The sequence below is a fragment of the Channa argus genome, chromosome 2, assembly GCF_033026475.1.
Source record: "Channa argus isolate prfri chromosome 2, Channa argus male v1.0, whole genome shotgun sequence".
NCBI lineage: Eukaryota > Metazoa > Chordata > Actinopteri > Anabantiformes > Channidae > Channa > Channa argus.
Genome location: NC_090198.1, coordinates 25,131,629 through 25,203,717, shown reverse-complemented (window position 1 = coordinate 25,203,717; position 72,089 = coordinate 25,131,629). Strand labels below are relative to the sequence as shown.

Below are 72,089 nucleotides of genomic sequence, written 5' to 3'. Positions count from 1 at the left end.
TAATAATAAGGTCACTTAACCTGACTTGAAAGCAAATATACTCATTTAACAGCTACATAGAAAAACAGCTTCTTTGAATAAGAGAGTGTAACAAAAATTTTTGATGTTTAATTTTTCAGTTTTGCTCAGTGGTCAACCTACACATCTCACACACACACACACACACACACACACACACATACAGAGTGTGAATTGCATCTGTTACCTTGTAAAATCGTGTTGTGACTTTTGGATCTATGCAGCTGTACTCTCTTGCCTTCCTCTGTTCAAAAACATTAAACAATATTTCCAGCCAGCCCCTTCAGGCCCCCAGTTCAATAATATTTCGAGGCTGCAAGAGAAGTGAGTGGAGGTGGTTCAGACACCTCAGGGCATTGGAGGCTTCTCTGGGCTCTCCCTGGAACCACAAACCAGCACAGGTCACACTCAAGTTTGTTGCTTTTCCTTTTCTCAACAGCTCAGGGACAAAATGAAGCCTTAACCTCGTAATCTACCCAACGTGTCCCCTGGTAGCATTTCTGGAGCTGGGAAATTACACTTCAGGCCTGAGCTGTGAGGAGGGAGGAGATGTGATTTTGAGTATAGTCGATGAAAGATGGCAGTTTAGATCACACAATCCCAGTCTGGGATAACTTCTTCAGCTTTCATGAATGTACTTTAAACATGATATTCCTTAAAGCATCAATAATTGAAACAGGCAGCTATATATTGAAATAAAAGATAACATTTGTGTTTATTTCTATGATTTTATCTTTGATGGTTTTGGTGTCTAGGGTATGAAGGCATATAATGTGACAGAACTCTCTCTTGCACCTGTCATATTGCAACTTTAAGGGAAACAGTCTGTCCTAACTTTTCCCCAGAGCCAGCTCAAGCCATCCAGCTAACTCTGCCTGCTCCACAATCGGTCCTCTGTTCATGACTCAGGGTGGGTCTGGCTCCTTCCACCTACATTACTGTGAAAACAACCCAATCTCAAACACACTCTGGCATACCCATATGTAAATACGCACATACACTCTTCTTGACCCAATTCTAAACCAGCTGCCCAGCACAGAACAGCAGAACCTATGAGGAAACTAACCCCATTCCTGCCACTGGCTATCATACTCCTGTCTGCCCGCTTAATTGAAAAGGTATGTGTCCATGTGCACATGGATGCACTTAAACGTGGGTCTGCTAAGGTGCTTCTACTGTAAATTTGAGTTTGTTTGTTCACACAGACTTAAAAACCTAATACGATTGGCAGGATATATTCCTGCTATTTCACACCTTTACTCTTAGCCTTGATCTTTGCCCACTACTTTGACATATTTACATAAGCAACCAGTCTGAAAAGTCCAACACGCCACAGTCTGAATATTTACACCACAGTGCACTAATACAATAAAGTCATAAATTCCACATGGGTCTCAATATATAAAGGTGACAGGTCAGTAGATGGTCCTTGGCAGTCTCAAATTTCATTGTGGCTGTTTATTTCAGATTTAATTCTCACTTCAACAATGGAGAGCACTATATGTGCACTGGCTCCTAAGGTGAGTTTACACAGTGCTTCATTATTGTTGTTCATTTGTAGGTGGGAAGTATGCAGTGGGGACTGGCACCACTGTGTGTCTGTGGTCTGAGAAAAGTTGAATCTGGTTAACACCTCTATATTATAACTTCTTCCACTAGTGGCGCTAGTGTTTGTTGTAACAGTGTTAGGAGCACCAGCAAAAAGATTAGGTGCGCCCCTTAAAACAAGATGCAATGCAACATTCATATTTATTTCATGTGCGTGATGAAACTGGTGTGAGATCAGCTGATTGATTTAACGTGCTGGTGCAGGTAAAGTCTCTCTTTGTTGTTAATAGTACAGAAACACTCAGTCCAATCTGGCTGTTCAAAGATGTTACGGAGTGATGCCTCTTACCTCTAAACCATGTTTCATTTACAAACAGCAGAGTCAAGCCTGTTTGGCCACAGAGCAGACACCCAACAACAGCAACTTTCATTTTGGCTCGTTCTCTAAAGGTTTTTCATTAACAAAAAAATTAAAATATAAAAACAGCTGTGCCTAAATATACAGCAGTGTTAAATATTCTTTATGTGAAAGAGTCCAACAGCTTGTCTGCAAAAGAATAAACAATTTTACTGTATCCTTGTCTGATCTGTTAGTCACTTGATTCAGAGTCCAACTTATCAACAACTTCACTCTGACACAATATATGAGAACAGGAAAAAAATAAAAATCACCTTGAATAAAAATCCCCCTTGCTCCTATTGTAAGTGTTGACACAGGGGGAATCCACCTAATGTATGATGAAAATGTTCTGCCACTGTGACAAGGCAAAGTCTTTGCTTCAGCGTAAGAGACCCATGAGCCAACATATGGTTCAGTGTATTACAGCCGACATTGACATATTGCAAGTCGAGCTGGAGTGTGGCTCACATCAAGAGGGGGATCGTCCAAACCACTTACTCTATAGATCATCAGAGACAGAGAGCTCTCCCTCAGTCTGTACAGGCTCCTAAAGTGGGCCCATTCAGTCAGAAATGAAGAGAGAGAAAGCGAAAGTACTCCAAATGTTTTTGGAGTACTACTGCATTTATGTGTGTGGTATGAAACTTACACAGACTACATATGGGTGGGCCTTACTCAGACCACACACACACACACATCCATGTGCACACTAGCACAAACTCACTCACTGCACCCAAACGACATAAAATGACAACCACAAGCCAAGAAACACAGGCTTACACTGTTACCATACCCTCTTCCAGTCACAGAGCAAGCAAACAAGCCTCAACATTTTCCATGGCTAGGTGCACTAGTTAAATGTTCTCCGAAGTGATGTCTCTTTGATGAGCTGTGGTAAGTGATATAATAATCATACTGTTGCACATTTGCCAGAACACTTGCGCATATTGCCCAGCCAGCTTTATGCCCTTAAGGGAGACTCAGCCAAATAAATAGATCCCATTTCTAAAAAGAGAAAGTGGTAATGGGAAATCATGCCTTGCCAGATTAACCCCAGTCTCCCTGCCAGATCACCCCCATCCCTATTACCAATGACCACACTCCCGCTAAAGTGTTCTTCCTGTTAGCATTCCTCACTAACAACAGTGGTATCGCTGCTTGAGTTTATACCGACTTGGCCCAAGGTCGTCCATTTCTGATGAAAGTACACTGGAGGGCTTTGTGTCACTGGAGCATTTTACACAGAGACTGACAAATAGACTGATAGGAGTCAGTGGGGATTGGATAAGCTCTCGCTGGCAAAGACACATGTACACAATACCCCGAACTGACCATTTCTACCACAAGACACTCCATAACTTACAGTGAGGCTGCAACCATGAAAGGCAATGATACACTGTCTTCATTTTGAGACAATAAAGTAGATGGGCAATTTTATAAATGAAAAAAAAAAATAATAATCTGTGTTTTTTCATTTTTGTTTTGTTCCTTGCAGTCCATTTTATCTACGCCAATTTGGTCCCATGGGAAACCACCCATCCCTGGTGAAATATCCAGTATCATCTCCAAAACCTATACATCTACAACATGGATATACAATATTTAACGAGTCATCTATGGATTGTTGACTTTGACATCCCTACCTTCTTCACCAGGGAATTAAATTCTTCTGTCATCTACTATAGGTCTTCCCACATTCCTTCAGGGCTTTATTCTTGAGTTCACTAATGTCTTCTTTTTTAAAGAAGGGACAAACTAGTTTGTTTGGCCACATCTATCAGACTTAAAATAATATCTATCAGCAAGATGACAGAGGTGTTTTTGGTCCGTTTTTGTTTTTTGCTTCGTCTCATGATGGTTCACTTCGCTGGCACTGACAGATCTTTGGAATTCATAGCGACATTCAAACAACAGTAGATTCCAAACACAAATGCAACACTTGAATTCACCTCTGACCTGCTTATTCTAAGAAGTTCACACCTAAACACTGTTTCCACCAGTTTTGAAAGATTTCTAGTCTCTAACAGTCTTGGCAGGAGCACACACCTGAAAGCTCTGAGGGAATCAACCCGCCCAAATCCTGCTGGATTTGGGGAATTCTTCGGGCCCAAACAAACACAGCGCCAACCAGGGTTTCAGAAACAGAGCAACTGATATGGAAGAACAAAAAGTAAAAGAAAAAGGAAAAACCAAGCACAGATTTGAGGGGACATCCAGGGGGGAGATAGAGAGGTAATATGGAGGTAAAGTAAATGTGTACATTTACATTGCAGCACTTTAAAGTAACCGTTACTTATCAAAAAGGCAAACTTCATGTAAAGCTGTAGTTCATGGAGATCCCCCTTGGTTGTTGCAAATATCTTTGGTAAATATTAAACATGTTTAATATAATCTTTATGGGAATGACTGTTAAGAAACTGGACCTTCTAAAGTGCTTTATTTTTCATTATACATACAAGGTGTAAAACCTTGAACAACGTCAGATGGAGGGTTAGCCCTGAGCCACTGCGACTTAGCACTCTGCCACTATGGGCTAACCTGACCTGGTACCTAAAACATATTTTTAGCGTTAGTGGAGGCTAGAGCACTCGGAGGAAACCTACACAAACATAGGGAGAACATGCAAACTCCACACAGACCAACAAAGCAGAGGGCAAACTTAAGCAATGCAGATTAACCTAAAACTGATTTTAACGCTCTAAGGACACTAGTTGTGCTTAAATTTTATTTAGCACTGCATAGAAAGCCATATCAGTAGCATTTGTGAAACTGACTTGAAAAACTTTTAATCTATTGTGTCTGCTAGTTAACGAGCCCCTGCTGTACAGACTGAAATAAAAGAAAATGACAAATTCTGGGGTTTAGGTTAAAGTATTCTTATTAGATGGAATGCATACCAGCTGGCTCTGTTTCCATCATTTTCTGTTCTTATGAACTGGCATTGATGGAGTTGTGCACTTGTCCAAGGATTAAGAGGTTGAAGTGTGTGCATAGGAAATACCGAACAAAAAATTATTTGCCCCATCAGTTCCAATACTGACATATCCATAGACTCCGCCATCCTCTTATCTTTCATCTTTGTCTTTCTTGCCATGCTTATTTCCTGTCTGGTAATAAGTACCCAAATACATAAAAGATGTTGCTCAAGTCCTTCCTGTTTATATTAATGTTTTATTTACTGTTTTGTATTATCATAATCAAACTTCCAATAAAAATAACCAAGTAGAAAAAAATATACATATCAAGTGACAGCCTAGTTCCGTAACCTGTCCCGCACAGAATTTTGATGTTATGTTAACAAACAAATTAGCATTTAAATGAGTCCTGCATTTTATCCTTCAAGGTTATGTTGTTATGGATATGAAATTAGAGACTGTCGATTTGCTTGTGTGTGCATTTGTGTTTGAGTGAATGTGTGGGTGTGCATATGTGCCTGTGTGTGGTCCATAAGCTGCCAACCAACAAGTCCCCCAGAGAGGTGTTAGAGCAGGTTTATTTAGGGTCGGTTTGAGAAAAAGAGTGTGAGGTGGAAATGTGCATGCTTTGGTTTGTAGGGGGTTTTGGTCTGCACATGCTTCAGGGTAAGCAGTCAAACTGTCAAAGATTTAGTATCCATTTCTCCTGATGAACAAAAGCATCATAGTTGAAAAGATCCTCTAAGCTAACAGAGCCTAATATTTCTCTTACCTCAAAGGCAAAGTTTGTGGAAAATGCACACACTTACACAGGTAGAATGGTTTCTACATGCACTGACCTGGTTTAAATTGGTATCCTTTTGGCTGAGGTCCTACTACAGTAGTTATAGCAAACAAAATGTGTGGACTGGTCCTATGAGGCTGCTACATGTGACAGTTTAAACAGCAAATAGTAGGACAAACTATGCTCCAGAGGGATCAACAGCAAGTTTCTAAAATGAATTCCAAGTACATTCTTTAGACTTGTTCCACTGTTGTCTCCACTGGAAGAATGAACTCTGAACTCAATACCACAAGATCTACAGAACAACTGTGCTTTACATGTTAGCATTGGTTGGAGATGCAGTATTTCCTTTTAACATGCAAGATCCCTGTCCAAGTAAAAAGAAAACTTTCATCTACAATGAGGTTCATTGACAGATAATAGAACTCATCTTTCCACATACTGTGCATCCATAAAGTATTCAAAATAAATAAATAAATAAAATCACATGAACATGTTATTCACAGCCTTTGCTATGAAACTCAAAACTGACCTCTGGAGGATCCCGTTTCCACTGATCATCCTTAAAACATTTCTATAACTTTACTGGAGCCCACCAGTGGGAAATTCAGTTGATTGGACACAATTTGGAAAAAAAAAAAATCACACCTGTCTAGGAACCACACTTCCTAGGGTTGGCTGGCTGGGCAAACTGAGCGATTGAAAGAGAGTGGCCTTAGTCAGGGAGGTGACCAAGAACCTGATGCTCACTCTTAAAGAGTTCCAGAATTTCTATGTGGAGAGAGTAGAACCTTCTACAAGAACAACCATCTCTGCAGCACTCCACCAAACAGGCCTATGTGGTCGAGTAGCCAGACGGAAACCACTCCTCAGTAAAAGGCACTTGACAGCCCCCCTGAAGGACTCTCAGACTCTCAGCTTGACAGGTACTACCAAGAAGAATTGGAGAAACGGCCCATAAATAGTTGTGCCAAGCTTGTAGCATCATACTCAAAAAGGCTTGAGGCTGTAATTGATGCTAAAGGTGCTTCGCTAAAGTCGGCAAAGGCCATGAAAACTTATGTGAGAGTTTTTCAACTGAGTTGACAGTCAAATGAAATTTAAAGTGTTTTTAAACCTGTAATTCCTTTGTTCTGGTCTGAACCAGTGGACCAGACACTTGGTCAGTTTTCACGTTGATTTGGTTTCCCCCCCATACTCAGAAAAAACCCCAACAAATCAAAATGCATTACAAGAAGTCACAAGAGTTTTCTTGTCTCTTCAATAGTTAAACGGCTCGGTGGTGGGAACACTACAGTAAACACAGGAAGTAAATCCTGTTTTGTACTGGTTGTAAATATGCCTGTGAATAAAAAATTGCTATAAAACACAACAACTGTACATTTAGCATTTGATCAAAACCACAATGAATCAGGAGAACAAAAAAAAAAAAAAAGAAAACAAGGAAAATGTTTCAGCAGATTCTGAATGCAAAAACACCACTTAACACTTTGTATATAGGATGATTTGTCAGCAGCTAAAATATGCTTTTTTTTTTTAAATTGAGATCCAGATTGTATTGTGTTTTCACCAGGAACAAAATGCTCTAGAGTTTGTTAGGAACCACACGGAGACCACAAGGGTAGGGTTTTATTTAACTGAGGTCTGAAAATCTCTTTAGTTTAGTGTATTAAATAATAGCTATTCTATGTAAATGCAGTGTTTTCAAAATGACCACACAATTGAATCAGTTCAGACAATGTACACAAAGAAAATTGATTCTCTTCTGTACCAGTTATTATTCCCATGAGTAAAACATTGCTCTAAAACATGAAACAACCACATAGTTGACGTTTGTTGAAAACCTAAAGATTATCTCAGCAATAAACCAAGCAAGCAAAATGCAGTAGATGCTGCATCCACCAAAAAAAGAAAAACATACCAGAGCAACACCACAATGAGCAAAACATTTTAGTGATATTTTGGTTTGCACATGAGTGTGATTGCTGTGTTCAGACCTGCACAAATGAAACGCAGCTTTGGTCTGTAGACAAACCAGTCCGATTCAACCAAACTAATGCAGCACTGTTGTAGACCTTTTAGCTAGGTGCACCGATATACTGCCAGCAACTCCTATGTGTTACAACGCAGAAACATTACGCTATACTTACCCTGCACAATTCTGCAGATGATAATGTGGTGAGTCCAAACTTAATCTCTAAGGCAAACTAATCTCCCCTTTAATATAGTTGATTCACAAACCTGCTCAAAAACATGTTTTTAATCTACCCCTCGCCAGCTCAGCAGCCATAATAAAATGTGGATTAACTTGTAAGCTGGGTGATAGTTTTTTCCCTGATTCCAATAGCAGTGAGTCTCCTTCTGTCTGCAACAGTAAATATGTATGCTAATAAAGTAGCTCATAAAGTCTTAAAAAAAAAAAAAAAAAAAAAAACAGCTCCCCATGATATTGCAGGCAGAAAAGTTCACATATTCCAAACACACACACACACACACACACACACACACACCATATGCTCAAACACACCTACACACAGTAATGACTTTGCCCGAGGCAGTTTACGTCTTAAGTATCAAGTATAATAAGTCTATACCTGTTTTTGCATTAACTGATTCAGACTTTGTCTCCTTAAGCTAATGTCCAGTCGAAATTAATTTAAAATTGCTGCAGGTGTTTGACGCAGGAAAAGGCTTTAAAACCTTGTTTAATACTTTTTGTTTTTATATTTGCGATTTACACAACAAAACACATACAGTAAACATTCTGTTGTGTCCCTGCACACACATCCCTTGCAAGGCACAGCAGACCTGCTGCTTTTGAAAAATGCAGACTATGTGGTGTTACGTAAAAGTAAAACCTGCACAAAAGCAAATGATGGGTCCAATTACAACAACAAGAGGAAATATGTCTAACATGGATTGTTGATTGACTGGTCAATACTTTTGCCTGCTTATCTTTCTGATTAAGATTTAGCCATTTTCACTTATGTTTTTTTTTTTGTGGCAGCACATAAACACTTTTTCCTTGAACATTAAGGAAAAATATCTTGTACATTTCTTAAATAGATCAACAGCTGTCACCTTGTCCCTTCAGGAGTCACAACACAGAACCCGTTTTCCATGTTAATTTGGCCCAATTTTTGATTTTCTTTGTAAAACCTTTTATCCAAAATTACTTACAGTACAAGTGAGGTACAAGATAAGAAAAAATCTAAGTCAAGAAGACAAAAAAATCAAAACAAAGTCCTTTTAGAAGCAGTGTTTACATTCCATGAGATGCAAGTACAAGATTAAGTGCATAGGAAGGTGCACAACAGTTCTGTTTTCAGCAGTTTTATGAATATTGGGGGTCAGTTTGCTGAGCGTGCAGAGTTTGGTAGCTCGTTCCACCATCATGGGATCACTGAGCTGAAGAGTTTTGCTCGGTGTCTTTTGTGCGGTGCTGGGACCACCAGACGTCGTTCGTTGGCAGAGGACGGGAGGGATTGTAGACCTGAATGAGGGAGTTGAGCTAGGCAGGAGCTGATGAGTTGACCACCCAGAGCTTTGAAGCATATGTGAGCAGCTACAGGAAGCCAGTGTAGAAATCTGAAGAGTGGTGTGACAGGAGTCCTTTTTGGCTGATTAAAAATGAGGCGTGCTTTTTTTTTTTTTTTTTTTTTTTTTTTTTTTTTTTTTTTTTTTTTTTGGATCATCTGCAACGGTTTGATTTTGCATACAGTTAATTTCATTAACAGGGCATTGCAGTACTCAAGACGAGACACGACCAGCAGCTGCACATTGAATTGGATCGTATATTCTGTAAGGTATGATCTACTAAACTCACTCCCTGCATTCTTAAAGTACCAGTGAAATGCACCTGGTTAAAGTCTTTGATGCAATTAATTATTTTAATATAATTTTCATTCACATATTCAAGGGAATATTAACAGTGTAGTCCATAGATATTTATTTTTTATTTATTGGTCTGCATCAGGGCATACATGAGCCCATATTGATAACAAAAAAGTCAGAAAGATTAATTTGTTAGCCACTAGCTTATACTATATGAAATAAAAGTCCTTTGTGAAAAGACAAATCCACTGGCTAACTTGTGGTCTACACACGCTCATTTAATCCACAGGTAGGATCCAGTGATTTTATAGCATGCACAGAGCTCCAGTGATTGAGGCCATGTGGGCATGGTTACAGTTGGGCCAAGTCCTGCTTATTAATTCATTTGAAACTGGAGCTAAACTACAGATCACAACTGTGACAATCCCTGTGATGGATCAGTGTGTCTTGGAATGTCAACCTGGAACCACTCAGACCCCCAAGCACACCATTTCCTGAAGTCCTCCCTCCACCCATCACCCTGGCCAGACATTTGTTTATTTAGCATTGCTATCCTGTGGAGTTTGGGCCATTGCAAAAACTAATTTGGGAATTTATAGAGCTTGGTTTCAAAAGTAGGGTCTACAGTGGTGTGTCTGATATGTTCTTGTGGGTTTGTGACAGGAAATAAAGATTTACAAATGGAGTGGAATTTGCCTTGGCATGCCAGTGTTAGGTGGGTTGTTATTCCAGAGTAAGAAAATTCTGCCTCCACCCCTGAAACACACTTTGAGTTCACATTGACAGCACATGTCAGAGAAGAGGGGGCTCTGCCTCAGGGGTTTATATTTTAACTGAACAGATCTTGAGTTCTGGAACAACATCACTGCCAAACACAGAAACAATACAAGAAGGATGAAATGGCACATTATCAAGTGTACTTACCCATGTTAACCAAAAACTAAATGAATTATTTAAAGTTGAGATGCCGGCTCAAAGGAAATCCCCGGTCAATGTTAAATGACCAGTTTGTTAACCGTCAGTGTTCTCCTTGGTGAAGGAGGCTCATCTTTTGTTGACTTCAGAGGATGATGGGTATTTTTTTTGTTCAATAGCATTGCTTACACAAAAGGAGAGGGAACAACAGCTCTCTAGATGACTCACCACTTATTTAACAACACAAAAATGTGGAGTTTATTGGCTGGTCAGCAGCTGCTCAGTCCATCTTGAAATGCCCCTTCATCAATTCATTGGGTTGGCAGGAAAAAAAGGGACTACAGCTTTGTTCTTGTCTCTCACACTTACTGATTTCCCTCTCCCTCTCTCAAACACACACACACACACACACACACACACACACAGACTTGAAAGACCTGTTTCAGGTGTTTGAACTCATCATTACCAACTGCAGCCTGGGGATCTGCTCAACCTGACAGTCTTGTTGATATATTGTAATTGTATGGTCGCAAGTGATGGACTGCACCTCACTCACTGTAATGTGCATTTGTTAGAGGTTACAGGTAAAGGGAAAAGCAGTAATGACTTCCCATTCTTGTCCTTTGGCAAATTACACAGCACAAACTCTGATTGGCATTTTACCATATTCAAGAGAGAAAGGATACCTTTGCATTTCACTTGGATATTCTGCTTAACAGGCAAAAGAAGGTTCTGGTTTTCCTTTTAATCAAATTTCAATTATTCCAATGGAGAAGAGGAAACACTCGTTTTGTGCTTTCTGTTCCTTAAAACCAGTATTTCTTCCAGCAGCTCCAGGTAATTAATCATCCATACGTGTTTTAAAACATCAGCGACTCTTCCCACTCCATTCTCTCAGTCAGTATTTTGCCTCTGTTGTCCCAATGTGTGAGTGATTACCACCACACTATATATATTACATGTTCCAAAGTGTGAAAAAGACACATATGGTGTGGTCTTTGAAATAGAATTTTATTTGAAGCATAAGCGAAAAAGGAAAAAAAAAAAAAGGGAGGCTGAACTGAGTGTGACTACCAATGTACAGGTGCAGTTAACAAAGTTGTAGAAAAAGAAAAGGGAAACATTTAGTTGCAGGTCAAAGTTTTTCACATTTTGAACAAAAAAAATAAAAAATAAGGGGGTGAGACAAAAAGACTTCCCTGACAAGAATGTGGATTCTCTTCAACGTAATTTCTTCCTGAAAATGATATTTATTCTGCCTAACTTAATAAAATTCGTAATTACCATCGTTTAATTCTGCACAAGCCACCATTGTGGGAGTTTTTTTTAAGCATAAGGAGTGATGAGAGCCAGGGCTGGGGAGAGTGGATTATTTTCCAGTCTCAGATGACCACATTGCACATTCGTTGCTCTGTAGCCCGTGGTTCACATGAATGGCAAACCATGGGAAGTGGGGGTTGATAGTGAATCAACCGCAATCCAACACTCATGGAATACATTGAACTCGAATGATTAGGGGATAACTTCATTTTTCCCAGTTGTGAAAGATTCATCTCGGAAAGAAACTAGCAGCTGGAATACTCAACCACTCCTAATCGAACTGGTGGGAAAGAGATTAGACAGTTTGGGAACACTGCCCAAACAACACAGAAGACCTTTGGGAAGTTCAGCAGAAGGCCCAGGAGGAAATCACACCTAAAAATCTGTAAAAGCCGATCAGTGTAATGCCACATATTTAACAGGCAGTTATCTGCAAATCTGATGTGACCATTACTCTGTGCTTAGATAAGCTTAAAATTGAACTGCTGTTCGTTTTTCGTGTTTTGTGATCCATTTACAACCATTTGATTGAATAAGACAAACAGAGAATAGAAATACCAAAGTGTGTAGGTGTTTCCAAACTTGCCAGTGTTTTTAGTCTACATAGTCTGCTTTCACTCCAGCCTGTTTATAGTAATTAAAACGATCAGACAAAAGGCGCAGTGTGATTAATGCAACGGTGAATGAGAATCGCAGACAGAGCTGATAATTCTTGAGAGATTTAGCTTCTGTACCATGGAAGACAGCTTCAAAGGATCATATTTGTGAATCAGCACAAATGAAACTGTTGATAACAAAATAACTAAAATAATTTAAAGGGAGATTGTTATTGTTTTGTTTGTTCTGTAATTTTACATCAATAATGTTATTTAGAAATAATATTTCCAAAGTTTTGGGATATAGCATCTTAAAGGAATAAACTGGCAAATTTACAGGTCGGGGAAAAAAAAATTTTAATAAAAAAATTTGACAGAAGAGAACTGAATTATTACATGCCCACAGGTCATGTCATCACAACCTTTAACCCAACAAATGTTTATGACGGAATAATTGCTCACACCTTATTGTAATGATTACTTACAGCTCCATATCACATGGGTGATCAGCCTTTAATGACATTATTACAGACTACAAACATTCACCTAATGTGCACAATGCATCAAGGTGGTCACACAGGGCAGTAAAAGTCATGGGATGAGAGGCTGACATTAGGGGTTACATTAAACCTCCTGAGGACTCACCAAAGCCATGTTCCTTTCATTGGATAGAAACAGCTTCCACAGCAGATTGTATGACATGAGCACACACAAACACGCATATAGAGACACATGGCTCCCTCTCACTGATACACATAATGTGCACACAAGTTCCTGTCTCTAACAATACTACCACAATTCTTTAGTTTCATTGGGCAGGCTTAAGGAGCAGAGAGGATCTAAATCCAGCATCTAAAAGCTGCATGAGTCTGAGATGTTTCCTGGGTTATCTGACAAAGACAGAGGACATAATGAGAGACAGATCAGTTTCACCTCCATCTGCTTTGACTCCTCTTCCTTTCGCCAAGTCTTCCCATCCCTCTCCTCTGCCGTTCTATCTTAGTGCACAACCGGATCATACGTGGCCAATATTCCCTGAAATAGAGGTGGGTTGAAAAAGACTCCCGTTTGCTGACGTCACCTTATCTAAAGCAAGGGACACAGGGGAGAGGCAGTGAGTAGATTACCGGTCTCTAAAAAGACGTTTGAAATAGGGCTTCTGTTTTGCAACCTCCTTTATTCTGTCTGTTTTGTTGTCCCCACAGTGTGACGCATACAGTGTACACTAATACGTGTGTTGAATTTACAACGATGTCTGATAATGTTGACCAGTATTCTTGTTTAAATACATATATTATATAGGTGTGGCCGGTTGTGCACATTATTGTTTTAAGCTTCAGCTCCATTTTACTGGTCTCAGAGGATAGCACACATTGAGTATTAATTGCTTCCACACTGAACCACAACACAGACTCTACCAAAGACTGTCCGCCTTCATCACCATAGGCCCGTAACAAGTGTTTTGCAAACAACACAGTGAGACTGATAAGAGGCCAGGTGGATAATTGATGTGGTTACTAAGTGGCTAATTTGCATTCTTTACACGTTTCAAGCTAAGCAGAAGAAGAGACGGGTAAATTGGACAGAGTTGGGGGAATTTACAGTCATAAATGACAAACTTGAACTCAAACTTTAGACTTAAGTGCCTGGAATTCTCTGGCAACCTAATAGTGTTTTTAAAAAAAATAAAACCCAAAAATTACCACATAACAATGTTCCATTGTTTTTCTTTTCTTGGAGGGATAAATAACTAAATAATTTAGGATTTTTTTGTTTTTGTTTTTTGTTTGTTTGTTTGTTTGTTTTTAAATGTCTCATTCATGGACCACATTGTATTCTGTAGCAAGATATTATACCAGTGGAGGTCAGTAAGTAAAATAATTTTAAGGGATGCAAAGCTATCCATAGCAGCATAAACACAATTCCATATACAAAACACCTACCATTTAAAAGCATACACAGTCTGCCATAAATTTTAGGCTACATAAATAAAGGTTTTAGTTATTTTCTCCACAGTATTTGTTGACACTTGACACAGCACACAAAAATTGTAAAATTAGGAGCTGTCAGGGGTGGAAAATATATCATAAGATAGACTTTGATACAAAATTTATTTTTTTTTCGGTCATTGCCAGTAGACTTAAGAGTATGTAGACCACCATTCACTTGTAGTAATAGTATACAAATTTCTGTTATTTGTTTATTTCCAATTTGTTTTTGCATTTATAAGAAGAATAAGAAAATAAACTTGTGGAGCAGCTTCTTCTCTCAGTCTGAACAAGGGCAGAGCTCAGCCAATTGTCGCTGTGTGCAGCAGAGAGGGAGCAGACTGCTCAGGTAAAGTCAAAATTACTCCTTAACGTAACCAGACAATATCAGTGCTCCTTTGGGTATTGGTGTAAAAACACTCGGCAAATTAATGATCTATAAGAGAAAATGATCAAAACACTTATTAAACGATCAGAAACACAGTTCTCCATTCGCCATCAGGTGTTAACCACAACAATCTTGTTGGTTAATTGGTAACTGCTGCAAACGTGTTAGTTTACATTCCACTAAAGCTGGTTGTTTTAAAGAGCTGGGTGTGCTGCACTTACTGTTCCCCCTAATGTGCCACAGGTTCTAGTAAACACTGAGACAGTCAAACTGCCAAACCAGGCAGGACCCTGTAGCAACTGCAATCTGCTTATAATACAAATATGAATTTTAAAAAATGTCAAATGGATATTTCAACTGCATTTAAACTAAAGTAAACTAACCTTTTTTTAAATACATTAAATATCCATCACAGTATCTCAATCAGAAGATTTAAATAATGACCTGCAGTGCAAAACTTTTCATATTTGTATGTTTAAAGAGAAGATGACTGAGTACAACATTGAAACATAAATTATTGATGAATTAAAATGTATTATTTTGTGTAAATTCATTGTTATATTAATTGAAACAAAAGTGAGCATAACAGAAAAATATCGAAGAAATAATCGATAAATTAAGAAAAAAAATTATCTTTAGGTGCAGCTTCAGCTATTATCAAACAGTTGCTATCTGTCTGCTTGTGAGAATAATGACTGTTGTCATGTGGGTTAGTTATGAGGCAAGTAGTTAGAATGATGCCACAGAATGATCACTGAGGATTTTTCCCTTGTACTATTGTTGTTACACACTGGCTTTGTTGCTAATTGGCATAGATTTAAGGGCATTCTGTGCTGTGGAAGCATCCTATAAACCTAACTTACAAATGCTGTTACTATTATCTCCTACAGCTCAGTGTAAACTGTGAGCAGGAACAACTCTTATCGAGATCCTGAGCATCATCTCCTGACAGGCAATAGGAGAGCAAATTGATAAGCTTTGCACTACACCGTATAGTTCAAGAAGCATTTCAACATATGACTGAATGGTCTATGATCCCAAAATTTGTGTGTAAATTCTGCATTTTGACAGGATATTATTTTATTTTACTCAAAACAGCTTAAAATTTTGTGGCAACACTATTCTATTGCTCTGTGAGACAGATGTGTTAATTTATGACTATTTGTACTACATTCATGGGTATGCTAATGACATCCAAAGCAGCCCGGCTCTTTTTACCCTATATACTGTATGTGAAATGTTCTCAACCCATTCCCTGGCATGGCTCCAAGCAGCCTTGCTAAAGCTGGCTCTCCCTCAGGAGCACATCTGCTGGTTTAATGTTCTACCAAAAGTTTATATAGGTCTAAGCAAAGGTCAGAGCTACATCTGCAGGCACATCTAAACAAGAGGAACTAAAGTTATATTGTTAAAGAAACATGGCATAAAAATCCCTGTCTTAACTCTAAATTCATACTATGTAGTGACTAAAGCACATCTGTTGATGTAGTGTTCAAACTTGCCAATAGAGAGTGAGATGGAAATACAGGGTAAGTAAAGGGAGGGAAGTACTGAAAAGTCAGGTAATAAAGACAGATAAATGCAAGGCACAACAAATGGAATAAAGAAGAGAAATACAGTAGTATCCATCAAAAAAATATATATATTTTACTGAGATCACCTATGCCAGATCGGGGACCTCAGTGGGGAGGGGAGCTATGGACCAACTCCACCTGCCCAACTCCCTGGGACTGTGTGTGGACTTAAGTAATCACGTTACAGTCGGCTTTCTGTGGAAAGCTGATTATTTTCAAGTGTCATAAATGGGAAAGCTGGTTTTCAAAATCATCGTAGGGGATTAGGGAAACCTGATTTACTCAGGTACATTCCTGTCAGAGAATGCGAGTTTCTTTGCCATTTTAATTGGCGTTCTCCAACTGCACATGTCCATAACAAAAAGCTGCAGACAGGAACACGTAGTCCAGTGAAAGGCTGAATGAAAGGACAGATCATCATTGATCATTAGACAGTTCCTGTTGTGGATCAGCTCTGTGAGTGTCCCCTTTTTCTTCCCACTTTCTCTCCCCCCATGAGCACGTGCACACAAAGAAAGAGAAAACCCTGAAAGCAGCATTATCCGTGCACCATGCTTCCAAAATAAGTGAGGTTGAGGAGTAATCAGATTACTCTGCTGATGCATGTATACATGGATTTCCAGTAACCAGGTTTCTTAAATGCATGTAAACCCCGTTTCCCGATTACCCGAGAAAGCTGATTTCTTTGACTACCCTGATTACGAGTAAGTCCGTGTAAATGTCGTCAGTGTATTGCCCACTTGACTTGTTACTCATCACCCTGTCTCTTCTACATTCAGCCATTCATTCATAGCTGGCTATCAGCTTACACAAAGCAAATAGGAGGCATCAATCATGATGTGCAGTATGACTGAAGTAAGCCAAAAATGACTTCTCCAGCACGCAAAAAGACAAATCCATTTAAACAGCTGGGCACAATTTGAGGGCCGCCATTCAACTTTTATTGCTCTTTGGATTATGTTGAACCCCACCGACTTTAAAAGTTATGTTTGGTTGTTGTTCCTAGTAAAGGGCATCCTTGTTGTGGTCGTCTGTGTAACTGAAATACTAAGCAGACACTTCAGAATGACCAAGCCACCACGCCATTATCCTATCACAACTGCTTCCTAGAAGAGTGTCTGGGTTTTACTCAAGATCAAATGGACCATCAAAAACACCAGTTTGTGGTCAGTGATAACCACTGATTGTTTCCCTGTCCCATGTCCATCTTCATACCTCACATTTGCAATAGTAAGGTGATTTCTACGCTCCATTTATCATTTAAGAAGCCAAAAACTAAATCCCTGTCAGACCTGAAAGAGTGATTCTTGCTGCTACTGTGCATCATTGACACTGCTCCCATGTGGTAGATTTCCCCCCACCACACACACACACAAAGTGGGGGAGACAGATTATTTTCACCAGACTTACCCTCTCCAGGGGGCAATTTGTCTGTGTTGGAGCAGAGTCACAAAGATAAAAGGTACTGTGCTCCAGTCCACGGAGTTCATCTCCTTTTCCAAAGCAGCTTTAAAGCACAAGTAATTACACATGATAGGTAACAATAAATTAATTGTTGTTGTGTGTACTAGTAATTGCATTCCTCCTTTACCATTACCACTGTATCTCGCTGAAAAGAACATATGGGGATAAGTTAGAAACAAGCAAATTGGGACATTCTGAAACAGACATAATTCATTTTGAACCCACACATTGTCTAATCCGCATTGTTATCATTACCACTTTTCCTACAAAACTCCTCTACACTTAAAGGGGGACTTCACAAATGTCTTACTGGCTCTCTATGCTCCCAAGTTTAAGGTTTGTACATGTAATGATCAAAATGTCCATTCATGCTTTTAAACTCCCCTAAATTAAAATATTTCTCTGCTTTAACTGAAAAACCCCTCCATATGACATCACCTGGAGGAGTTTTTCATCATCAGGAGTTCACATGATGTCATCTGGGAGAGTTGTAAAGAAGGAGATTGACCATGACTACAAACTCCATAGTGTGATCAACAAAATGACAAACTGAACTGAAGGTTCTTTTCACGTAATGTCATCTGGAGGCATCTTTCAATTAGAAGTAGAGATGTCTTAATATAAGGAAGTCAAGGGGAAATTTAATGGCATTTTATGTACTACCCAAACTAGAAACAAAAGAAGCCATCAGTGAAAGCATCCTTTTAGTGCTGAAGGAGGTAAATTACACCATAAAATTTCACAATACTCACACTCACCTGTCCATTATACTAGTAGACTGAATCCCAGCCAATAACCTTTTATGTTTAGCTTAACCACAATGGTGCCCTTAAAAATACATGGACCTTGCAATACTAGTTCTACGTGTTTATTTTTTCAGTCATCACATAAAGAGCTCTAATCTTGGAAAATTATACGTCTGCTCTTTTTACAGCCATGAAACAGTTCTTCTGGTGGACAAACCATTGAGTGTGATAGCCATGTCTAATGGAGTTCTAATGTAGGGTTGAATGGCTGTGTCTGCTGGGGGCATACAGCCCTCTCAGTAGCCCATTGCCTCAGGTGCTTTTCAGAGGAAAGCATTTCATAATTTCCACTCATCAATAGCTAGTTTTAAATATTGAGTTATTGCATAATATGGTTTTAGCAGTTACGTGACTGGCTGATAACCAAAGTTATTAGCTTTCTTCATCCTTAGGTTGAATCCTCCTTACAAATCAAAACCTAGGCTAACTTTAGCCTTTGCTCTTTGTCACTTTGGTGTGGTGAATTTGGGGGCTTCACAGTTAATAGGCAGCCTATACAATGGAAAAGCACTTTCAAAAACTAAGAAACAAGTTATGTAAGTTAACAACAAAATAAAGTGATGTTCCAATGCTAAATTAATTTTAGTACTTGATAAAATTGTCACAGTTTTTAGTATTGTCTCACACCAGGTGTCTTATTTAGGTACATAAAACACATACTGTGTTTTTTTTATTATGAAAAGGAACAAAAATGTATATATATTAAATAGGAAGGAAACCTGTAGGTGCCCTCTTTAGATTTAAAGGGCTGGTATTCAGGAAAACAAGAAAAACAAGCTTTGATATACTGTGGATTAAATTGATGGCGAGGACCCACAAGTGATAGAATTCTATCTCTGCACTCCCCCTCTGTGAGACTCCATGGAGTGGGTTGTGTGTCCCAGTGATACCGGGAGTGTGTTGTCAATGGCAACAGCCCCTGGTAGGGTCACCAAGCACAAATTGGTCCCAGGGAAGGACTAAGAGCATTTCAAAGAACCCTGATGGGACGCACCTTTGAGAGGTGTCAAATAACGCACCATAGGGGAACTGGTGTCCACACTTGAGCCTGGCCTAGAAGGAGCGCTCAGTGGCAAACATTTGGTGGCTGGGGTTTGCCCCAGGGGGCTCAGTCAGAAGCAGCCTGAAGAGATTGCATGGAGCGGCCACTGTGGGCTCACTACCTACCGGGACAAGAATCATGATTGGGCGAAATCCAAGTCAGGCGGCAGGCAATGTCAGAGACTGGAATGGGAAGTTCACAGGCTTCAAAGACTGACTGTCTCCCTGTGGGGGACGAACTGTAACTGGTGTGGGGGGGTTGAGCAATATCAACTAGATATAGCTGGGCTAATTTCTTTCCAGTAGATAAGCAGCCCTTAGACTGCCACAAGGACTAATCATCACATTGTTCCTGATGAATAGCCAGCCAAAATGATTATGCACTCTACAAAAACTCTTAATTAGCAAAATCTCTTCCTCAATCAAGTATCTAAATTACATTTGTACAGTTCAGTGATTACTGACCAAAAGGAGGATTCTTGAGCTGTAAATAATACGCTGGCCCATAAATGGTCCTATTGAATGGGTGACCACTCACTGAATGAATCATGTCCTAATAATTAAATTGTATGGCATACAGAGAGTGTTAACTTTAGTGGATGCACATTGAGCGGTTCTGACTTCTCAATGGGCTTTTAAAGAAATTAAGTGATGGGCTTGGACAATAATTTTTCCTTTTCTGGGTCATTGATTGTTCTTGTTTTTGGCTCCTCCAGGCCCATTTTGCACTTTTACTTAAGAATTGCAATCAGAGATTCCAGCCTTATTCCTATAATTTCAAACCAAGACAGTAGATGTACAAGGCCTGCACTGTCACAGCTTTTACTATTGAAATTAGTTTAAAGTATTTACCTTCAATTTTACTCTTTAAACTTCTGATCTTGTTCCTGTAGTAATTTTTTTACTCAAACACTTTAATTGTCAAGTTAATTTACCAATAACTGTTGAATGAAGATCTAAATTAAATACATCTGTATCATTTCAAAACGGAATATAACTCCATCTTAATGTAAGGAATTTACACTCACTCTCTAAAAGGATGCGCGGGAGCGTGTAAAATGGCACGTGCCTTCTTTGTGGCTCTATCCTCATTTAATACATTTTGGGAACACTTGTTAACATCAACTAAGACATTATTTAATATTTATAATTATGGCTTCTACTTCAGGGCCATCACTCTGTTAGATATTTGCAGGAACTAACAATCCCATCTCCTAAAATTAAATTTTTTTTATGACTGTAACATGATTAGGTTTTGTGCATAACTGCAAACAAATTACTTTTTCTATTAATACATGTGGTCGACCGATGTAAGTTTTTCAACGGCCATTGCAGATACCGATTATTACAGAGTAGGGAGGCTGATGGCCCATTTATAATGTTGATGTTTATTTCCCTCCTTTCTCTCTTTTTGCACCAAAAAAATACAATTCAGTAAGAAATGAGAGACAAATATGCTCAACTTAAATTAACATTCGATGAATATTGAAAATGTGTGCATTATTTTAAATTTAAAAAAAAAATTAGCAATGAGCAAACCAATTTATTTCACAACTAGATTATAAGTAATTGAATCAGCACATATTGTAACATCACAAAAGTTAAAATATGTTCTAATTCAATTGTATAATCATGCTGGAGGTTGCAGTTATGGATGCTGTTGTGTTGTACTAACAGGAGTTTCTATTATTTATTTTTCCAAGTTTCTATCAATGAAGCAGAGTTAAATTAAGAATCATATCTCTGTATGACATAGTACAGTTCAACAACAGCATTTTCCACAACAATTATAAAGCACTTGAATGCACTCAAGTTGTATCAGTTTGACTTTAATTAAACAAAAAATCTAAATGGAAAAATAACAATCCCTACCTACTTCTCTTTATGAATGATAGATTCCCCCATGCAGTCTCTACTCCAAAATTACTAAAGACTGTTTTGCACTGATCACTTTAAAGCAATGTACAACATAAATCAGTCACCATGACTATTCGACTCTGCCCCCCCTTTTCTATGTCGTATGACTATACTGAGCAGGTAGTGTACTCCTGACAGAGTTCGGTTTGTGAACATGGGCTGCTGCCAGACAAAGCCCACCAGAACTAGCTCAGTCTGATAATTTGTAGTAAACTGCATTAAATGGTTACTATACAGTAGCCAACATACAGTCATCTTTCCCTTAATCATGATTATAGTTGTTAACAAGATCACTTTGATTAACACGATGGTGAATGAGAGATTATGGTATCCTGATTACGTTATCCTGAGAGATAAATAGTAACTTATATAGCGCTTTTATCCAAAGGGCTTTACAATTATGATTCCCATTCACCCATTCTCACACAAACACACACAAACACACACACACACACACGAGGTGCAAGGTGCTCACCTGACCCACCGGGAGCAACTTGGGGTTCAGTGTCTTGCCCTTTGACATGTAGGCGGGAGCGGGGATCGTGGTCCATGGTCAACTGCCTTACCAACTGAGCTACACCCCTTTACTTGTTCAAAAAGTTGTTGATAAACTATTTACTATTTACTTTACTTACAGCAACATACAATTGTAGCAATACGCGCTATTAATTTGAATATTGCTAATTGGCCTCACACAGGAGAATAAGAATAAACATGTGCATTATCAATAATTTCTTTATCCTTTGTTATAGGGCAGCAGATCAGTATCAAATATCAGAGGCGCACTCTTCCCCAGATGAGTGATGTCTGGCTTCTATTACTAAAAGAATCAAAAGCACATCAACTGATATCTATAAATAAATAAACATTCATTGATTGAATAACTACTAATATAAATACAGATAAATAGTTGGGCTAACATACAGATCAAAAAATTAATAGCTTGAAATTGATAATTGTGTTAAACACATTCATAATAGTATTAAACATAGCATTAAAAGGCTAAATTTAGATATTGGCAAAATTTATAATTACATTTAGGAAGTAATCCTAAAGGTTTATTTTAGGACATCAGCCTTTCATGGAGCTTAACACAGAACTTAGTTTTGCCTTCGTGAGAGTCACTGGTGTCCCTGAAGGTTTAAGGACCAAACGAGGGCTGAGGATTCGTAGACATCATTTAAGGTAACACGCTAAGAAAACTTCAAGGTTGCAAAGTTACAAAAAGAAAAAATGATTAGACAGAAACAAAGAGGACAAGATGAGTTAAGGTCTAGCCTGAAATGAACTTCAGATGACATGCTTGAAACTTTAAAAGATGACGGGTGTAACTTCTTTTGTGTCTTTTCTGCATTAGACTGATTTTTTAATCACCATATGCTCAAGAAGTAAAATAATTACTGATCAGAATGTAACAGACCTGAAATCATTTAATGACCTCAAAGCAGAACTTTAAGATACACTATATAGACATATGCATTTAGACATGATGTACGGCATTATTCTGGATGTTAAGTAATAAGGACAATATGGTCATCATTGATAAAATCGTTTAAAACTGGGGTTACTTGATAATTGTCTAAAAGATAAATAAGTGATTAAATGTATGCATCATTTTGTTGATAAGATGCTGGTCATATTGTTGATTTATCCAAAATAAGAAAAAGACATAGGACTTGTGTGTAGATATTATTCAACCTGTGAAGTCACCAAGCTAAAAACTACACTACAGCCATGGAAATTAAAACACCTTAATATCCTTGTCATAGGAAAAGAATACAGAGTCAAACAGCTGTTATAGTACATCAAGCTAAATTATTTAAGCTTGTCAAAAAGTTTCTACTAAATTTCCAGCACACTGTTTAACACATAGTCAGAACAGGAAAATGCGTCCCTTGTCAAAAAGATTTTTCTGTTTATTCTGTGCTCACGTCTTAATTTTTGAGCACAGAAAATGAACAATTTGTTGCAGTGTATTAATCAAGCCTGCAGGATTGTTGTGATTTAAACACCATGACAGCATATTCTCTCTCTGTTCAAGAACCTGCATGCCATTTGTTTCAGTTTTACTTAGCAGTATAAGCAATCTGTCAGTATGTCATAATATTATGCCAATAATCAATGTCAATTAGCATCTGCCTTCCATCCCTTTTGCCCTCTGCCTTTCCCCTGCCAAGCCTTTGAAACTTAAACATTACAGTCACTCTGACATTCTTTGGCTATCCAGAGGCTTTTACTGATATCAAGCTTCTTCCTGATCAATAAACACAACTGTAGGCTTGTGCCATTTATCACCTCCAAAACACCCTACATACCTCTCCTTATGAGCGATAGATCCCCCATGCAGTCTCTACTCTAAAATTACTCATAAAGACTGATTAGGGCTAAATCAGAACTTTCCTCTTCTGAATCATGTACATATCATCAAAAAAAAAGGCTTCCTGGAGTCAAGCAGCCACATGATAGACGAGCATTTCCAAGCACGAGGCCATAGCATTGTGCATGCCGTGAAGCTTATTTTATAGGGTCTATGATAGATGTTGTTTAGAGCGATTTAAGCGGCCCTTATGCTGGTGTCAGCATCTGACCCCTCCGCAGTGATAAAGCTATCAGAAAAAGAGGGGAGAACCAGAAGTGAAATATGGAGGGAGGGACACGTGCCAGATAAACTCCTGCATACTGGGCACACACTCAACTCTGTGAGGGGAAAGCCTTCAGTCTTATCTGCATAAAATGTAAAGACTAGGGGGTGAGAAGGTGGATTGGGAGGGGAAATGAATGTACAGAAACAGTGGTTTTAGTTGAAATGCCTGTGAGATCCACAGGCATTAGTTAGTGGATCAGTGGATCTGTTCCAAATATTTTCCCAGGAAATGCAAGTGAAATCAGAGCTAAGAATAAAAATTTAACTTTATAGCAGTCACAATAGTCAATGTGTAGCAACAAAGCCAGGCACACGAACATGTAGAGTCATGTGCATATATTAGTAAATCAAAGATACACATCAACATACTATTTAATGCACAATTAGTGATAACAAATGTTTCTATTTCCTATGTTGCTTGCCCTCTGGCTGTAGCATAATATACCAATCCCTGTGCGCTCGCGCCAACTGAAGCAGTATAGTCCACGCTCACCAGCGAGTGGGCCAACAGTTGCTACTTTATCGCTCTCATGGTGCGCTCAATTACGTCCGCAATCGCACCACAAGAGAGCGGCGACTGTAGCACTTCTTCACCCTCTTTTTCCTTCAGCCTTGTGCCAACTAGAGCAATTCCTTTTTAGAGAGCAAATATGTTCTTTCGTCGGCTACATCGAAATCGATGACCTTCACCCTCGCTGCCTTGGTTGCTTGGAAGCGAAACACGCGGGCCTCGCCCCTACTGAGCTGGCATGTCTCTCCACATAAATGCACTGGAGCTGCTTTCTGTGTTGAACAGTCTTCAGCACTTTGCTCCGGTGCTCTCAGGTTGTCACGTCCTTGTTCATATGGACAATACGACGACGGCTTCCTACATCAACCGTCAGGGTGGCGTGAGATCATCACAGGTCCTCAGCATCGCAAGGAAGCTGCTGCTGTGGGTGCACTCGCATCTCCACTCCATCAGAGCTGTATACATTCCAGACATTCTGAACACGGCCGCGGACACCATGTCAGGTGGGGGGGCCGCCCCGGGGAATGGGTGCTGCACACAGAGCTGGTCCAGGAGGTTTGGAGCAGGTTCGGCAGAGCCGAGGTGGACCTTTTGCAGCCAAAGGCCCAGTGCCCCCTTTGGTTCTACGTCCGAACTCGAGATTTCCCCCTTGGGGTGGATGCATTCTCCCATTGCCCTTGGCCCAGGCGGCTCCTCTCTGGTTTTCCGCCCATTCCTCTGATCCCACGGTTGCTGGACCAAATGAGAGAGGAGTGTCTCACTGTCATCCTTGAGGGCCCAAGGCAAGTGGGGGCACCATGGTTTCCAGCACTCTGCCAGAGGCCAGCAGGCCTGCCCTGGGAGCTCTCATGGTGTCCGGACGCGCTCTCCCAGGCCAACTGGATGATCCGCAGGCCAACTGATTCATGCCAAATCAATGTGCGGAACAGGTATTAAAATCTGTACACTGAGTAATCAAAAGTCCTCTCTGCACCACAATGTTATCAGTGATTAACATTCAAAATTATACCATCAATATAAGCTAAGTTACATGCATATAGATTCCAAATTTGGCTCCTCACTCCTTGACACTGGTTCAGAGGCCCGCCATGTAGATATGTTTTCATTTTATTTTTTAATAGGCTGCAGTTGTCCCAGGTGATCCAAAGTTGTTTTGTGAGCTACACAGCTAGGGCTATGTGAGATATTTAATTCATTCATAATAAAGATTTTTGTTTTGGAATTGAACAATGTGAAAATGTCTAAATTAATAAAATAAAATGTCAGCTGACCCCATTGTCTTTGAGAGTTTTGCACGTGAGTAATGGTGGTCGCAGCAGGTGAGGACAACGAATTAAAACCCCAGAAATCTCATGCTACCTCCGTGATTTAACGTAAAGCAACACCATGTCTAGATAAAGGCCACAGCATTAGGCACGCATTAGAAACAGCCAGTGTGTAACAGTGTTCAGGAACATAACAGAGTGTAGGTAATCTTTGTTTTTTTAAGCATTCATAGCCCAAAATGTAATTACTGTTATTAGGTGCAACTTTTATTGTTGTATAGCTGCTGAAAGTGTTATCATTTACAATATCTAACAGCCTTACTAGTGAAGTTTTTCTTTAATATTGACATAATGTTGTAGTAACAGCAGAACAGCATATAGTTTAATTAATCTATTTTTTAATTATGTTTACGAAAAAGCATTTGATTTGATTTTTTTTAGTCATACACAGCACATCTGAAGAGTTTAGCTGTGAAATCACTATCAGTAGCTTTTACCCTAAAATGATTAGACCGAAAACTAAATGTAGCCAATTTATTTACATCCACCTTTACAGGCCTTTAGCACCACCTACATGCATTCATCCACTTTCTTAAATTTTCAGACCTTGTGTTTGGCTACTTATTCCAGTGTTTACTAGATTCATGTCACAGGTCATCTTGTCATCCAAAATGATTGAATGTTTCAATACTTGAAAGTGAGCTCAACTTCAATTATAAATCCTACAATTAAAGAATAATTATGCGGTTAAAGAAAATACAAGCACCAGCTTCAAATGAGTCAACAGCAAGGCATGGATTTAAGGTCCTTGGGCAGGTTAACGAAAAGTGCTGGCACAAAAAATGTCTTCGAAGATGTTACTCTTTTTAGGAGGGTATAACAAACTCATTGGGACATTAAATCCACCTTCCCTCTCCCCACCAAGCTCTGTAATACAGACGCTGCCCCAAATGAGTAGTTGGTGTTGTCATGTGAAATTGAGACCTATTGGTTGTAATAAGGAAATGCGACAGGCCATGTCCCTTCTAAGAGCAGGTCACCTCTACTCACCCCCGCCCTCTTCTTGTTCTGATATCTTCAGCCTTCATCAGCCCCATGTTTTATTCCCCATTTCTGTCCACTAACATCGGCCCTGTCATTTTTCACCCTGCTGACTGATTACTGGTTACACTGTTGAGCCAATCTTCTCTGGCTTTATGACATTATTACACAACTTTATCACCGCCATCAATACTCCTGGCCCCACAGTCAGATGTTTCAATACCCAACTCGGAAAAGGTACAAACACTATAAGCCTAGCTCACAAATCTTCAATACACACTATATTATGCATATATAGTAGTATTGGTTGTACAGGGAGCTCAAGCTGTAGCAGTGTGACTTAGTTAATGTACCATAAATTCCACCTTATCATTTCATACATAAATATGTAACTTTTCTAGACCATACTGCTTGGCCAGAGATAGGAGTGTGTTCCAACAGCCAGTTCTATTTTGGATCCAATTCCAAATTGATAAAATATCTTGCATTATTAACTTCTGTTGCCAAACAAACCGTTTAGTGTCTTTAGCCTGTCTTCTGAAGCCTGAGATCAGCATTAGTGATCGACGGTTAGAGTTCAAAGGAAACCCTGGATCGTCAGTATTTGAAGCCTAAAGCAATGGTGTAATATATTGGCTGAGTTCTAGCCAGATGTTCTATGTTTGCTTCTACCTGCAGGTCCACCTGCAGCGTCCATTTGACCCATAGCCTGTATACCTGTGTCACCAATGCATATAGTAACACTGGAGCCCTTGAAGAGGAGAATTTCAGGAAACTCTTATTCACGTTTTCATATACTTCCTGGTTTGTTTGCTTTTATTACCAGAACATTTTGAAATTAGATTATAGCAGAAAGGGGACACAGAGCAAGACCTAAAAGAGACTTCCAGATGCAAATGGTTATTTGCAAATAAGTGTATATTGGACATTAGATTTTTTAAAATACCTGTTGCGGCCCACCATGCCTGTACTATTATACAGGAAACACTGATGACACATCACTGTTATACGAGTACTGCCCAACAGAACTTAACCCAATTGAGAACCTCAGGAATGTAATAGAGAAGACTTCATGCAGTGGTCTGACTCTTAAAAAAAAACAAGATATTGTATTTGTCTCTTTTTTTTTTTATAAATGTGTTTTCTATTTTGTGTTTTTTGTGCTTTCATTTTGGGATTTAGTTTTTGTAAGGGGCCTACTTACATTTTAAGAAAGGCAGATTTGTAGACGTCACTCTAGAATTCAATGTGACACACCTGTTGGTGATGTATTAGTTGACATTGTAATGTTTGTTTGGACTAAAGCTGTCACCCCATTTTCTTGGTTCGTTTTGGAAATCCAACATTCCATACCACATCACATCACAAGCCTGATGGAGCTTCCTCCTTTCCTGCAAAAACTATGCTAACAAGTAAAAAGTCAGTCAGCAAGAGTGAAGTCAGTTAAGGAAATGTTTTTGGCCTATAAAGCCCTCTAGTGTTAAGGGAAATAAGTTACAACTACAAGTTCTAGAAGTCAGAGTTTTACTGACGTGATATTGTGACGCATTTTCCACATCTATATTGCATGCCATTACATTTTTGAATTAAGAAATATGTATACTTTTTCTTTAATAAGCAAGAGTCAGCTACTAGAAAAAGATTCCAGCACCAGACAATGTTTCAACAATGCAGTTTGGAATACCAGTTACCTAGTGGAGCTTTATGTGTGTTTGATGGGTTTGATTGTTTTTTGTACAATAATGAAGATCTACAGCACAGACAAATAAGCGTATCCAGGCTGCAGACTGAGAGACCCTAAATATGAGCATTATGAGAAATTCATTATTGGTGTTAATGTCTGTATGAGAATTGATGAAAATTCAACTAGCTTATTAAAAGATAACTTTAGCAATTTTCTAACAATATCTATGAGCTCATGGTTCCGTTATTTGAAATTACAACTACTGAGTGCTGAAGAAGCTCTTGCCAATATAAAACTATCTAAACAATTTAGTAGTGCATGTAAGGGCTGTCTGTTTGGACAGTGCAAAATGGTTATTTTAGGATTCCATGAAAATTGTTTTTTGAAATCCAAATTCAGTGGAAGTCAGTAACAGAAGCATACTTTAGACTTCCTCAAACTTCCTCAAATTGTTTGTAAAAAGGAAAACTGGGCAATTCCCACACGTAAGCAAGTAGTGTAGTAAAAACGTCTACTGATAAACATTAAGCCTGTCACTAATATACATTTTGGAACAATTTTTCTTTCTTAACTAAATGTACATTTGGCGTGCATAGTATGCATGCAAGTATTAGTGCTGGCTATTTGAGTGCAGTCATGCATGGCCATCTCTGTGTACGTCTGGGGACGGGTCTCTTTGTGTGTGTGGACACACATGCTTAAACAAATGGGGGAATTTTAACTTGAGAATTGTAATGTCAGGCTCAAAATATCCCACCTCAATGTCAGAGGAGCGCTTCACTGGTGACAATTAATATTGACATCACACTAATTGTAGCTGAATAATTAATTCTCATTGTTCTGGATCACAGGGACTTGAAAAAGTGAACTGAAACTATTACACAGTGAACTGGTGACTAATTGGATTACATTTTATTTATCGGACAATTATAATATTTTCTATTCTAGTTTAGGTCATGTTTAGGAAGACACAGTAGCCATAATTACACTTTCAAGACCACACGGGTTAAGCTACATTTTGTCTCTTGGTCAATTTTAACAGTTTCAATTCAAATGTTCACATACACGGATCTTGAAATTAAAACACCTAAACATATTACTAGACATGCAAAACTGAGTTTATCTCATGAAACACAATTAGTTAAATGAAACTAAGCATTGACATTTGCAGCATGTTCCTGCCCTCTACTGGACACCAAAAGTAGGTTTTTTTCCCCCGCCCAACCATGAAGAACAGCTGATACTTTTAATAACAATTATTTTCTACAACATTTATTGATTAGTTCGCATGCAGACATGCAATAGAATTATCATACTCCAAACTATGTAGGCCTAAAGCAGGAATGCAAAAGATATTTTTGTTGCTTTGTGTTGTCCAAGAAAACTTTACAACAGTAGCTTATACAAAATAATTTTGGAATACCATTTAAATGAATTACTTTGCTATGAAATAGCAGGACAAAGATATTACCTGAGCATCACCCTTAAAACTAATCAAAGAACCCTAAAGTCAAGGTTGGGAGCTGCAAACTGTGCATGCCCTTCCAATCTACTACTCCTCCCACACAGAGGCTTCAAGCCAATTTTTTTAAAACTGAAAAGATGGTCATGAATTTGATATTTCACTTTATAATTTTGTACCCTACAAAACAAATGGAAACAGCTTTTAATTTTGGAGAAATATAGCAAATCGTTCAAAATTTAGTTTGAAATAAAGGCCTATGTTTTCCTAACTATTAAAGCTATCTAAATGGTTTACATTTGACATCGACGCTGAAATAATAATAAATGTGATTGAGCATTAATTTTCTCTATTTGAATAGCATTTGCTCTAAGGACGAACACTGACACGGCAGACAAATGAATACAATGTGTATTGTGTTCCACGATGACATGACACTTTAGGACACAAGAAAACAAACGTTCCAGTGAAAATGTTTTTAGCAGTTAACCGCAACAGGAGGAAGTGACTCATCTAGTTTAACACAGACTTGTGATACAGCTTTATGGTCAATTGCCCTTGGCCATCTTCCTAATGGTACACTAATCATACATCTTATTGAAGTTTCACTATGACTGCAACGTTCAACTTTCCTGATAAGTCAGAGTCATACGTGCAAAACTAATTTAGTAACCTATGTAAGTGAGCACGAATCGCTTTCCTTTTACCACATTAAAAAACAAAAGCAAAAAATTTAAGTTTCACTTGTAATAATTTAATCTATTCTTTAAATATTTGATGAACAGACTAAATAAACACCAAGTTGCATGAATAATAAATTAAATACCACAATTACTTCATTTAAAATGATGTAGTTTCCACTCACATCTATCCCTATTCAATAATTATCCAGACTCAAATCTGAAGTAATAAATACAGGAAACACTGCTGCAGGCTCCACCACAGAACAACACTTAGATCAGACTAAACATGCGGCATTTACTATATAGCAGTAAATAACTTTAAATATTGTTACATAAACTAGAATATACCAGTCTTCTTACAGTGGACTGGTTTTATACAAGACGCACAGCAGATTCCTTACTTCATTTACATGACCTGTGATTTGTTTATTGTAGCTAAGTTAGTCCAGCATCTGAAAGCCTTATAGTTGAGACCAATGTCAGAAAATTTTAGGTACAAAAAAAAAAAAAAAATCAACAGTTACCAACACCAGTAAAATGCATCTAAACTTTAGCAAAGGGCGAGTTGGTTATATATTTCATACATTTCCTGTGACTTTTCTTTTTACGAAGTATGTGAAAACAAATTTCTGAGAAACAGCAGTCGATCCTTTAAAAAGATTGTTTAAATTGGCCCAGTTTCATTTTCATCAGGCTAATTGACCCTTCAATGGGCTGAACGTCCTGGTTAACATCAAACTAAACACTGCAAACATAGTGTTCAAAAAGCTAAATAAACATTCTGTACGATCAGTTATATTAACTTTCGCTATCTTTCATAAACAACAATTGACTGCTCAGAGATCACATTGACATAGAAGGCCACGAACAAAAACACATTGGAAATAGGAAGAACATGCCTCGAAAAGCAATAATGTGATCGGTTGCCTTATGTAGTAGTAGTAGTAGATCAGTAGATGCAAGATCAAATATTTAATATCCACACAACTAAATATGTTATAGTAGCCACTTGCTAGTGATGGAGTAGCTAAAGAGAAGAGAAAGTTAAAGCGAGGAGCAGATGGTTGAAACATTCAATGAAGGTTGGGTAACAACTAATGACATAATTCTGGCTGAAGGCTACGGTTACCTCATAAGATAATTAGAAAAAGCACCTAAACAGGTGTATGCTGTAAATATCAGCACCGCCAAGTAAATCAATGCTGTTAATTCATTGGTCTACAGGAAGAAATTGTTAAAACCACGTTAATGTGTTTCTAAAAAGCTGCACCACCTAAACCATCATTATCATTATTTACAAGTCTTGATCAGTAGACAGGTCTCTCGACATTATGGTCATAAAAACTGGCTTATGGTGTCTTTATAAAAAAAAAATTTGTACTGTGTATATCTATGTTAATCAGAGAAGTGCCAGACATACAGACAAGTTAAACACGCCATTACACTGTGTTGTAGAATTCAGTTGTACGTTTACAGGGAAAAGATTTTTATTTATTATATAATGTTGCTGTACAAATTACAAAAGAGGTCTCTAAAAAGCACAAAATTGTTTGGAAATGTCTGCTTTGTAACAACAAAAACAAGAATTCAATCATCAATGCTAAAGTTAATAAAATATAAGTATTTACCATGATTTAACAGGATTCAATTGGCCTATGTTAACATAGCTACTAACCAGCTACTACCAGATATTCTGTATATAAGCATAAACAAAGCCAAATCTGAACGAGTTCAAAATTAATTAACTTCTGTTTGTGTGGTGTTTACAGTGTCACACACTGAAACAGCTGGATGCAAACGAACAAGACCTTAAACCTTAAAACACATACAGTAAGACAGCTTAAATTATCAAAAAGAATTTCAAACCAGCAATCATATTTAAAAAAAATAAATCAGACACTGTTACCACATCTACTTAACTTGGAAGTTACAATATAAAACTACATATTCAGCATATTTTTACATAGCAAACAAAACAATGACAAGTTGTAACCCAACTGACTGAAAAGCTTGTTCTGGCATATGCTCTAATTCCTCACTTTTTACCCAAAACCATAAGTCAATCCTGCAGCACTATCTAGAGGACAAACTGGCTTATGACAACATGGGATGATTCCATGATTGCAATTTAAAGGTGTGACAACACTACATTTTTAAAAAGGGACAATTCTATTGCTACAAATAAAGTTAAATTATTGAAAAAAGGGAATAAAAGCGTTTTTTGACCCAAATTAGACATGATATTAATGTTAGAGTGCTACATTTGTCTATAGAAATGTTTGTGCAGTCTGTAGTGGATGTGTTGATGAGCAGCAATGCTTTTTTGGTATTAGAAATGAATGAGACTGTGTCTTCCAAAGCGCAATGCATGATAAAAATAAATACATAAATCTAACAAATATAAATGTTATTCCTTTTGAGTTTGTTATTACTTGTTGCTGATCAGCAGCTCTGCGCTACATCCGCAGACATTCAGACACAAAATGCTGCCTGTGCCCAAGTTATGTGGTGTCAGTTTTTATACTAATGTTTAGACTATGTAGTTTATTGGGAGGGGGGGGTTCCCTTTCATGACACTTTTGATTCAATTTTCAATCCACACACAATTTTCCGGACATTGCTTGGATTCAAAGAGTTCTTTGCATAAACTTTGAAATAGAAAAACGTTTAGCTGAATGTGTGCATTCAGTAAAAATAAGGTGTCTGGTGAGGAAAGGGTCTGTGAAACTGGTAGAAATGAACTACACACACACACACACACACACACACACACACACACACCTTTGATTACCTTACAAACATACCATTTAAAGACAGCAGCGAGAATACTAGAACTTTGAACAATGCAACTTTGCAACCATACAAACTCGAGAGTAACCCGTTTTTACAAATTAAAACTTTAAGAACAACCTGTACCAACATGGAAAACCAAAACCTCCAACACCAAAGCCAACTTAAAATACACGTGCCTAGTGTATCCCTACAATTAAAATAACCAAATTGAAGTCTAGTGCAGAAATAAATATAGGAAGAGGCTGAAAGAGGGCCAGCATTAACATCTGTTTGGGTCATAAATATAAATATCACCACATTCTCTGTGTACGTCGCAGTAAGATGTAAATATGCAGAGCCACCCACTCAGAAGCCAAAACCGGTTCGGCACTGCTCATTAAACCAGCAACACACAATGACAAAACAAGCCACCTTACCTTAGCCCAGGTGTGCTTGTCGTTGTTGTCTTTCTTCGGATAAACCACCAGCCACCGTGACATATTCCAGTTTATTCCTTATCCCAGTCGTCCAAACTTGGAGAAGTACTTTAGGCTCCTGTCAAGTAACTTCAAAGTTAGCTAACTGTAATGTGTTCAACATATTAGTCTATTGCTTATAGTATGTAACCGGGCAAAAATTAGCACACAGTAGCACCAGAATGGCAGTTTAGCTGTAAAGTAACTTCCTCCGCTGCGCCTTGCTGTTCTCGTCCTCGGAATTGCGTCCAGGTGTGGAAGTCTGTCTTTCTGTTGACCCTGGCGCCATTTGGAATTCTGCCTAAAAGCGGCACATGCAGCTCTTATTGGGTTTATAAGCAAACATTTACACATATGCTAGATGGAAAAGTTCCGCTAATGACACAGCGGATGATAGAGCAGATATGCCGACACACAAACACACCGCGTAGATGACGGTGAATCTTCCAAACTGTGGTGCCCTCATTAACCCTGTTACCAACACCTGTACTTTTTTGTGACAAATTCAAAATGGCTGCCACTAAAATCATCATCTTCTTCTTCTTCTTCTTCTTCCTTTGCTTTTTCTTGTTCTTCTGTTTCTTCTACTTGTTTTGTTAAAATAGTCTATGTTAAAGGTTATTTATTCATAAACAATATCACATGTTAAGAGTTAGTTTCCGACAACATTATTTTTAAAAAATGTGAATGTGCCCCTCCAATTACAATTGTATTTTGCTTATTGGTAATTGTTTTCATATGGCTCCTAATATGGCACTATTCTCAATATTATAGTATATGTGCAAAGTGTAACTAGAAGATATTTGTTAAATAACTCAATGCAGGAAATGGAAATAAAATATTTTAGAATTTAAAACATAAATCTTTTTAAAATGCCATATCTCACACATCACATATCTCACATCTCACAACTAAATTTAAACAGATTGATTAGCCATAAAAAGATGTTTCCCACATAAACAGAACCACTCTGTGAAAGACTGAATGGGCAAATAGTTCAACAATTTGAGAATTAAGATAAAACAAAATGTAGCTTTATTAATTCCCAAAGGACATTGGTTTGCCTCATTACAGCGGCTCTCTCCTCAAAAGAAAAGAAAACACACCAATACAAAACCAAAAAACTTCTACTAAGATTAATGGTTCTTGATGTAAAGCTGCTGATGTAAAAATTTGGGGGTTTCATTTTCTATGGTACATAATAACATCAAATGTGTAGAAATCTCTTTCCACAAGGGCAAGACCAAAAAACTGGCCTGTGAATGGCTGTGAACTTTGAGCCTTCAGGAAACACTTAAGCTCAATTAAGATGGACTGACACTGTCCTGTAATCTGATGAGTCAAACTTTAAAAATCTATTTAGAAATCATTGATGCTGTGTCTTCTTGGCTAAAAAGGTGAAGGACCATTTAACTTATCAGTCCACAATTCAAAAACCAGCATCTGAAGGTGCATTAGTGCACACAGGATGGGTACATTGGATATCTGTAAACACATACATTTAAATAAATATAATTGACCTTGACAATGTTTAGGGTTTAACAAGTGATAATGTGTAAAAGATGCGATTTTAAAAGCAAAGAGGGAACTAAATGTTTTACAAGAAAAACATATTACTTAAGGCCTATTATTCAAAGCAGAGTATTTTTCTAAGTCTTAATGATGTCTGAAAGGGGTTTTTAATGGAATTAAACTTTCTTATAAGAACATTCTTATGAGCACCACTTTGAATGATAGGAAGGGATTTTTTGTTATTGTGTTTGGGAGGTTTCTATGGGTGACTATTGTACAATTTATTAGTGTATGTTGGTACGTTCACACACAGGGTAGATAACAGTGGCTTCTGCTGCAACTAATTGTGGGTGCAGTTACACTGACTCTAACTTTGGCCTAAATTCAAACTAATGCTACTGTGCCTCCAGATCAGCGGACAACAGATCTAGTTGCACATGTGTACTATGCTTCTTTGTGGCTTCCTGCTGTGACTTTATGTAGTTGCATATGTTTGAACACTATATAGTAAGTTTTGTACAAACCCACAGATCGCCCTCTAACTTTCTGCCTTCAAACAATTAGTTTTAACCATATTCCCAAGGATTGTCCCACCTGATAGGTGTGCATGGTTTGAGTTTTAATTAGAACAAAACTAGGAATTGGAGGTAACACTTTATTTTGCCTTAAATTACTTTTCAGTTACAGGGCAATTTCTGCAATATCACATGTTACTTGACAGATTTGGAATTTAATTGGAGTCATTAAGCTGTTAATTAGTGATTTGCATAAGATTTAGTCAGCCATTCAGTTTTGCTTATGGCAAGCCCAGGAGCTGAGTCCGTCAGAGTGACAAATGGAACAGATGTCCAATATGGTTTTGACTGACAGCATTCTTACATTACTGTAACACTGCAGGGTGTCTTCTCTCCTATAAACCATCATTCTTGTGGATAAAGTTTTCAAAACTCCAACTTAAGATGGTACATGCAATTATACCACTTTGACACATGTTAAACAGCCAGGCTTAATGAAAGGTGTGGCTTTAAACAACAGTGCAGTAGTTTTTCATTAGGAGTGTGGTATAATTAAGCTTAAGGTGCTGCAATGATGCTGCATAGTGACATGAATAGAAAACTACAAGAAGGTTGAAGATTAGCCACGAGCAGCATTTGGATGAGATGTAGAAGTCATGGGAAATGGATTCATAAAGATTCAAGTTGTTTAGCTCGTGTTTCTCACTGGGAATGTGCAGTAATATTTTCAGTGTTACTGTAGGCCATTATATCATAAAACAATAATATTGACAATAAAATCAGTACGCCCCACAAACAGCAATGTGGTTTCTGGTAAGTGTACAGAAAATGGTTAATAGTATGGGAGGTAAACCACAGGAGTCCAGATGTCCTCCTCAGTGATACTGGCAGAGAACATGTGTGGCCGAGCAGTGTTGGAGCATTCATTCATCAACATTATACAAAGGAACTTTTCACAAGTTTGTTTCTTTTTCTGTTAGTAATGTATTTCAAAAACTCCTCATGAGAGGTTTGGGGGATTTAAATCAAATGTGGTAAAAAATGAGAACGCAAGCCATGGAACAAGTCAGTTTTGAAACAGCCAGTGTCAGTGTTCGACATTTATTAAGCCCATGTCAGATAGGGTCACAATTGCTTAACCATGAGGTTATTTGGTCAATTTTTCAGTTGTACAAGTCATTTGTCATAATATGTAGCAATTTATTTTCTTTCTACAAATGTAACCTTAGCAATTGCACAGTATTTTATGACATTCTGTGCAGGGCAGTTATAATGATTCCTGGCTGGACTACTCATTAATATTTCCCCAACTTGCTCTTTCCGTTCTGCCATTCTTAGTTCATCTACCAGATGCCCCCTGTCTGTCCCTACAGTTGCTGTCCTCTGACCTTTGTCTCACTCACACACTGCACCGAGGACACATCTTTATCATTCCAGTCAGTATGTGAACCTGGGAGTTAGTGCTGCTCCTTGCCAGACTTACATGTTTCAGTGTGTGTCTTATGTTGTGGACTTTTGGTCTTGGTGTTGGAGCTTATGGTTACTGTAAATGGACATGGTGTCCCTTCCTACCTGTTTACCTGTAATAGTAGCACTTTACATTACAGCTGGCTAATGATGTAATATTACTGTTAATATGGGTAATAATACTTCAGTTATAACATAATGTTATTTTTAATTTTTTATGATCAAATTAATAACTCTGCTAATACCTTATTATCCCCTTCGTATTAACTTGTTATCTCTGAAACATTAAACCACTTTTACTGCCTCTGCATTTGGGTCTTCTTCCCTGATGTCTAATGCCCCTGTACAGTACAGTTAGACACAAGAAGTATAAGCAAGGACTGTGGAATTCTAAGTGCTTTTTGCATGTGGTCTTTTTTTTTAAAACTCAATGGCTGTGACATAGGTGTGTCTCTGAGGTCAGTTAAATGTATTTTCTTAATTATATGTGCTTGAGACGTTCCTCCCAGTCATTTCAACAAATGCCCCCTAATCAATAATTGTACATATGGCCATAAGTCCTCTAGCAGTCATAGTAATTATGACTCTTGGCCCTTGGGAGCAGGTCAGAGTGGAGACATGTGTTACTAAAAAGTAGGACCATCCCATGGTGCTTGTTTTCTGTCTCCATTTTGTTTCTTTTGATTATGACCGTCACTGTCCCCATACTTTAAGTTACTGTTTATTATTGGAACCATTATGAAGATTGTCTCTCAACCTTGAGCAGTACTTCTAAACCCAGTGGTTTTTCTGTCTCTGTGGCCTGTGATTGACTGGGAACCTGTCCAAGGTGTACCCCAACTCTCAGTCAGCACCCAGTGCAAAAGGCTACAACCCCGCATGACCCTTACATATAAATGGATGAATGGGTGTTAATGAGCATGAACTTCTTGCAGCATCAATATTTGGCTAAATCATGAAGACAATTAGGCCGTCCAGACCCATTTTAATTTTTTTATTTTTAAATGGATTCAGAAAAACACTGCTTCAGAATAATTTTTCCAATGTAACGATAATTATGCATAACTGACCATATTCTAAAGAACTTTGAAGTTGAGAGAAGACCAACAAGTCAGTCTCCCACCTGTTGCAACAGAAAATAGCAACTGGCTCCACACTAATGACAAAGGAAATAACATCTCTGTGACTACAGGAAAAGAAAGCATTCATTTCCCTTTTTCACACATTTTTTTTGTACCTGCATCATTTATAAATATGCGGTGCTGCCAACAGCAAAGACAGGTGTCAACCAGAATCATACATAAGCGACATTTGCCAATGCTGTTACACATGATATTGAAAACGTCAATCAAAATTATATGTTCTTTTAAGATAGATTGCTTAATTTTCCTAATGGAGAGACACTGAGACAGTGTCTACTGATTGAGCTAACTGAAATCTATTTTTACAACACTTCCTGTTTTGCTGTTTCCTAATGCTTCCCACATATCTCCACTTTAAACTGCTTTTTATTTACAAAACAGGACAAAGCTGATTCATATTCTCTAATGGAAACTGTGAATGCATAGTTTTAATCTGTATAATTGCATTAGACCACATGATCACAGCTTCTGAGGTGTTTCTGTGTTAACACATAAGTCTATTGTAGCTTTTTACCTTCTTGAATCAATACAAATCAAGGAACAGGTTTCAAAGAAAGATTCATAAGGAGAGCACACACACACACACACATACACACACACACATGTTCTGCACTAAAGAGGTCTTTCTTTGATGAACCATTTGCTCTAACCCTTATCTAACGACCATGATTCACCCGCTATCCTCTCCTAACACCCCTGCATGTGCATTAACCTTAACTGTAAAACCAAAAACTGAGGAATTTCCCCACATTGAATTTTTAAACAATTGAAAACAGACAACATAAATAGAGAACACACACACAAGTACTCAAACAATAGTTTATTGAAAAAATAAATAATGTGTATTGTTTGACAACCCAACTTAACCAAAATGTTGAACAAGCTTAGGCCCAGCTTTTTTAACAATGTATTTAGGCCCATGACATGCCCTCATAAATAAAAACGTATAAATAAAAATTGGTGATAACTGTTAATAGTCATTGATTGGTTATAATTTTAACTTTCTTAACCAAGCACAATTCACATTGCCATTAAATTAAAACACCAACGATGTAATGTATGGAATACATGGATTTTTCTGTGTTTTCAACAAAAACTGTCTTCAAAATTTGATTTTAAACGGTGGCATGGCCTTCGATTGAAACAACACAGTGAGGTGAGATATTTTTACTTTTTCGCACACGCAGCAACTGTGATGCTCCACATCTTGGCTGAGGAACAGCTGCACATCATCTGCACAGAGATCTGCTCCCCTTCCCCTCAGTGTCAGTAATGTGAAACGAGCAGAGTGCTTTCAAACACTGAAATTAATAGCAGAATACCATCCGGTGTTGTTCTTAAAAGTCTGGTTATGGGCCACATTTCAGTTACATTTTAAATGGGTAACATTACTGGTCTTACATTTATCTATTGGTTGTATAAAATGAAAGAAAGGCAATAAAAATAGATAACTGCAGCAAGGTAACTGTAGTTTTCTTCATGTGGTCACATAGTTTAATAATTAAAAATGTAAACCATAAAATGTTGTGAAAGTGTTGTCAGGTTTGTCAACAGAGGGGCAACTATGGGTAGTTTTGCAGTTTCCAGGAGGTCATCGTTTACCGGCTATAAATGCTTCTTTGAAATTCGCTCCCAATCAATCTAAATGAGCAAAGGGTGAAGTTATTCGTTGCCATTAAAGTGAACAGGTGGAGTGGGTCATGAAGGGACCTCTCTGTGGCGTGTGTGAACACAAGACATCTAGTATATCATCTCTCGTTGAGTGCTTGGATTGCAACAGAGCTCCGAGGAGCAGGGCGCATGCAGACCTTAGCAGGGCTTTGCATTCTCCGCCGGGGACTAATTTTCGGTCCTCCACTTGGGTCTGGGTAAACAGCACCGCCCCGATGGTTGTTTGTTTTAAGTGTGGAACGATCCATCGCAGAGCGCCGGGCTCGATTGACACTGTCTGCTGATCTGCTGCTGCGGATTGCTCAGAATAACAAGGCTGCTAATTCCCGTCTATCGGGGCTTTCGCCGAAACGCCGAGAGAGTAGGGTCCAAAAAAAGCCAACAAGGCAGGCAAGAACGCCGCGCCGCCGGAGCCCGCACCCGAGAATGGCTTCAGGAGACCTTTACGAGGTAGGAGAAAATCATATCCAGGGAAAATGCTGTGTGATATTGACGAATAATGGAATTAGGAAGTAAAGGGGAGGGCGTCGCGTATGTAAAAAGCGGTGTCCTAAGCCCTTTAACAGGCAAAACTAACCCTTATCAAGCTTTGCGAAGACGAGCTTGGTGAATTAGTGCTTCTACTTTGTGTCGCTTCTGCTCTACTTTGACACAATTGTACTAAAGCCGATGCCGATGTAATTCCGAAGCTGAACTCCTCAGTGTGTCGCCGAGTTGAAAGTCGTGGTAAAGTGACAGCAGCGCTGAGCGGACGGACATGGTGAATAGCTACATGCGCGGAGATGATTCTCAAGGTGCGCATACGTGCCAAAGGGTATTTAGTCATCACAGCTTTTACACCGGGGTGAGTATTTCGCAGGCTGCCTGGCACAGAAGAAGAGCGAGCGGGTTATTTCCGTCGAGTCGCGTAAACAAGTCCGTGTAAGCTCCGCTCATGGTCCATGTGTAGATTTGTGAAATTGGGACTCCGACCACGCTGGGTGGAAAAGTTGCCCAAATGGGCGGCAGGAAGGTCACGCTGCCCTCGTCGCGCAACATCACTCTTGGTGCCAGAATGTGCACGAAGCCCGGCTCCTGCATCAGCTAGACTCTATCAGGCGCTTACCGTCACTAGGCTTTGTTTTGCTGACATGGTGTCATATGTTTCAGTCCATGGTGGTGACACACACACACACAGATGGGGACATTTTAGTGTCTGATGACTTACAAGGGCAAACAAGTGGTTAGATATACACACAAGTTTTAGTTTGAGGTTTTTACACAAGTTCACATTTCAGGCATGTTACAAAAATGGCCATCAGAAAAAATAAGTGGGGATCCTCTCATGAGTGTGGCAGTAGATAACATTATCTGCTTACTGCACCCAAACAAACAGGACATCAGCTAGAAGAAACTAAGTAGTTCACTTTTCACAAATAGTTGTTTTTTTTTACAGTTGCCCCCACATCTGTATTAAAATGACACAGTGATAACCACAACCTGCATGACAGAGAAGCTCCATAGAGTCATGCGCTCACCAAGATGTCTACATGTTCATGTGTTAATTTGTGTTAGTTCTTTTCTTCATTACCTTCATTTTCCATATGCTTAATAAACAATGTTTTGTTCAAATTGTGGGAATTTTCGCAGATTCTTGTGCTATTATTGAGCAGAAAAATGTGTTTTATGGTGGGTTCAAGTCATATTGTTCAGTAATTACTGAATGGAGAAAACCGTTCCTGTCAGTCCCCAATTTGTTACCCTGAGTTGCATAAATGTAGCATGACATTGCTGAAATAATAGTCAGTAATGTTGTACTTTTGTTTTTAGTTTGACTACTAGAGTGAGAATGCTGTGCGCGTCTTTGCAGGCTGTTTGTTGGTTTGAGTTGCAATCCCCTTGATGTGGCAGCGGCCTCTACTGTGAAGGTGTGGTTACCGAAGTTGATTCTATCCTGTGGACTTTTTAGATTGGTCATGGTTTTACAATTTACTGGTTTATTATTGTCAGTAACTCACAAAAGTATGTGTTGTACAGCTTTTATTTAAAAATGACCGAAACAAACATTTTAAATACAATGACTTCTCCCTTTGTTGCTGTTTATTGCAAGTAGTAACTTTGAGGAGGTAACACATTGTTTGGAGTACCAGCATAAATAAAAGAGCTAATAAGATTATGTAGAAGTTTAATGGTGCAGTGGGAGATTGTCAACAAAGCAGAGGCGCTGGCATTGTTGTGTCTGGAATTTGATGCATAGCATTGTAACGACAAACTTAAACTTCAAATACCAAGGAAGAAGTGAATAAATGCAGACCACAGAAAAAGCGATTAAAGCATTTAGCCTAACATTTAAACAAGAGAGAGATTCAGTCCTTTCCCTCAAACCAGGCCAGCCTCACAAGCTGAGAATAGGACAGTTTGTTTAAGAAAAAGAACAGCTTGACATACTCATTAGTTTCTTAAAGATGTTGTGAAGACTGAATTTTGGTCACTAGACTTCTGTGGCGCAAGAACTAGAGAGGTCATCCATCATTCACTTGTTGGTTTGATCACCAACCACGTTTTGAGTACCAATAGTTACAAAGCGCTATTGAAGTGCATTTACCATTTAGTCATTTTTATAGCTTTTACGGTTATGAAAGAAAAAGATATTGGGCAGTCAATGAGGAGGAAGGAGTTTGGGCTGAAATGATGCCAACATAGTAACTTGTTGACATTTATTTTTATTCAGAGGTGTGAAAGAATCAAATACATGAAGTGACATTGTCTGAGTTCAACATACAGTCAGTATCCGAGAAACAATTTGTCAAAGCATTTTTTCAAAACAGTGGATAAAGGTCAGGCTGTGCTGACTTTATAATGTCGCAGTGGATGCATCACTAACACAAATCTGCTTTTTAATCATCAAATACTTCCTTTTTATATAGTTTTGAAATATACCTGTGAAAAGAGAAATGACTGTGATCTATTTTTAAATTTGTCAGTTGCAAAATGTTAATAGTGGCACGTTTTATTAACTGTAAATTACTTTTTTGTTGATCATAGTTACAGAACACCATTTTTTCAACATAAGGCAGTGCTTTCACGTGTTTCTCTATCATGAACACAGGTGATGAATCCTAAAAACTTTGCTGATCCCAGTGTTTTGTTGGTTGGAAATGAACAGTTTTCCCGCTAGATTTGTTGCCTTCTAGGACCCCTTTAATGAATTAAAAACTGCTTAGCAACAGCCATAGCAACTCTAGACCTTAACTCTTCTCTCATGAGGAGAGTCACCAGTATCTCTCCGTTAATGTGCTCTTGTGACTGTGGCTCTCTTTCAGTTGTGCAGTTTGTGCAGTAGTGCAAATCCTGGTGCCGACCCAGCATGACGGATGGGTGTGGTGAGAAGCGAGCTCTGTTGAATCTTTAGCCACACCAGATTGTGACGTCAGAGTGTGCCTTTCGCACCTGTCTTGACATCCCTGACAAACTATTGTTTGTTCTTCACTCTCTGATTTGAGTTGGAGGATGCCAAAATGGAATTTAGCAGCTGAGGGAGGATATGCTCTCCTCCACTCTTCCAGCTCATGCTTAAGTACCAAGTGTTACTAAACCTCTCTGCTCTGTGTGTATGACTTAGCCCTTCTGTCTACCGCTTCCACTTTCCTTCTCCTTTTTCTCTGCATGTATCTCTGCTATCCTCTCATATAGTTAAATGCAGTCTGCAGAATACGGGACCCTCTAATTCACAGAAAAGAAATCTGTGAAATCCAATGTTGCTCTCATCTTCAAATTAAGCAAATCCTTCTCTTTATATTTATATTGCAAAATTTAGTTTTATATTTAGCAATTGAAAGGTGAGGACAGTAAAAAAAATTTCAAGCACTGAAACAGCAGCATATGTAGCCCATACTGGTGCTGCAACTGCTGGCATGGGTACTGATGGAAATTCCGGTGAATTAATACATTGTTTGTTTGCTTGTTTTAAAATCCTAAATTAGTGCTAATGCCTTTTTAAGAACAGAAAAGTTTAAATTTAGATCTCACTACAAAATATTGTGCTTACAGATTTGTTAGTGAATGATTTCTCCATTTTTATCTATCTTTCTTTCAGAACTCCCAGTGTTCTTCAAATCCATTCTGGATTTGAAGATAATTAGTCCAGTAGAAATGACTCAACCTCCAGAAAACCACATCAGTAAATACCAGATTTGCCCTATTCAAATCTTCAATGGATAATTGCAGGTAAAGGGTTGGTTATGATGCTGCATTTTGGAGGTGTGATTGCAGGACTGAAAACATGGGGACAGATAATATCAAGTGTTTTCCAAGCTGGCCAGTTAGAGCTTTTGCAGTGTCAGGCTTGATGCACATCACCTATGGTGCCTACGTGAGTAGGCCCAATAAACTCAGCGTAACATTATCATATTAGACGTAATAAAAATGGACCAGTGAGATGCTAGCATGCTGATGTGTCACTTTCAATAACTGTCATGCTAACAGCTGAAGGAGTGTATGGGTTATGAATCCAAAGGTCTTTTTGGCTTCTAAATCAGTAATTTCAACTTTTTTAATATTCATGTGATGCATATGAATTAGAAAAGGAAAAAGGTGTATAATTAATATACTATAATTATTATAGTATATGCACCCAGATAGGATAGTAGGATCACAGTTTTTCCTCTAATAGGTTACTTTTGGTATTGTTTGTATTGTCCATTTGCTGTATCGGCCTTGTTTTGGAAAGCAACTGAAATAAAATTAGCTTGCTGTAATGTTAAATTGTTCATTATAATATTTAGTTTATTAAAGCACGATGACTAAATTAAATTGTAGCTAATTGGATAAGCACACTGTCATGAAGATTGTCATTGCTTTCAGATATTTTGGTTGTGTTGTAGCCTATTAATGGTGGTGACAAGTGGTGCAATTTTCTGGATTTGATGGGCCTTTCTGGCTTGGTGGGTGTAGATGGTTTCAGCCCTCAGTGCCCCCTTTAACAGTGTTTTGTTATCCCAATATTGAGATTTTTATATTGGTTTCAAATAGTTTACATATTGTAAAATGTGCCCAGTGAGGATCAGGGTTTTGTAGCAGAAAGGTTAAGAAGAAATCAGTCCTCTGTGATTGTTCATTATAAATGTGAATAGCTAAACTCAGTGAAACTGCTGCCATGAGCTGTATTTATGCTGATTTTGTTAGGTGACTTCACGTCCATAAATTAACAATTTGCACAGCTGTCAGAGGTTGGTCCATCCCAAATAGTTCCGTTAGTGCTGTTTTGTGTGTTCTTTCTAACAGATGTTGAATGTGAGATGCAGTTCTGTTGCATACCAACTGAAAAGATGATGAAGTACTGATTTAGCCATTTTTTATTGTTGAGATGTTTCACTGTGGGTAGAGGTCTCTGCAAGAATAAGCTAACATGTGGATGTAAGGAGTTTTGTAAAAAACATTTTAAAACAAACTTAACTGCTCACATCTTCAGACAACCTCTCTCTCTATTTCAAACAAGACACTAATAATGTTGTCCTCAGTTGTCCACATGAAAAGTGCCACAAATAGTTGAGAAACTAATGAAAGAGAGCTTGTCTGATTCGGATAGGACAGAAATGGTTAGACACAGACCAGTCTTTATCTGAAAAAAGTATAGACTTCATGTGATGAATGCAGTTCACTATGGTTGGTGTTGGATGAAGCTGATGACACGCTCATTTTCTACTGCTCGGCTCATCATCCTCTGTGTACACAAGTTTACCCCAAAGCTTTCTCTTTTATTCCGTTCTCCTCTTTATACGTCTCTCTTTGCAACGCTGTTAAGTGTGACGTTGTCTGGCACTAATCGTCTGCTCCTTTGTGTGACACCCTTGCAGCTCACCCATCAAAGGCTATTTGCTGCCGTTAATGTGCACGGCACATCTGAGCACATGAGGGGCGGTTATTACGAAAGCCTTTGATGAAACCATCCAACTTTGTTCCAACAGTCTGGTAGTTCAAAACCTCGGTACTTCTAAATGTCCTATGATTATTGTTTCTTTTCTAGGTTGTCTGATCTATGCTTAAAGTCTTACAGAACACAAAAGCTGCATTTAGCCTGTGTTAAAAATAACTGTGAGATACACCTGTAAAACCAGAAGAGCCTTACATGATGCCTGAAGATGTTAAGTCTTATGATTGTCTGCATGAATCCAAGTGTCGGACAGTGAATAGAAAACCTTATGCACAAGTCTCCAACCAAAACCTGCATGTTACAGATCGGAGATGTGTCAAAAGTGGCGCAGGTGTTTGTTTATACGGGGAATAGGTGACACTGACAGATTCTGCTGTGATGTTTTTTTATGATGTGTACATTTTTGATGTGCTGGATCCCACGTATTATGTATTCTTGTGATGCGATGGTCTCTGTGTGTCATTATTCTCACAAAGGACTGGTGGTTTGAAAGGAAGTATAGTGTACAGTAAGTTTTCCTTGCCCCAACCTCGTTGCTATTTATGTTAGTGTCATTTATTAAGAGACGATTTGGGTTTTTGTTTTTTTATAAAATCAAATGATAAAAAACCAGAACATCTGGGCTCAGTCTGGTTATAAAAGTTTTTCTGTTTATCACATAAAGTATCATTATCAGATAGAATATATCAGATGTAAAATGTAACCAGCAGATGGAGCGCATAAACATGAACAAAAAGCACAACAGAAGCCTTCACTGTAAAACCCTTAAAGTCAATCTTTGTTTCTTTTAACTCATGTATTTTTCTTATTTTTATTCATTTTATCTTCTCCACTATGGTGATTTGCCATTTATAGGCCACCTCGCCCTCTTGGCATTGCAGCATTGTTGTAAATTTCAGAACTGTAGCATGAAGTAGATGTACCAGCCCTTTCACTCCAATTCTCCCTGTCCCTCTGGTATGGCCTAGCTTCAGCGCTCCTAGTCCAAATTGGCTGTAATCAACTGCTCTGAGCAACTGTTTTTCGTTTACACATTAAGAATTTTGTATTTTTTCCAGCATTCATGCACTGGACAGACAGCTGGAGGAATGTGAGAGAATTGTTCTAACTGTAATGAATTAATGCTCCAGTCAAATATTAGTCTATTTGAAAAAACAATGTATGTGTGTTAAATTTCACCTTGAGTGTAATAAGCACCTTTGTAATTGTGAATGAAGTTCGGATGCAATCAAGCTGAATTGCAAACTAATGACTTACACAATTATTACTTGAGTGATTAGTCACACACACATTGTGTAAACTTGTTAGATGCATCATCATAGTTATAATGATGGAACACATCAGTATTGAGATATTAAATTTCACTGTCCTTACTGATTAAGGAAGACGCAATATGACAATATTGTTTTTTTCTACTGAATCAGATGTCTTTAGTTCATCATGTCTTCTTTCATTTTGTGCAATAATTTAACTAAGAATTTGGGTAGTTTCTGATTAGTGCCAGATGACAAACCATGACCCCGATTACAAACTTCACAGTAAGAGCAGCAAGATGATCTAATATTCAATTAAGGTTAATTTCAAATGATGTCATTTGGAAGCAGTTTTCAGATAAACGTATAAAGATATTTTAATATAGGGAAGTCAGAGGTAAGTTTAATGGAATTTATTAACATGTACTACCTAAACCTGAACCAAAAAAAGCAAGTTGAAAATCGGTGAAGGTGTCCTGTAAGGTTTGTTATTGACTGTAGCCTGCAGCTCATCTCTGCTTCACTCCGGTCTCTTATCTTTCTTTTACAGGGAATTAGCTCTTATCTTAAACTTGGCATATGTCACAGAATGTACTTTTTTTTTTTTAAGATCTAACACTCCCTGAAGTCTTGAAATATAAATCTGTGTGAGGATCTATCCTTAATGTGTGATTTTAATTGAAGTATGCTCATTAGGTTTAATTTTTCTTGTTTGTAAATTAAAAAAAACAGGCCTATTAGTGGCAATACATGAAAACATTAGGATTTATCCTATGGGGATCATGAATTTTGACCCATGGTGCAGCTGTGTATGGTGTATCAAGTATACCCACAACAGACTGATACTCCTACTGTGCTTTTATTTTTCAGGCAGAAACACTTATTTTAAAGGCCACATCCTAAAAGTGAAATTAGAATTTATATAGAGCTACTGTGTATTGCATTTTTGTGGGTGAAGTTTACTTGATTCATATCCCTACCTTTATGCAGATAAAAAAATCTTTTGATTGTAAGTTGATAAAAAGCTTCCCAGCGGTCTCTTCTGTGGTCTGGTGTCATGGTTTGAGCTACTGAACTGAGTTACTGTAGGGATGATAGATGTCTGGGCAGCTTAGAACCTTACAGATGAAAACACAGGTATGCTGATGCTGGAGATGACCATTTGACCTTTTTATATAACTCAAGGTAGTGAGGACAGTAATAGGCTTTTGTAATGATATCAAGTGACACTTTGGTAAACCGTGTCTAGTTGTAAATGGGTGGTGGCAGCAGCATGAGGATATAGGATATTTCCATATTCCAATGCAGACAGTATGGTAAATTCTATATTTATTTTTTTTTTTTATTGTTTTAAAAGAAAAATTCCTAAGTATCTATAATTCTGGATTTTGTTATAGAAAGTTTTTACTTGAAATAGTAACCTTTTTACAGAAGACAATTCTAACTAACCTTAGGCATCCTATTTTATCTTAATTTATCCTATTTTATCTCAGTTAGGAAGTCCAAAATACTTCAAACATCAAGTATCAACTTTTATGTCTGTTACCTAGCAACAGATGCAATGATGATTACAGTGAGTTCTTCTAAAACTCTATGTAATGAAAAGCCAAATTACTAACTGCTGTTAGCACATTGCTTGACATAACCGGTTGAAATATTTTTGCTGGTTTGGCCACTTCACTTCCTTAGCAAAAACATTTATCAGTTCCCTCAGAAATGGAAGAGCCCTGTGTCACTGCAGCGTCTCCAGGGCTGGTTGCAGTTGCTCAGTTGACTGCAGGATCATGAGCAGGGGTTGCGTGTGTCTAACAATGAGCATTTCATCATCAAACTGCAATACATTGTTAGGTTCTGCTATAATCCTCCTAATAGATATATTCTACATGTTGTCATTTGTTTAAAAACAATAACAGAACAGCCATAAGCTAAGGATTAAAGAAGCAAACACTGTGGAAAATTGAATGTTAGGATAGTTTAATGTTTTTCCATAATGTTAGTAGAATTTCCTTACTTAGGACCTATTTTTCTGCCCTGTTCTTTATTTTTTTTCAATCAGTTCCTAACTGTAGTTACCATGGTTACCAAACAAGCATGATTTGATCTATAATATATTCCCAGGCTTAGATCAATTTCATCTCCATTTAGAACATGAATGACATTGGGAATATCAGTGGTCCGTGTTGTTGGGAAATGCACTCATTTTATTTATTTTTTGAGTTTAGAATAGGCTTTAAATTAAAATGGGAGGTCTGCAGATTCCTTAAAGCAAACTGTAATCTGAAGGAGTTGAGGTGGCACCATTGGCCAATACTTTTTCATTTTATATTAAAATTGCCACTGGTAAATTATTAGTATAGATTATATCTGAACCTTGGTGCAGAAATGTAGACTAATCTGTAATGAATTAAAAGAGTTTAAACATCATTTTGTACCTCTTTTATTCCATTGCCTTTGACACTTTTTAAAACAGTAGAGAGGTCCACTTCAAATCTAGAAAACATGTTACAGTCTAATAATAAGCATAAAATAAAATGAAATAATAAAAATAAAAAACCTAAGAGATGCATGATGGGCTAGTCAAATTAGACTAGATTGAATTTGATTGTCATTACAGTGAAATGCTGATCGGCAGAATGCAAAGAAGCAGTAAAGTGCAGTATAATATGAACAGAAACACCACAAACAACTACGCTAACAAATATAATATATAAAGGAGTGGAAAAGGAACAGCATTTTGATTGACTATTACAAGCAGGGCAAATGTTAGCTAACCAGATGTCAAAACCAACAGATGCTGAATAGATCTAATCTTTACACATTTCCCTGAGGAATGTAAGGTGGTACTTACTCCACCATATCATTAACTGACAATAAAACTAGCTATTTATTGATTAGCAGATCATGTTAGGCTAAAGATTGCTATCATTCTGCTAGATAACTACTACAATGACACAGACAAATAATTACATGACATCATCTTTACTGTACCTGTTTTTGTGCGTTTTTCCTCCTTTTCGTCATTTCTTCCTTCCCTGAGCACCAGAGAGTTTTTCCTGTTGTCACCTTGTTATTGATAAAACTTTCACCGTGTCACGTGACGTCAGAAAACTCGATCATCCTCCCAGAGAGCTGGGAGAGTCTGATCAGTCAGAGGAGGGGGGCTTAGGAAATTATTATTATTATTATTAATATTATTTAATGGGCTTTGCTATGCTGTTAAATTAATGTCGGCTTATTTTTTTCATATTAGGAAGGACTTTTAGTATAAGAATAGTCAAAGTTAGCCCCCCTGGTTGGACGCCACCCTTAGCATTTGCCTATACTGCCTATGCCACGGGCAGACTCTTGCCTATAGTTGAACTCACAGGTTAGAAACTACAGAAGACAAATCAAAATATATAATTAAATATAGTTATCACTTAAAACCCATTTCCTCTTCATTATTATATATTATCATACTGCATATTACCAATGCAGTCAAAAAACAGCCGTCCATGGCTAATTACCATACAAAACACAACAGCACATGGCTAATTACTATTTATAGCACCTAATGCCAAACACTATTTAACCCTAAAATGCAAACTCACTTAGCTAAATAAGTGGCTATTCAATTAGACTTTATAATATGCTAAGAGATGAAGAAGTTTGCTTGTTTTTCTGATATCATTGTCTCCCATAATGCATTTTCTCTTCTTGTCCCAGTTTTCATTTCCACCAAAGCCAGTATGCCTTCTTAATTTATTGGAAAGGCCATTGGTAAGGAAACTACTGTCCTCCCTGGCCAATTGTGTACAAAACGGCATAATCAGCATAAAATGTGTAATACAGCACTGAGTTAGAAAAGGCATAAAGTCTTCTGGGAACTTGGTTTGAAACCAAGTTACATCAGTAACAGCAGTTTAAAGAAAGCAGGTCATTAAACAAAATGTTGTAATCAAAAGTATTAAAAGCCTTGGACAGATCTACAGTATTAATAATGCAGCACAGTGTTGAAGTTAGCAATGAAATTTACAGCAGCAGCTGCAGCAATGACTGCACTATGAGTAGGTCTAGATCCTGACTGCTAAAGCTGAAGAACACTGTTCAAATAGCATAGTTTTCAGTTGTTTAGTGATTCTAGGAGACAGACAGCACAACTCGGATTCACTGGAGGTCAGTATGTTAGGGCTTTCAGTGTCATCACCCGCTATCACCTTAATGCGATGCAAGCACCTGAGCATTGTCTTCAACATTGATTTGACTTTTGCCTGAAGTAAAAGTTGAATTGCAGATGTGTACAAGTGGTGCAGTATTAAGGGCAGTGAGGCCTGGAGTTGTCCTCACCTGGAGACCGATTTAACTCAACCTTTTGGATACAAGGCTGGTCTGAGAATAAATTTGTGTTTGTGTTCTGTTTGACAGCAGTTATGGGTATGTCAGCCAAGATGTCACATGAGGCACTAAATACTCTGACTCTGACAACCCAGGTTTTGATATCAAAAATCACACTGCAGTAGACATTTTCATTCATACAGCCTCTGTCAATCAGTCAGCCTGTGCAGGAGCTAAGGTTGAATAGTTTTTATTTTTAAGCTTGTGATTTAATAAAGACTAATTACATTAAACATTTTTTCTGTTCAAAATAAAAACTGTAAGGCTCTATATGACAATTATTTTTAGGCATCAAAAAAAGTTTAATTGCCTCTCTCTTTGTGCTGCCTCTAGGTGGAGCGGATTGTGGACAAAAGGCGAAACAAGAAGGGGAAGTGGGAGTACTTGATAAGGTGGAAAGGTTATGGAAGTAAGGAGGACACGTGGGAGCCAGAACACCACCTACTGCACTGTGAGGAATTCATTGATCAGTTTAACAGCTTGAGACTGCATTCACACAAACGCCCCAAAGTTCCAAAGAATCGCGGCGAGTCTGTCATCAGCAGCCACCCATCTGCAACAGAAAACTCTAGAGCTCGGTCTGAGGCTCGCAAAAAGAAAAAGACATGTGGCCCGGCTGTGGGTGTTAGAGTAGGAACAGTTCTAGGCATTGGAAGTGGAGCGTCAGGACCTGGCCACAAGCAGAAGAAGGTTTCCGTGGGACCTGGGAAACATGCTTTAGGGGACAGAATGACCAAAGCCATGACATACAAGGCTCCACCATCAGGGGGGGCTCATTTTGCTCATACAGTGAGGGATCCTCATAATGGGCTCCAAAATGGAGAAATGGAGCCTTTGGTGTACAGGACAGAAGCAAGATCACACGGGCTGCCTTCAGACAGAGTGGATAGAGAACCCAGAGACATGCATAGCACTGGACAGCAATTTACATCTGAACTAGGTAAGATGATAAAATGTTTAATGAAATTAAAAACAGAAATCCCAGAGTTTAGGGGCAAAAACTGATATAGTAATGTTTTTTTATTACAATTTTTACAAATGTGATTCAGTATTGTATGTTTAAAGCTATAACATGTAACTTTTTATAATATTTAAACAAATATATTTTTTAATGATGTTTACCACACCAAGAAGGTCAGACACAGAATATCACTGGCAGCAACAGTTAGTTTACTACATGACAGGAATGAATTTCAAATAAAACAGAAAAAAGCTGATTACTGCAGTTTTGGTTTACTGATAATTTGCTATCTGTTAAAGCCAGCGCTAACATGACACCCTCTGCACAGCCCTTCAGGTAGTCGTAGCTATTAAATTACAGGAAATAAAAAGCTACAAAACTCACTAATCAAGCAGACATTGTTGCTTTTCTTTGATTGATTAGAAGGGTGAGCCTTCTGACCAATCACAGCCAGCCAGGCAATCAGCAAATTGAAATGTAATATATATTTATTTTCAGTTGATGAGTAGTATGATGAGCATTGGTCACTATGGCCACAAGGGGAAATTTACAGGGTAAAGGGAAATAATTAAATGAAGTGCAATAGTAGCACAAGTAGAGAAGAGTCAATGGAATTTTCTCTGTTTGCTAAACATAAGCCACCATAAGCTACCTCATGCACCGGAACAGTTAAAGGTGTAGCAGTAAAAAGAGTGCACAGAGTTAAAAAGAATTTTTAAATCAGGAAGTTTAATTAAAATTTTCCGGATATGTGATTTCTTATTTTATAAGATATTTATTGTTGTTAAAGCATCGTGGCTTGACAAAAGAGCAAAAACGGATTGTCCACAGTTAGTTTAAATATGTCGGGGATAACAGCAAAGGTGAAGAGGGTTTAGGCAGTAATGATTACAAGAAAAAGGTTTGAAAATTTACATTTGAATAGTGCATATGTAGATATTATGTAAAAAATATATATAATTAGATAAGTAGCTGTGGTAATTTTTTGTTCCCCAAAGTGTTCACATAATTTGTAATTTGTAATACAAACGGACAATAAATTCCAGGTAAATGCTTCATGTTCTTTAAAAACAAACAAAATTATTAATTGAGAGCTTGAAATAGTACAGAAGTAAACAGATGTACACAGAAGCCTGTGTACATCTAAAAAATATTTGAAATTTTTAAAATGAAATGACTGATGATTCAGTCAGATCAGCACACTCTGATGAACAGTGTTTCCCTAAATATGACATTTTTACCTATCGTGCCACTTATGCCCATATTAATATATGAGGTGTAGCTACGTATCTGCCAGTCAGGTGAGATGTTTTGTTCAAAATGTGCATATAGGTACTGAATAGTTCCTAACATAGCAGGCAGCTGCAGTGATAGACTGCATGCCATTATCATTTTGATGGTCTTTTTATTATATTTCCACGAGGAGTAATTCCTGTTACGTAATAGATTCTATTGCTCATAAAAACAAAGAAATTATATTTTATAAGACACACTTTTATACTGTAGAGACTTGTGCTGACACGAGTCTCAAAGCTACACTACGGTTCTTTACCACAGGAGCAGCTGATAACACCTTTGAATTTTATTCCTGGGTCACAGTCCAGGACTTGCAGCACTATAGTTAATAATTACATATGGTTTCAAAAAATAATCATGGTTTATTTAACAGAAATCTTGATGAGAATGGTTGGGTATATTTTGGTAACTACACATAGTGTCAGGGGAAGACAAAATATGGAAAAGGAAGGAAAAGTTTTCTCTGCTGTGGGGGTCAGAAATATTTGCTGCTACATTGTACAAGATATTAGGCGATGGTTGCAAATTGAATTGTACATTTTTGGTGCACACACAAACATAAGTTGAAAACAGAAAAATCATGTAAAAAGCCAATATGCTAGTGGTTCACTCAAGGAATCTATCAGCTGTTCAGTTCAAAGCACTACAACATAACAAGTGATTGTAAGTGGAGAACTTGTCCATGTGATAACACGAGGGCTACCAACTTAACCTAATGGCTATCACTCTACCACCTTTTATGGATCCTAATCTCCTAATCCTTGCAGGACTACACCTCTTACCTTATTCAGCAGCCACAGCTACACCCTTTAACCCTCTACACTTGTAGATAATACTTCTGTGACTGTGGACCAGCAGCAAAATGTGCACAGAAGGCCATGTAATTTGAACAAAAACAGATTGGTTTCATATAGAAGGTTGTGCAGGTTTCCTTCTCATAGCAGCAACGCGAAGCTGTCAAAAATCTCATGAGAACTTTATGAAAAAGCATCGCATCTGGAGCAATAATTTGAGAAGCCTTTATTGACTTTAATTTCCAGTTTATGCAAAGAAAAACGGTGCCTCGTCAGAAATGTTCATCTGTACCACCCATGTCACGTCAGTTTTTGAACATGTAAACAAATTGCAACCTGCAGGAGCATAAAGACAATTTTCTGAAAATGTGGAGGAATGTAGCAAATTTCTAACACAAGGCTGGAGATTTTTGGAAGCTGAATTTCACATGAATAAAGCAATGTCAGTGTCGGTCTTTGACTCGGGGTAACTACAGTGTCAGCCTCCGATTCTGCAGCCATTTTAAAGCACTGTTAACTTACCAAATCCCATCTAGCCAGGTTAACCCCTGTTTATGTTCTTCCTCTGTAGAATTTAATTGAGTCAGACTAGATAATTATGTTGGTTAGAGATGATAACCCTCATTTGAAAAGTTTAAATGTTATTTGAATTCGTGTGTGCTTGGGGTCAAAGTTGGAGAATGCTTGAAGGGATTCTAAAATCTACAGTCAGTAACCAACATTTGTTTTTTAATACCCCAGAAAATGTTTCTCATTTAATTTAGTATTCTGTCTCAGTTTGTTGTAGTATAAAACCAACTTGAAGGTCAAATTTTTACAGATTTGTACCCCCCTTTTTTTAAGCACCTGCAGGGAACCTCTTCACTGCATAAATCATTTAGAAAGACCGGGACTCGCACTGAGGGGTTTTGTGTTGTTTCAAAGTCTGTATTTAAAACTATAGTTGGAACCGATTCATATATTCACCCTTGATTCTGGGGGCTGACATGTTTTAAAGCCTCACGTGGCTGGCTAAGGTGAGAATGTGATGGCGTACAGTAATGGCTTATTTCTCAATTACTCTGTCTTACAGCATCACTAGAATATCTCATCTCATGGTTCTTCTTTCATCCACTCAGCTGAAAGTGCAAAGCTGAGATTGTGTCACTTTGCTTTCACAGAAATACAGATGAAGTTCTTGGATTAACGACAACTAGAGATTTCACTTCTTTCATAAGTATGGGTTCCTTTTGTGGCGATAGGAGCCTGAAAATGATGGGTACTTGTCAAATATCTTTGGATAGATGCTTTACACAGCAGGAGAATTCAACTCTTTTTATAGTTTGTAAGCTTGAAATATTAATGCAATCAAGGGACATTCTAATTCAATGAATCTTGCTGATTGCATGCAGAGAAAACATCCGGGAATGACACAGGAAAACCTCAGAGCTATCTAGGCTCTATAATAAGATGATTTCCAGCTGTAACTGTCCAGCCAAAAGCATAGTAAATAGCCAATGAATGTAAAGTAATTAATCCCTGCTAACCACTTGTAAGGCTTCCAAAAGCAGTGTGGAAAAGGTTTCAACGGGGACAAAATTCCCACAGACTACAGTCGATGTGCAGTGTCCCTCTGTAGTGCATAAAGTACAGTGTATGTACACCATTAAAAAGTATTTCACCTAAAAGGCATTTAAAATGAGATCAGACGTTCTCCTCATTTAGTGGTATAGAGGTTGCAAAAGTTTCAAGCTGCAGTAACAGCACAAATGCGGACATCTAGTCCAATCTTCTAAAGTATTTATAGTGTGTACTCTTTAAATAATACATACAATAACCTCTGCTTTTCTGTAAACTCAGACAAAGATGAGGAAAGTCATAGCAGGGTAAATGCTAAGTGACTTAAAGTAGCCTAGATGTGTTTCGTTCACACTTGAGTTGACATGAAAAAATAGACTCGGTGACGGCAACCTGCTGTGAGTAGGGGCTGCAGTTATTCCTCAGCCATCAATCAGACAGTCCAGTCCAGACAGACAAGCAAATACAATTTTTACACATGTCACATTGAGCTCTAGGTATTTACTACTTTACCTCAAACATGTCTCAAAGCTTCTAAAATGTTCCCTCTTTGACCATATTATCTAAGCCACTGGTCTAGATGCATGTACACTGATGATTGTTATATTGGATGCATTTCTGTTATTTGATTAATCTGTAAGTGATTGTGTACAAGTACTGTACGAGTGTTTGACCTGCAGTGTCATCTGTTGTCCATGTCAGGCTCTCCTCTCTCCAATGGTAAGCTGCACCTGCACAGCTCAGTAAAGCGGAAGCTGGGTGAGGAGAAGGGCTATGTGTTTGACAAGCGGCTCAGGTACAACGTGCGACAGAACGAGAGCAACTGTCGGTTCCGAGACATCGTGGTGAGGAAGGAGGAGGGCTTCACGCATGTCCTGCTCTCGAGCCAAACGACGGACAACAACGCTCTGACACCAGAGGTGAGAACAGAAATGCTCCCACACCTGCACACACTGTGCTAATGCTTAAAGTTTTACACCTACATTTTATAATGATACTTTTTCATTGTGTCCCTGTTGCTATGGAGCAACTCTGTTGAAAAATAACTGAGAAAAGTTTCTCTAGTATCTGCTGTAGAGATGCCCTGGAGCTATGCACTAACTCCCCAACTGCTCCAGGGGAGCTTTTCAGGAGGCATCTTTGGGAAACCTGAGGGGTTATTTGACAGCTGTCTGCTGTGAATATGTATAGCTTCATGAATCTTACAAGAGACCTTGCTAAAATAAAGCTTGTATACTCTGTAAAGGCATGTTAGAAAATAGCTTTTGGGCTCAGTCCTTAGTAATGACACAGCAGCCTCCTGCCAAACATGGTTTCTACTAGTGGAGCAATTATGGATACACACGAATCTAGCTCTTTACCATCTGTTGGTATTGCAGCAAAAACTCAGTTGAACTAGTGACGAAATTATGCAGCAAGTTCATAGAAATAAGCATTATATAATTATTCTTCTAGATGACTGGTGACCCCACAGATGGCCAGATTGCCACTGTGTGCAACTGTACATTGGACTAACATCTCTATTGGAGAGTCTAATGATTCTAATGTTAGGTTTAGTTGATGTTAAGAAACGTAGGCTCAGTGAAAAGGGCTGGAAGTTTTTGCACTATTGCTTGGTTGTGCCCACCTCACATCTAGTAGCTCACTGGTTTGAATCCACCTACTGGGGGGGACCTTTCTGTTGGGAGTCTGCATGTTCTCTTAGTGCGCAACCATAGGTTTCCTCTGGGTACTCTGGGTTCCGCCCACAGTCCAAAGACATGCATGTTGGCTTAATTTGTGACTTTTCATTGCTTGTAAGTGTGAATGGGTGAGTGTTTCTATGTGTGGAGATTTGAAAGACTGGCAACCTGTGCAGGCTGTACCCTGCCCCTTACTCAGCATCAGGTGGGACCAGCCCCAGCCCCCCTTAATGATGGAGAAGAACAGAAACGTTGTACTGTGGATAGATAGATAGATGCTTGGCTTTAAAAATGTAGCCTGTCTTTTTAAACAATGGCATCATAACTAAACATGCTCAAACAGTTTATTTGACTGTTACAGCAGATACTTTCACTAAGTAGCTTTGAAATTTAAGAATTCATTTTGCTATTGAAGGATTTGAAATAGAGGATATGGAAAAATATCAGAGGTTCACAGTTGAACAAAACAAGAACATTTGAATTAAATTAATAAATTGTTGATTACATTATGCGTGTAAATAGGATCTGATTATTTTAAGAAGCACGTTGGAATTTTGATCATAAACCAGCTGCGTCTTCTCTACAGGCTTTTACAGGTAAAAATCTGAGCCAAGCTGTGTCCTCACAGTCTCTTGAGCAATTTGTCTGTCACCTGCTAACTCGTGTCAGTCAAATGGGCCCTCCATTATGTTCTATTTATCATATGCTGGCCTGATGATAGGGCTTGTGTCATATTTACCTTTATATGTAACCATATTACATGTATTTTAGAGTGCCATTAGTTGATGTGAAAGCTCAAAATCATCACTGTCAAACCGGCTGTTGTCCTTAGACCATTTTTATCATAAATGTGAAGATGTGTCAGAAAGCTAAAAGAATGAAAGCCTTTAAGATGTCTGGATTATGCCACTCTGAATGTGCTTTAATGGCTTTCTGCTCTTGGTGATTCACTCCCTGAACTGGCCGCCTGCAGGGATGTGAGCAGCCTGTGATTGGTTGCTCATTTACACACTCCAATCAACATCAAGCTGGTCCATTTAAATTTGCCTGTTGCTAGAACTTTTCACCGACTGCACTTTTGACTGTCTGTCAGTGTGTTTACCCTTCTGTTTATTTGAATTTTCCATTTTCACTAATGTGTGTAATGTTTGCTTGAAGCTGTAAAGTTATATTCGTTATGTTGTTGTGCCAACAGTTACTTAATTACAGTAAATTATTGATGATGAAATAAACTGCTGTATATCATGTTGTGTTGTAATTTATTAGGAGGTATTCTCAATCTCTACGTATTGTGTCTTGACACATAAATGAAAATACAAGTTTTCAACATTTTGTTTAACAGATTTGCAGGAGATCCATTAATGTCATAGTGAATTTAGCCACACATAATAGCAGGTATCACTTTCATCCACCTTTGGCTCATAAATCTAGGAACCAGGATTTTCCTCCTTTTAGATTCTGTGATGAGTCTCAGATCTTCCACAGAGGGCGGTCCTAGCTTTGATAGAGCACAGTGTGCACGGCAGCCTTTACTTCACACAGACACTGAAGTGGCCTTAACTGTGTGTGCACATGTGTATGTACTTTCATGTGTCACTGTAAGCCCGTAAGCTGTGGGCTTATCATACTGCTCTGATAGCACCTTCCCTGTCTCCTAGTCTTTGAAGCTACGGGAAGAAGAGAGCCTGCAAATGTGCTTACCGAATGGCTGTGGCAGAGAGAAATCTTCAAAAATATCCCTGTATATTTCTCACCCAAATACCAAATGCTTACATTGAGTGAGAAAGTCCAGCAAGCTGGTCCTGTTTCTGCTGCCTGTCTGTCCTGACGTACTGTAGCTGTCTGCTTCTGTGCTATACTGACATTCAAATGTTTATGAACATCTTGTGGTTTATCATTTTTATTTTATCAGTAAACTGACTATAAAAATGACACTTTTTTTAGGAAATTAAAATATTTAGGATTTAATCTAAGTGATACAATCTTAAGTGATTTAGTCTAAGTCTAAGGAAGTTGCCAAGATCATTGTCATTGTAAACATTGTGTATATTCAAATGTCTAAAAAGTCATATGTATTTACAAAATGGCTTAATTACCAGAGATGGTAGTAGTACACAAACTCTGTACTCAAGTTAAAGTGCAAGTATTAGCATAAAACATGCTCCACTACAAGTAGAAGTACCACTTTTAGACTCTTTACTCAAGTTGATGTCGAAAAGTACTATATTTTCTTCTGAACTGTAAAGGAGCAAAACTAAAAGTAGCATAAAATGGAAACACTCCAGTAAAGTAAAAGTACTGCTAGGTTGTACTTACCTGTACAGTACTATACTGGGCCCACAGTGCAAGAAGCATGCAGTCGAGGTCAGGTGTCACAAGTCCTCTGCCCAACCTCTACATGTCGGCTTAATTACTACACACCTGCCTTTAAGAAAGAGCTCCAGGGACTGACATGTAGCAGCTGTAGTGAGCGTAACACACTCACCTAGTACATAGACAACGGAGGAGGATGGTCAGCAAACCAGCGGACTGTCTCATAGGAGACGGTGAAACCCTGATCTTTGTGTCTAAACGTAAGCACACTGCTGTGTTTACACGGTCTTAATTCAAAACGGTGCTTTCCATCTCTTAAGAAAGGAGTGCAACCTAGCTCTCCACGTGGGGGTCCTCCTTCACTAGAATCTTCTGTGGGTTGTATGATGGTAGTGACTTATATGGGCTTTAAAGTTGGGCTAGTTGTTCTTTTTGATTTGGGGCGAAGGCACAGGTGATGGCTCAGCTCAGTACAAGGGCCCTGGTAAACCGTGATGGTGTAACACTGTAACAAGGCCCTGGAACAGGAGCAGCTGAGTCAATTCAGCCATACTAATTTTTTTTATTCACACCTGTGACAGATTGTCTTGTGCGTTAGGATCTCAGAAACTACCGTTGACTATGCTGGATTTTGGGTAGAGAGAAATCATCCATTGTAGTGAGCTGCTTGTAATATTTACCATTTAATTTCAGTGAATTCTGGGACCAAAAATTAATTTTATCGTGTGCTCGCGTTACAATCTCAACGTACATTGTGTGACTTCACAGCTGCCAGTGAGGAGATAAAATGTTGATGATTCATAACTGTCAGAGATCCTAATTTACTGCTCACTATAGAGTAAATTATCGAGTGCCTGTTGTGATGGGAGCAGTGAATGACTTGATTGTGATTTCCAGAAAAGCCAAGCTATTGTTCCTTTGATAACAAAAACAGCTGATGAACTCCAACTCAGACATAATCAGTTTTAAAAAGACATCAGACTGATTGGGAAGCTGATGCGTACTGCTGCAAGTTTCTTCAGTATGTGGATAAAACCTTTGTTTGTCTACATCCATCCTCAAGGCCTGTGCTCAGTGCCCATGAATGTTACTCTTACTGTCTTCTTCCTCTCTGTTTTACAAAGTAGAACCAGCATCTGCCCATCTCTGCTCCAAGTATCTGAGCAGGATTTATCATTTGCCTCAATGTCTCTCTCTCTCACACACACACACACACACACACACACACACACACACACACACACACACACACACACACACATACCACTTGTTAAAACAGGAGACAGATTATGTGCTTTGTGTGTCATGCACAATTAAGTTCACTTTTAATGGCTGGTTAATATGGGTCAGGGGTGATAATCTGATCAAAAGGCAGCGTTAGATTGAATGCAGACAGTGATGGGTTGGTGTGGGTGTGGGGTTTCCAGGCGGTTGCTTATCAGGTTGTCTGTCTGACAGTGTCGGCTCACTGGTTTCTTCATCACATGTAACAAAGGCCAAACGCTTGTCTGTTGATGCTGAATAGCGATCGGCTGTTAACTGCAGGGTGAAACTCCAAAAACCCCAAAATCTCACCCTCTACATAAAGACCAAACACTGCTTTTGATTAAATCGTGTTTGTAAAGAATATTTTAATATTAATGTATTTAACTGTGGAGCTTGTAATAACTGTAAATTGTTTCAAAAGGACACTTAAAAATAAAAGATTACTACAGTTGAAAATAATATAAAAATCTATTTCTATGCTTTTATAACAAGCATATGTTCTCTGACAGTGAACATCTGTGCACTTTGTGAAACTGGAAAATGGAATGCGGTGACTCCTTCATTGAAATCCTTTGTTGTTTATGGAGTTTATGTTTATGGTTTGGTAGAGTATATGTAAGGAATGAAAACAAGTGAAATGCTTTGCTCTGAGTTGCACTGGTTGAACAGTGTCAGTCAGAGACACACTTTCTATTCTCTATTAACTGTCTGCATCATTGGAATGGTAAGAAGAATTCTTGCCTGCGCAACAAGGCCTGATAATTAATGCATGGAACTCACTTGCCCCAGAGGTTGAACTAGCTTTGTTTACTGTGCATTGCACAACCAGTGCCCATATACATTGTTTGATGATAGTTTGATGCTCTTTTCTCTTCAGATAATGAAGGAAGTGTGTCGAGCTCTGTGTAATGCAGCTGCTGATGACAGTAAATTATTATTGCTCAGCTCCGTGGGGACGGTTTTCTGCAGTGGCCTGGAGCCGTCCTACCTAATAGGGCGTCTGTCCACCGACCGCAGGAAAGAAAGCAGCCGCATCGCAGATGCTGTTCGGTAAGAAGTTTCTTCAGTATAAACACTAACTCTTATCACTTGCCATTACACTTGATAGGTTTTGTACTCACTGTCCTGTGACCCCTTTAGAGAGTTTGTGTTGGCGTTCATCCACTTCAAGAAACCCATTGTGGTAGCAATAAATGGGCCCGCTTTAGGGTTGGGTGCATCCATCCTACCCCTTTGTGATGTGGTTTGGGCCAGTGAGAGAGCGTGGTTCCAAACGCCATGTGCAGCACTTCACCTCACTCCATCTGGATGCTCCTCTTACACCTTTCCTCAGATCCTGGGCGTAGCTCTGGTGGGTCTCAGCAACATCGCGGCTTTTGGCAAATTTCATTAGACCTGATGTGATTCCTCTTTTATCCATTTAACCAATTGAAATTCAGTGTTTTCTCATTCTGTCCTGATTTGCAGGCCAATGAAATGCTGTTTTGTGGAAGAAAACTCACAGCGCAAGAAGCGTGCAGTCGAGGTCTGGTGTCACAAGTCTTCTGGCCAACCACATTTAACCAAGAAGTGATGCTACGTGTGAAAGAAATGGCATCCTGCAATGCAGTGGTAGGTCCTGATCTACAGTACCCGGACAGCTAAGCTTTCGCTTGAATAAAACCAAATGACATTTCCCCCCCATTCTTTCTCTGTTGAAAAGGTTTTAGAAGAGTCCAAATGCCTGGTGAGGAGCATCCTCATGTCAGTCCTGGAGGAGGTGAATGACAAAGAGTGTCACATGCTGAAGCAGCTGTGGTGTTCAACCAAAGGACTAGAGGCGCTCTTCAGTTTTTTGCAGAACAAAGCATCTGAGAAGTAACCATCCACACGGAGGAAGCTGGATGGGCTCTGTGTGTCTGAGGCTTCGTGCAGAGGGACATCCAGGATGATAAGACTGTGATTTAAACCTGAAGGAAAGGTTGAAATAAGGGCCTTTTTTTCCATCTATCAGCAGAAGGTATATGAGGTTCTGCTTGCTTACATCTCTACCAAGAAAATAAATTCCTTTATAATTCTCTTTTGTAAAGCATCTTTTTTGGACCTACAGCTGTCCAGATGTTTTTTCTCTATCTCTTTTTAGGGAGTCAGTGGGCAAAGGGCCAGATGCGCATTGCTTAATTGCAGGGAGGTACAAAGTGTTTCTGTACCTATGTGAGACATAATCAACTGGATGTATGAAATCAATGAATGTCTGACAGCACATGACAAAGTGATAATATATATTGAGATATATTTATTTTAAGAGTGTAAAAGAGTTAATTTCTGTATATAAAAGGCCGTTTTCAGGATGTTCTTTCAGTCGCTTATTGTTTTGAAATGAACTTAAAAAACCAAAGTTTGCATGAGGACATTTTCTTGCTCCTTAAATAAAGTACACATTCCATTTTCTCTCTCCCAAAACACCAAGATAAATGTCCACAGATGGTAATACACCTCATGAAACACACACACTGATATAGCTGGGTGCAAAAGTTTGCGTGCCCTTATGTTGAAATGATAAAAACCGTGAAACAAAGCTTTATTTCAATCAACATAATATTGAATGCACATCCAGCCAGTGCAAGTGTATAAAAACAGTTGTATTAAAATAATGAAAATTATACTACTGCAAAAGTTTGCATCCCCTTTGATGAATAAATTGGACATTCACAACTGATGAAGAAACATTTGTACTAGCTAATGGTGCAAAAACTTTTGCGCCCAAGTGTACTTAGTTTCTGTCACAATTCATTGTTCATATTGTAAACACAGAACACACTTCTTGATGTTTGACCATTATCACAAACACTTGTAATTTTTTACAGTATAAATATGTCTTTTTGTTTTTTTAATCAGGTGAAATTATGGCAAGCAGAGTACAAACCGATTTTGGATAATTAAACGAATTAGCGAGGCGTAGAAAGGCTGCCCGTAGATTTGATCTGGTTTTGTTAAGCTACGTATTGTAAAGCCTCACATGCAGTTCTGTGGCTGTTGATATGTGTGACATGGCATCCACCTGTGTGAAATTGCTTTTCCATAAACCCATTGCTCGTGTTGCTATTACCTGACCGTTATTCATTAGTTGTCTATTTTTGGAGCACACAAAAAAGACACGCCGAAGTATTCATGTCGTGACAACACAAATTGTCTGTGATCAATATTGTGGAAATGCAACAGTTGTGTAGCTGGAGTTGACTTTGTCCTCATCTGCATGTGATGATTCAAGAATTTAAAAAATGTGATCTTTCCATGTGCATTCTAGTTAGGGATCTATTTTGTTTTACCAAAAAAAATTTGTCTGTGAAACTTGTGATATTCAGAAGATATTTGTACACATGCAGTACAGAATAATAGAAGTACACTGTTTTGTGTAACTAATTGCATGTAATATAATGTACATATAAATGTGCTGCCTGTCAGAGTACTATGTATTTCAGGGTATGTTTTGTACCAGCGGTGTAAGTATTGTTAGAAATGTTAGCAATTTATTTTTGTATTTATTTGAGATAACTGTTTGAATGTGCAGTGCCACGTGGTTTCCTTTGCTCCAGAGGCACCCCGACTCTCTTAGTCACCCTTTGAAAATTATCCTCTAAAACCTTTGATGAACAAATAGGTCAGGTTTAATTTCAAAACCAAACTGTGTGAACACTATTGTCACTTGTTTACCTTTTCATCTGACGTTATCATATTAAGTATTTTGTTGTAAATTATCAAAGGCATGTCACAGAAATTAATATATAATTTTGTGTTTGACTGAGCTTTGTTGATTATGAACAGATGGTTTATAAAGTGAAGTTGCGTGATGATTTTGAATCATCACGTTTATTTGTTGCTGTTGCAGTTGGATTGCAGGGAATAATTCATGGTCTGGTGAGGTTTTTTTTAGTGGGTGATATTTTAGTCGTTGAGTATTTAAACTAAGATCACAAGAAACAACAGCACAGCTCCACTTAAGGTCATGAGAAGTGAAACCTTTGCTGTTTCATTGTGTTGCCACGACTGTTTTATCCAAACTTGGCAGAAACATAATCGGCTGTAGTGATTCAGAGCACACAGTTGGTCATGTTCTCACAGGCAGTCTGGCAGGTTTGGGACCAGAAACTCCATTAGGCTTTGATAATATTTAGAAGTTGAGATTTTTTTGTTCCACTTCCTAGACTATATTTCCAGTCTGTCGTTAAATATCAGTGAGTTCTTGCTTGGCTTTGGGGAACCAAGCAGAGGTGAGAAGGGGCCCGTCTTACATGTCTACTGTATGCACTGCATCACTGAATGCAAATCACTCAGGTCTGCTGAGCGTTAATCACACTGATCCTTCAAGACAGGAGCCACCTTGTATTTATTCACTTATTTATTTTCATTTGTGAAATACTACAAATTCTTTTCAGTGTGTCTCCTAAGATAGAAAACACATCTCTATTTTCTCTTTTAGGCACCAGATCCAAATTGCCATTTCAGCTTTTTGTTTGAAGTGTGCTTGATAATAGATTTACAAAATAAACAAAAAAACTACTGATACTTATTACAACTGACAGCAGTTTTGACAGGTTTCTGTGTTGTCTTATCTTTTATAACCACAATGTTTTGTGTCATGTACTTTATCATTCATGTTTTTCCTCCCTACCTTGGGGTGCCTTACAATTTAAATATCTGTCAAAGACGGATCCATACATTGTGATGGGTACAGTAAGCTTCTATAAATAAAGGAACAGGACTTTCACACTGGGCTGTTTTTCTTTTTCATTTTCTTAAAATTCATGTACATGTTCAGTGTCTCTGAAACATTTCAGTTCCTTTCAATTTCTTTTACACCATTGATAACCGGCGTGGACCACACCTGGTGGGGTGGAATTTAAACCCCCAACCTAATGCTCTACCACTGAGCAACTAGGCCCCTTTTCCTCACACCATTAACGGACTGTTAACTAAAAAAGAAAAAAAAGAAAAGAAATATTAACACCACCTACCAAAAGACACATTTCTCAATTTCCCCACTTCTCTACACAAGAATCCTTTCACGTCACCAGCTGCATCATGAGCTCACTGAGAAAGCAGTGTCATTCACTACTATTAACTCAGGTCATCGCAGCTGGAACACAATTAACACACACACTTCCCCAGGTGAAAAGACTAAAAGTCACACTTGTTCACACACTAATCAGAACTTTAGGATGGATAAGACATGGGTCAGTTCACTTGTTGAAACAGGGAAAGGACGGGGACACAGGAAAAGAAATGTCTATATAATGCAGTGTTTGTTCTCCACTGCCTGGTTAGGGCTAAAGTCTGTGACGATGAGAGTCTTTGATCTGGGTCAGACCACAGATGGGATGCTGCAGCAGAATAAACTGATTTCTATATCTCTGTATGAGATGCTAATGGTTTAGCAGGTAGACTGGCTTATTCACTAACCTCAGTGCTTGCAGTTTGAGCCCTGGCTCTGCCAGTCCACGTGTCAAAAGTGTTCTTGTGGAAGTGAATCCAATGATGCTACATGAGTTGCTACTTGTAAATACCGTTATTTTGAAATGCCAAAAAAGAGGAAAACAAATATTTTTTAATCTGCATAATATTTAATTAATTTTAATTAGTTTATTTGGGGGAACTCAAACACTGATGTTTATATTTTAACTTTTTTTTAATACACTTCCTGATTTTTGTTACCATTAAAGAACATTTGTACTAGCTGAATGTACATTTAATATGTTGTAGTTAGGTTTGCATCCCGTTACACTGAAATGGCATTTTAAGTGTACGGTTGCTTGTTTTGAAGAAAACTCTTAAGTGTCATTACTCATTGCACAAGTCTTTATGTTAACGTTATTAATTTATCCCACCCCACTACATAATGACTATTGTGTGGTATTAGTGTATTGAATGGCTTTTGTGTGATGTCCGAAGAAATACTTTTATTTTGATGTAACATTACACGGTTTTGAGCAGTGGGGCGGCTGTAGCTCAGTTGGTAGGGCAGTCATCCACGGACAACAGGTTCATTGGTTTGATCCCCCAGTCCTGGCTATATGTTGAAGTGTCTCTGGGCAAGGCACTGAACCCCAAAAGCCCATTCCCATCCCCAGTTGTGACGGTAGAAATTGGGGAGGGTTGCGTCAGGAAAAAAGTGTGCCAAATTAACATGCAGATAATGATCTGCTGTGGCGACCCTGAACTCACAGGACCAAAAAAAAAGTTACATGGTTTTGAGCAGAGGGTTTGGTTTTGACGTGGCAGTTTGTGAAGATGGCTGCACATTTGTGTTTAGAAATTCAAGACGTTTCCAATAGATAAAAGCTGTAATGCCCCTGTGACTGCAACAATTAAATTATTATTGAGATAAGAAAGAACTGAGCTTCTGTCTCTGTTCTTAGACTTACATAGCCACTAAACTCCTCAACAGCTTGTCAATGTTTTCACTTAACAAATGGGGATGGCTCAGGTGTTACCGTGTGACCTTTATGTGAACGTATGAGTCCTCTGCAAACAAGCTCATCAACCAAGAGCAAGCAGGGACCTGAAAGCATGTACACATCTGAAGGCAGAGGGCATCATTTGACAACTTTACCAGCTCCAGTCCAACGAAGAACAAGAGATGCAGTTAAAAATATTTGTCACTGGAACACATATTATCCAGGGCTTTGGAAGACAAAATACATAATAAAACCTAAGACCTACAACCTAAGATGCCCATCTGACGACCATATCAGGTAAAGTATTGAAATATGGAAAAGAGAGTGTAGTCCGCAGCTACCTATTACAAATGTCACGTTTTTGTACTGTGACAGGCACTAAACAGAATGTTCTTAAAACACTTTGCCTGGTTTCTACTGTAGTAGTGACAGTGTTTAGTCAGATTGTGCTAACTAAAATGCAGCAAAAAGGACGATACAGCTTCTAACACAATCCACTAGTGTAACAGTGCCTCTTGTAGTTGTGTGTAGGTGTATATCATCTCCCAGCAGCCAGAGAATAGATAAATTTTTATAACTGACATTACTGCTGAGGTACTTAGTTTTGTTTCCAATGATGACAAAATTATCAAAGTAAGAAAGAATTCTTAAATAAACTAGCAATTCATTTTATTTGAAAGGAATTAAACTTGTCAAGAACCATTAAGATTCTTTATTCAAATGAACTCAAAAATACTGACTATACTCCATATGTATTTTTATCCTGAGAGTCACCCGGCTGTAACATTCCTGAGGTGTCCGTTAAATGGAAGGGTTTTCATCACCCAGCCTCGCCATGATTATTCAACAACCCAGTATCTGAATACTTGTAACTCTCAGTGCCAAGTGTGGCCTTCAGACACGCTCCTTTGACCTTTCTTTCAGCTTCCTTTTCATCTCCTCTGCATGCTGCCTGCTGCGCTTCTGGTTTTCCACTCTCTGCAGATTGGTAAAGAAACAAAACATTGATACATAATACTAAATATAAGCAGTTTGTACTTGTCGTACTCACAAAGTAGAGAAAAATAACTGACAGACCTCTTTCTTCAGGCACTGGCGCATAGCTTGGTCTACATCATTACACTTGCCAATGAACTTCAGGACACTGTGCTGAGGGTAACATCAAAAAAGCCTTACATCTTTTTGGTCTGCTGTCCATATTAAAACACAAATACGACACAATACGAGAATTTGGACAGTGACATACCTCTGTGTGGCACTGCTTCAGGAGAGTTATCAATTCATTACACTCGTCTGTGTGCAGGTGAGGTGACAGGTCAGGGTGCATTCTGATATAAGGTCTCACCACTGCAGCAACACTGAAATGGGACAAACAATGTGGCACTAAGTTCAATAGGAGACTATTCATTTACTGAATATACTTCAAATCTACATAGTAAGACTGCAACTATTGTCATTATTTACTTGGGAATTATTCTATTAATTAATCGTTTAGTCGTTCATTAAAACCTTTTATTGTCATCCCAAAAGTGCTTCTATGTGCAAACTAGACTTGCTTGGTGTTTTCAGGGACATTTCAAGTCTCTTCCCAGATGATCTTCAGTCCTAACCCAGTGTATTTTTTGATGCACTTAAACAACCTGGTTACTCAGAGAACTTTCTCAGGATAAAATACATATTGAGTATAGTTCTTGACAATTAATTCCTTTCAAATAAAATGAATTGCTAGTTTATTTAAGAATTATTTCTTACTTTTCTAATTTTGTCATCATCGGAAACAAAACTAAGTACCTCAGCAGTAATGTCAGTTATAAAAATGTATCCATTCTCTCCATTCGCTGCTGGGAGATGATATACACCTACACACAACTACAAGAGGCACTGTTACACCAGTGGATTGTGTTAGAAGCTGTATCGTCCTTTTTGCTGCATTTTAGTTAGCACAATCTGACTAAACACTGTCAGTACAAACCACAGTAGAAACCAAGCAAAGTGTTTTAAGAACATTGGGTACTCAGAGAACCTTCTGAGTAAATATGCTTCCAATAAAAATGCTTGTTATTTTTCCTCCAATGGACACAGTGTTACAATGTCTGAAACTCAATACCAGTAAGCTAGAACAACAACAAAAAAAAACACTCTTCAAGATCCTCAACCAAGTCTAGTTGCTGCCAAGAAGCAATTCTGGGATAACCATGATTTGGATGACTGAGCATCCCCACTGACATTGTGTTTGCTCTGGCTAAAAGTCCAAAAGTCAATCATAGAGAAGAAAATCAAAGCAAAAGAAAAAACTGGACATCTGAAATCACTTGCTGTTTAAAAGGCCTAAACTGTTCATCCATTCTAACAAAGTAGTTGCTAAATAATGATACTCATTATTTCAGCGTTACTATATGCACACTTTCAACTCAGCAATGTTTGTTAGAAATTACTTTTTTCCTAAAAGGACACTAACGCCTCGCCATCCCTGTCACTGAGGTGATGTAGAGGGGGACCTACCTGCAGACACAGAGAGAAAGAGAGAGAAGGTACAGGACACACTGACCAAAACAAAGCCCTGGCTTTTTAAACTAACTCCACTCACACTGAGTCCCGTCGAGCTAAAGTTTAAGACCGTTTAGGTTCACGTTAACGCGAAGGGCAACGCTAACCAACAGAATTCGTTGTAACACCTGTAAATAGGGGAAAGTCGATAACCTTACCAGTGGAAACGCTGTGTGCCGCAAACCTTGGTGTAAAGTCACGTTAGTGATGTTAGCTAACTGCTGGGGCTCGGCTAACGTCGACACACGCCCATCAGACGCACGGAGAGTTTCGCCTTCTTTTTCTGTAAAATAACAACGCTGGTTACTGCAATGTCGCTAAAGTCTCAGCTGAATAACTTGTTCTTGCTTTTTTTGTTTTTTGTTTTTATGTTCTTATTATATCAATATAACCTACAATAACAGAAATGATAGTGAACCATGCTCCTGTCTACAAAGCCTGAAGATTTCCTATTTGGGGGACAGTCACTTGAGCGACAAGAGTCAACAACCAATCAGCGTCGATCTTTCTCTATACTCGACCAATGGCGTTTGTTCTTCTAAAATAAAGGCGAGACTCCTGGCGGAAGTGTATAGCGGATACAAGAGGTTTCCCATAAACGTATTTCCGTTTTTGCTTTTAGAGGCTAACTAAGGCTAGATAGCGTGTATTCTGTCTTATTTTTGATAAAAGCTTATTAATGTCACTGATTGACGTCAGCGCTTGATTTGCACGATTCCACTAAATAATTGCGCCTTTTCTTCTCAAAAGCAAAATCTCTAGCTTATTAAATTGAATGCAGCCATAAATGAAAGCAATAGAACTTTCATTTATCAAAAATGTTTATTGGTTTTACTTACTACATGTTGTTTTAATGTTGTTTTGATGTTTGAAATGTAAAAAGTCCCATAACCTACGTACTGGGTGAAGTAAACATAGAACAGGACTAGGAATAGGACATAGAATCATCTAACACAAAATACATAAAAGCCTTTTTGGGAAAAGAGAATAGAAAACTTTGAATGAACAGTTTTAGAAAAAAAGTTAATTTAACCAGTTGTATTTTTGCCAACAACACAACCATGAATATACATACTGTGGTACTGCTGTGGTAATGTAGTAAAATAAATTAAATATGGCACAAACTGTAAAGACCTTCAGATTTGTTTAAATCAAAACTGAATTCGGTGTACTAGTAATAATGGTGGTGAAATGCTTCCAATTGTGCTGACATTACCATGGACTGAAGGGCTGTTACTTGTTTAGCATTTACTTAACTTTACTTACAAAACAACAATTCAGAGAGGAAATCACATATAAGTACAACAGAGTTTAGAAAAAGGCACTTTTGAATGAGCATGTATACCAG

General features: G+C 38.3%; 2 protein-coding genes across 4 annotated transcripts; one reads left to right on the top strand and one right to left on the bottom strand.

The window, feature by feature from the left end:
• Positions 1–39,931: 39,931 nt before the first annotated feature.
• On the top strand, positions 39,932–66,507 carry LOC137105167 (chromodomain Y-like protein 2). Of its 2 annotated transcripts, none has more exons than XM_067487089.1 (7): positions 39,932–40,803; positions 52,225–52,831; positions 57,202–57,419; positions 62,638–62,810; positions 62,901–63,111; positions 63,228–63,371; positions 63,463–66,507. In XM_067487089.1, the coding sequence occupies exons 1-7, from the start codon at positions 40,780–40,782 to the stop codon at positions 63,619–63,621; spliced, it is 1,536 nt and encodes a 511-aa protein (XP_067343190.1). In that variant the 5' UTR covers positions 39,932–40,779; the 3' UTR covers positions 63,622–66,507. The 2 variants fall into 2 exon arrangements, with proteins under 2 accessions (XP_067343190.1, XP_067343189.1); XM_067487088.1 differs by lacking the exon at positions 39,932–40,803 and adding an exon at positions 40,877–41,197.
• A 2,339-nt stretch (positions 66,508–68,846) lies between these two features.
• On the bottom strand, positions 68,847–71,285 carry cmc2 (C-x(9)-C motif containing 2). 2 transcript variants are annotated; one of them, XM_067487121.1, is made up of 6 exons: positions 71,138–71,285; positions 70,900–71,024; positions 70,630–70,696; positions 69,441–69,552; positions 69,272–69,343; positions 68,847–69,172 (listed from the first exon to the last, which is right to left on the bottom strand). In XM_067487121.1, the coding sequence occupies exons 4-6, from the start codon at positions 69,519–69,521 to the stop codon at positions 69,089–69,091; spliced, it is 237 nt and encodes a 78-aa protein (XP_067343222.1). In that variant the 5' UTR covers positions 69,522–69,552; positions 70,630–70,696; positions 70,900–71,024; positions 71,138–71,285; the 3' UTR covers positions 68,847–69,088. The 2 variants fall into 2 exon arrangements, with proteins under 2 accessions (XP_067343222.1, XP_067343213.1); XM_067487112.1 differs by lacking the exon at positions 70,630–70,696 and having other exon boundaries at positions 71,138–71,284.
• Between the last annotated feature and the right edge of the window lie 804 nt (positions 71,286–72,089).

What these genes read in the sequence shown, in the direction of transcription:
- cmc2 (XM_067487121.1), bottom strand. Translation starts at nt 69,521, where the DNA reads ATGCACCCTGACCTGTCACCTCACCTGCACACAGACGAGTGTAATGAA. An exon ending in TGAAGCAGTGCCACACAGAG is followed by an intron (nt 69,344 to 69,440) that starts GTATGTCACTGT and finishes TGTTACCCTCAG; the next exon opens with CACAGTGTCCTGAAGTTCAT. An exon ending in GCCAGTGCCTGAAGAAAGAG is followed by an intron (nt 69,173 to 69,271) that starts GTCTGTCAGTTA and finishes ACCAATCTGCAG; the next exon opens with AGAGTGGAAAACCAGAAGCG.
- LOC137105167 (XM_067487088.1), top strand. Translation starts at nt 41,111, where the DNA reads ATGGTGAATAGCTACATGCGCGGAGATGATTCTCAAGGTGCGCATACG. An exon ending in CGCATCGCAGATGCTGTTCG is followed by an intron (nt 62,811 to 62,900) that starts GTAAGAAGTTTC and finishes TGACCCCTTTAG; the next exon opens with AGAGTTTGTGTTGGCGTTCA. An exon ending in AGATCCTGGGCGTAGCTCTG is followed by an intron (nt 63,112 to 63,227) that starts GTGGGTCTCAGC and finishes CCTGATTTGCAG; the next exon opens with GCCAATGAAATGCTGTTTTG.